The following is a 68,369-nucleotide window of genomic DNA, read 5'->3' as shown; positions in this document are numbered from 1 at the left end:
CTTGAGACCTCCCCACCCCCATCCCAATGCACAAGTGTAAAGGATAACCCACATCTATAGTTTCTATTAAAATGCTAAAATGATGATATCATTATTAAGCTAAATCCTTTGTTAAGAAAAAATCAAAAATAAAAAGAAAAAAAATCCAGGTTACTTAGATGATGTCATTAATTCTAAATATTTTATAATTAAAAAAAATTGTATTTATAGTAACTAACTTGATGATGTCATTAAAATAATTAATTATTTTAAATAAAATTATTATATTAATTGTATAATATATAAAGCATTATGTACAACTTTATGATAAAATACTCTCATGACCATATGTGCAATATTTGAAGCAATATGTACAACCTTATGGTAAAACATTACCATGACCATATGTACAATATTTGAAACATATATATACAACTTTATGATAAAACATCTCATTAACACATGTGCAAACTTTAAAGCATATTGTACAGCATTCATATAATAATTGTATTTTAGTTTTTAAAAAAATAAAATTAAAGAGACATTTGTTATTATTAATAATTATTATTATTATTATAAATATAAATACTCAATTTTAGAGCGAACTTTATTATTATTATATTATTATTATTCAAAAGTGGGTCATCTTTACGGGATTAATTACGTTACATTTATATGCGAAATACATGTCTCAATAAAATGTTGTAATGTAGCTTTTATGACAAAAAAATAATAATTGTGATGAAAATTGGAACAAGGTGGTGGGAGAATATATGTAGTTCATTTATACTGACCAAGTTTCTTAGTCAGAATATATGGTTCCACGAGTTATTAAACTAAATGACTTTAGCATTTATATTCACTTAATTCCTAAAATATATCATTAAACTGTTTCGTTTAAACGAACCCGTGATTTCACGGGTCATTTCACTAGTTGACTCATATTTTAGTAAAATGGGCCAAACCTGCCACCTATACAACATCCGGAAGACTTTGAGTAATTGTGTAACCATCTTTTTTGATGTATAAATAAATATTTTCCTAAACAAAGAAACTCGGTTTTACACCAGAGTTTCTTGGGCATGTTAAGCTTGTAACATTGATGATACCTTAACAAGCTCATTAAAGATGACTTTAGAATTGACACATATTAAAGTCTTCAACTAAAAACTGGATATCTGTAAGACCACTCTCATCCATAACACAAGTTGCATGCACAAGTTACACTTCTGATCCTATGTTGAAGCGTATCTCTCTAATGATAAAACATAGAAGGTTGAAGCATTAGGTTCTTCTGGGGACATTTTGCATTTCAAAATAAGCTTGAGAATAATAATATAGCTACCATTTTTTTGTAGTTATATTTTTCATAATAATTTCAAGCATGGATTTTTCATATGCTGAATGTAATGGCATCTTTATGAATAATATTTTAGGTTAATTCTAACATTAGTATTTCGTTTTGTATATTAGCATCACATCATTCATTTTATATCAACTAATGAACGTAAACTATAGATCAAAGAAACAATTTATGGAAAGTTGAACATGGTTCTAAACTGTAGAGTTTAAATTTAGAAAGCTGTTATATAAAGTGATGAAAGCTTCTAACTTGTAATATAAAAACAGAAGTTAGAGGGTACCACTTCCAGATCTCATTGACCATAATGTAAAGCTACTGATTTCAAGGATAAAATAAAAAGGGAAAAAAAATTAGAGCTCAGTAAGGCCTATAGATGTCTCCATTTAAGGTCAGACAAATCTGGTGAACCCCTCCACCAGTGAGGCATATGACATCATAGCTCAACAAATGCACCAGCCGGGAATCGAACCCGGGTCTGTACCGTGGCAGGGTACTATTCTACCACTAGACCACTGGTGCTTATGCTTTTGTTTTCTGCTATCTAATTGATATACTTCATTTAATGAACATTTACCATTACAAACGTACTAATCAAATACGGGCTCGTTATTAGCCAAGTTAATTTTAGAGCAGACAATGCACGGAAGGCTGAAACTAACAGACTCATATAGGCTTTCATTGAGCACTTTGTAATAATACATAAAACATGAAGATGAGATTTGTAACGAATTCGAAGATTACCAAAAATCACCGCAAGAACATACGCCATATAGAGAAACACTAGAAAAATTGTTACTTTTACAATTTTGGCAGCAATCTGTGCAGAACACAATAAGTATATAAATATAAATACAGATAAATAAAATTAAATGAAAATTAAACAAATTATCTGCAGAATTTACCTAAAGTAATCGAACTAAGGGCATAGAGCGAGTTGTAGGAAAAACACAGTAACAATCGAACTAGTTCAATGACAATAACAGATCATTGACCAGATACATATAGGGGTAAGTAAGATCAGTAAAAAGCTTACTAAGCGTAAAAATTATGTTTCTTTAACGAGATATGTCAAAATGAGCAAACTTTAAACAAACGTACGTTTATTAAAATGTTTGTTGGTCATCAGATTGAAAAAATGTGTTCTTTACGCATTCTACGCAAACAGGTTAGACCAAAGCATTTAACTAAGAAGGAAACAGGTTATAAGTAGTGAAGTTTATTCAGTTACATTATTATTAGAGATAGTATATTTAGATTGCTTAACTTATGTTGTAATATGGTATGTAATTTTATAATATCGAGCATTCAAGAGAACCGATATAAAGTGTTTAGATGCTGGCCCAAAAACATTCAAACCAACACTAGAATGTTACCTGTTTTGCACTGAACCCGCCCATTTTGCCACCTATAACTCTTGATTTCTTGAAGATTTAAAAGCAAGGGAGTTCACATTACTTCCAAGTTGATTTCTGGAAATTAAAAAAGCCTAAATTTTGCTAATCAAACAGTTACCAATGTGTGTTTTAAAAGCAAACTATATACAGATTATAGCGTAATGTATTATACCCAAACTGCTTTCGGCTATCATAACAATAACAGCTTGGACAAGACAAATAGCTGTAAAAAGAACTTGCTCTATAAACCGTAGATCATACCTTAAAATATCAGTTCCAGATGAAAGAGGAGGCTACCTTCGAATACTGAAACTAGTATTGTAACCGTTTTTGTAAACCATGCAGGCTTGCCTGAGTGACCACCGAGTTGCCCAATGAAGCACACCAACCGGGTTCAATTCATGGCTATGTCAAATTGTTCAAAAAGGGAGTGTGACTAGAGGGTGTGCATCACCCGGTACTAGGTCTCGCGCTCGGGGGCTTGATTACCCGAGGTCTTACCTTCTATGGGGAGCCAATGTGCTCGTTCATAGGAGGGTTTCCTCGCTAAAGAAAAAAAAAACGTTTTTGTATATAATCTCGCGAATTCGCAGGTTATAAACTTGTATACATAATAGTCAAACTCTAACCTATCAAAAACTCAACGATAGTCCATTGCTACACTCAACTCCAGTTAAGTAGAAGTTCAGTGAGTTAAATTATCCAGGTACAGTGAGTCGATAAAGTTGGAAAATAGTACCCTCGCTTGTGGCCTAGTGGTACACCCAACACCTTGTGTCTCAAGTTCGAGTCCCCTCCTTTAAAACATCACAGGGTATTCACCTGATTTATGGAGTGACCCTGGGGAGGTTTTACCGACCCGTATTTCAGGATTTCGGCCCACTCAACCTGCCCCTCGGGATGGTTTACAGATTGGGTCCCTGTAATTCGGTTCAGGATTTTGCCTTTTAAAAAAAAGTTGAAAAACATATTTGTAGCGAAGTTGGAGATTCTTAACATTATGAATCCCAAAGGAGGCAAAGGCCACAGTTTTGAGATTCGTTAATACAAACAAGGTGTTAAAAGAAAGATTCTTGGATTTGGGTCATGTTTAAGTTACTTTATCAATAACTTTTTCAAACAATTGACATGAATGAGTTTTGCATTATGAGTTAAATACTAGATAAATCTGATGTCAAGAATTATGACGGGGCCAGTTACAACATTAAACCAATCCCAAATATGCAAGGGATGAGGAGGTATGACATAGACAATCCGATGAAAGTAAGGAATTTTTTTTTAAGAGTAAGGGAGTTGTTAATTATGCTATAATAAATTATGCTGATAACTTTTATGTGAATAGCAATGAGAAAGCTGAAGCAGGGTTAAATAGCAAACCCCATTTTTCTATAATAATAAATTATAATTTATAATGCCCACTCCCACTAGTTTTGTGAGAAAGTGAGGTGTTACAACTTACTCAAGCCTCAACAAATTATTCACCTCTCATAATGATACATATATTCTCTTCTTATTTCAAAGAGATTGAATGAATGAACCTTTTTTGGTAAAAGGATTGAAAATGAACTAGTAGGGAAATATAAAATGAAGTAATTGAATATTAATTCAATTTACTACTATGAATTAAGAATGATGTAATTAACCCGCTCGCACTGTTGCATTATGCTTTGAATACCAAGTTGTGACAAGTTTTATCACACGGATACGGGCAGTCGATTTGTTTGACAGTTGAACGGTCATAGAACCAGTCTCCAACAGCCAGTGCAATCGCCTGTACATATTTGATAAAATTAATTAATTACTAGTTTAATGCTTTACAGACAATTTGGGCGACTTTTTTACCAGCTTTGACCCTTACGTATAAAATCTAACCCGAAGTTTACTGTACCTTGTTTCCAAGAAGAGGTGAATTATCGGCAAACCATGTATCCTGCCTTTCTGATTGGCAATGAGCAAAACACGAATTTATAAACAACCCGTTTTGTCTGGACCTCGAGAATCTTTTGATTGAATTCAGCATCTGATTTCTAAATCCTGCTATAACAATACAGGAATTAATATTAATACATTATAAATAAATTTATTAAATTTCTTTTTTACTAACACAAACACATTACCTTGAAGAAAATTCATCTGTGATGGTGAACAGTTTGCATGGTTCTTTTGGCATGCCTTCCATGTGCCTCGACGATCAGCCGTTGGTGGAGCTAAACTAGCAAGGATCTAAAATAATAGATTACAACATTATAAATATTTTGCCTCTAAACGGGTCAAATAGGTAGAATAGTTTGAAATTCAGTTAATAAAAGATGGGGAAAAAAAAGTGTCCGAGGGTCTGCCAGCATCAACCCAACCCATAAGAAAAAATTAATAATAATAAAAAAATAATAATGTTCTGGACTGATACGTTGCCCATCAAACCTATTTTGTAGTTACTAATAAAACCTGCATCCAAACACTCCCAAAGTCACTTGGTAAACAGATAGAAGAATTACCTGCCATGAATCATAGGTGGTATTGAGAAGGAACATAGGGGTTTTGAGGTTCAAAACTATGTTTTATGGGAAAAAGCACTGCACAAGTAGATAAAAACATGTCTTAGAACAACAAATGCATCAATCATCAATAAGTATATAAACGTTGAAACGTACTGATCGTGACCTGTTCTTTGTAAAAATACTTACAGAAGTTGGATCAAGGTGGTTTGTGCAAGTTCTTGGCAAATTATTACCAGCTTCCTGTTCAAATTATTTAAATATAATTTTGAATATGATCATGTTCTGTTCTTAGTGTGTTAATTATGAAACCAAAATAAAACGCGTACCTGTAAAGTAACAACGCCATGATACATGTTTCTAAGAGTGTGTCCACCAGATACATCACGCCTGAATTTGCATAAATGAACAACATCAAGATGAAATACAAAATTCATCTTGACGGTGAGACTGGTGTGAGTCTATCGGTCGAGGGTCTATGGACAATTGGCAGTTGGTCTAGACAATTGGTCCTATGGTATTACAAAAATTCCCTCGTTCGATGGTCAACTATCGAATGAAATTAGTTTGACTATCGGGTAATGGGCTGCGACTATCGGGTGATGGTCAAAGACACTCGGCAGTTGGTCTGTGACGGACGGCCTAGGTAGTTCTTCAGTGAACTGGGCAGAAAAACTAGGGTTTCTAGGAGAAAACGATCTAGGTGCAGTTTTGGACTCGAAAAACACCAACTTTTACGACAGAAACTCCTGCAATACACCTATAAACATAACAAAATCCCTAAACTCAAACACTACATGTGAAAATTCCAATCTTTGATCAAAAACACGATTTTGACAAAAACTCAAAACAAAACCCAAAAATTCGACTAAAAAACGTAATGATCAAGAAACACTACGCCCTGATACCATTTTGTAGACGCTAAGATCTTAGATCAAACGTTTAGAATAAGTTTAAAGGCGGAATAGAATAAGCTATATTGAATCGAATAGGTTTACGCTATCGGGATCGAAGAATCAAACCATAAAGTGATTAGATCGACGCCTAAAGACTTCTATTCGGTTGGGTAGGTCTAGGGACGGTTGCAGATCACTATATGACGGCTAGGAGGTGTGGAATGTGTAACCTAGCAATGTAACCCGTCAACTATATTTATAAACATCTGCAGTGACCATCGGGCGATGGTCTATGACCCTCGGCTGATGGTCTTCGTCCCTCGTCCGATGGTGCCTTCCATCGGGAGATGGTCTGAGACTGAGCTGCCAACCAAACACCTCACACACATCCTAAGGTCTTGGTTAATAACGATAAACATTAACGAACAATAACCATCAATCAAACATATTGTTCATACACATTATAACTGAAATAAACGTGTCCAATACATAGAACTAGGGATTTACAATAAATGCACTAACAAAATGACAAATTACCATCTTCAAATTTATAAAGTTGTTGAATGTGTTCTTCTACGTTAACAGGAATATTACTCGAACGAATCCAATCTTGACAACAGATTAATGCTTGTATAATTTCCGGGCTTAAGGAAGTCCTAAATGAGTCGAGTCGTCTTCCTCTTCTATTAAACGAAGACTCACATGCCATCGTTGAAATAGGAATGGCTAAAACATCACGAGCAACAAGTGATAATATAGGATAACTTGTACTTCTTTTCTTCCACCAATGCAAAACTGTAAAATCTTCTCTGCCAAAATCTTCATTATCTTCTTCAAAGTATTCCGTCAAATATCTATCCAATTCTGATTTAGAATTGTTCCTCACATGTTCACTAGAGTGCATTTGTTCATAATCATTAAATAACTCGTATAATGCACTCTTACACAATGCAACAATCTTCACCCCATCTTCATCACCATACATTTTCAACAGAGTGACTTCAAGATGAAAAAATTTTGTCCTTGGATCGAACACGGAAGCAATGAACACCAACAAATTAAACTTATCAATTTTACCCCAATATTTGTGAAACTTCCTCTTCATTATTGATTCATCTCCTTAAGTTTGTCATCTTCACTTGAAAAGCATTCGTCCATAACACTATGAATGCGACTAATAGAATCTAAAAAAGTGTTTGAAGTAATGTACTTTGTGAAATGTCCCGTTCTTATTGATTAAAAACGTTCCATATTAATTGATTTCGTTGCGAGGTTTTGACCTCTATATGAGACATTTTTTTTCAAAGACTGCATTCATTTTAAAACAAGCCATAACCTTTATCTCATCAATAAAGGTTTAAAAAGCTTTACGTAGATTATCAAATAATGATAATCTAAAATATCCTGTTTACACACGACTATTACATAATGGTTTACAATACAAATATGTTACAACGAAATAAGTTTCTTGAATTCAGTTTTTACACAATATCATACAAGCATGGACTCCAAATCTTGTCCTTATTTAAGTATGCGACATCGGAAGCTCTTAATAATCACCTGAGAATAAACATGCTTAAAACGTCAACAAAAATGTTGGTGAGTTATAGGTTTAACCTATATATATATATATATATATATATATATATATATATATATCAAATCGTAACAATAGACCACAAGATTTCATATTTCAATATACATCCCATACATAGAGATAAAAATCATTCATATGGTGAACACCCGGTAACCGACATTAACAAGATGCATATTTAAGAATATCCCCATCATTCCGGGACACCCTTCGGATATGATATAAGTTTCGAAGTACTAAAGCATCCGGTACTTTGGATGGGGTTTGTTAGGCCCAATAGATCTATCTTTAGGATTCGCGTCAATTAGGGTGTCTGTTCCCTAATTCTTAGATTACCAGACTTTATAAAAGGGACATATTCGATTTCGATAATTCAACCATAGAATGTAGTTTCACGTACTTGTGTCTATTTTGTAAATCATTTATAAAACCTGCATGTATTCTCATCCCAAAAATATTAGATTTTAAAAGTGGGACTATAACTCACTTTCACCAAATATCACTTCGTCGAGAATTTGACTTGGACAAAAGAACGACACTTGTGGAAATTAGACTATGGGCTATTAATGGGCTTTATATTTGTTTAACTAAATGATAGTTTGTTAATGTTAATATAAATATTTACAATTGGGCGTCCCTATAAATTATCATATACACTCGATCGGACACGATGGGCGGGGTATTTATATGTACGAATAATCGTTCATTTAACCGGACACGGGAATGGATTAACAGTCACTAGAATTATTAAAACAGGAGTGAAATTATGTACAAGGACACTTGGCATAATTGTTAACAAAGTATTAAAACCTTGGGTTACACTCAGTCGACATCCTGGTGTAATTATTAAACAAAGTATTAAAATCTTGTTACAGTTTAAGTCCCCAATTAGTTGGAATATTTAACTTCGGGTATAAGGATAATTTGACGAGGACACTCGCACTTTATATTTATGACTGATGGACTGTTATGGACAAAAACCAGACGGACATATTAAATAATCCAGGACAAAGGACAATTAACCCATGGGCATAAAACTAAAATCAACACGTCAAACATCATGATTACGGAAGTTTAAATAAGCATAATTCTTTTATTTCATATTTAATTTCCTTTATTTTATATTTAATTTCACTTCTAATTATCGCATTTTTATTTATTGTTATTGTATTTAATTGCGCTTTTAATTATCGTACTTTTAATTATCGCAAGTTTATTTTATCGCACTTTTATTATTCGCAATTTCATTATCGTTATTTACTTTACGCTTTAAATTAAGTCTTTTATTTATTTAATATTTTACATTTTGTTTTAACTGCGACTAAAGTTTTAAAATCGACAAACCGGTCATTAAACGGTAAAAAATCCCCCTTTATAATAATAATATTACTTATATATATTTGTATTTTTATAAAAGTAAACTAATATAGCGTTAAGCTTTATTTAAAGATTTTTCCTGTGGAACGAACCGGACTTACTAAAAACTACACTACTGTACGATTAGGTACACTGCCTATAAGTGTTATAGCAAGGTTTAGGTATATCCATTCTATAAATAAATAAATATCTTGTGTAAAATTGTATCGTATTTAATAGTATTTCCTTGTAAAATTTAAGCTATTTTATATACACCTCGCATAACATCATTTACCTTTCTAAAACATTGTATGATATAGCGAATTCCATAATTTTAACCTTTTAAAATGATTCTTATATACACTTAGTTTTGGAAAACAGAATATAGTTTCAAACGTACAAAACGTTTTCAGTATAAAAAGTAATTTTTTATTAAAACACTTTATAAGATAACTTGTTTATAAATTTTAAAGAACGTAATTAAAGATTGTATTATAAATTTGTAAATATATTTTTTATTGTTTCAAAAAGATAAGAGTACTATTAAATAATAATTTCGAAACGATTTTAAATTGTATATATTGAACTTTGAAATATAATTAGTTTTGAAAAATGATATAGTATATTGTTAAATAAATATTTCAAATTTATATTTCGAAATGAAAATATATATGTATATATATTTTTCAATGTAATAAAATTTAATATTAAGTTAGTTATAAAACGTTTTGAGTTAAAATAATACTATTATGTGTATATGTATATATAACGAGACACTGATTTATAAAAGCTAATGACCAAAATACTCTAACATTCGAGTTACATTTCGAATGATTGGTTATTGATAAGTTAAGTCTAATTATCATTAAGAGTATGTGCCGCGAAACATAAAGTACTACTTTTCTAAGCGTACGAAAGTGAGTTCGAGAAACCAGAACCATGACCTAAGTCGAGTGACAACGTACGAGTCATTAGAACTAAAAGTACAAGTCAACCTTCCATGTGAATATAATATAATATATAATTAATTATATAGATTATATATATATATATTTAAATCAATAAAACCGTGGGCATTGTCGAAACAAATGTTGTGGGCTGGTAAAATTAACCCATGCGATCGCATGGTAGAAGGCTTAGTGAGCCATGCGATCGCATGGCCGTCGGTCACTTCAAGTTTATAAAAGTCGAACTGATCCTCTCAGTTGCACACACTCAAATTGATAGATAGATAATCACTCCGTAGTATTAGTAATTATATTATTAAGTATATTATTATTATTATTATTATTATTATTTAGATTAATAAAAATATTATTAGTATTAGTATTAGTATTAGTATTAGTAGTATATATACATAAAATACTACGATGAGTTTATGGGCATGTTATTTCAAACGGGTTTTGCGAGCGGGGCAAAGCTAAGGAAATTATGGGTTATAGCTATGGAGGTTATGGGTATGGTTTGAGGGTATGCTCACGAGGTCAACCTAGTATTTGTCATCTCTGTTGCGTCTACGTACCTTTCCTGTAATATTGAATCTCAATATTGATACGTGAGCACTCATAACTTAACTTTTATATATTATTAGTGTATCCCTGACTAGTGCTCGAGTATATAGGATTATGCATGCTTGTACGTTTGATATTGTCGTTAGATAGGTTATGTTGAATCCTAAATTAGATACATATACTACTAGGATCAGATATATGATATGCATGTCGTTGGAAAGCTGACGAAAAATTAATAACTTTTCATTTAGAAAGCTTATGATTTCGATGAACGGATTAAAAGATATCATCAACTGAATTATCTATAATTTTATGTATTATTGTTAAAATGATAATTATTGTCGTTATCGTTATCATCGTTATTATCATTATTATTATTATTATCTAATAATCAATATTATTATTATTATTATTAAAATAATTAATATTTTTATCAAAACCATCATTTTATTATTTTTATTATTATTAAAAGTATCATTAATATTAAAACTATCATTTTTATTAAAATTATGATTTAAATAGAAATATCATTGTTATTATTAAATATCATTATTATTATCATTTTAGTATTATTATTACTAAAAATTATCATTTTGAATAGAATTATTATTTTTATAAAATATTATTATTATTAAAGTTAATAATAAAAAGTACCGTTATTATTAAAATTATCATGATTAGAATAATCATTTTATTATAATTAATATCATCAATAGTAAATATAAAAATGGTTATTTTTATTATTAGTAAAATAATAATAATAATTATTATTATTATTACAAAATAATACAACTTTTATTATTATTAGCAATATTATTTTATCAAATAAATATGTAATACAAAGATATTTTTACCACGCCTAATATAATTACATTAATAATAATACTACTATGTTTTAGAATATTAAGTGAACTTTATAAATTTTATTACTTGAGATATATAAAAGTATATTTTTATCATATCATATATATATTTTAATATAAAAGTTTATTAATAAATGACTTTTATTATTTACTCTAATAAAATCTGATAAATATATTTAAATATATAAAATGACTATATTTAAGGTATATAATAAACATGTATAGATTTTGAAAGTCATTTTGGGTCAAACTGATTTTGTTAACTTTTGTATATCGGTCTCGAGCATTAGGATTGTGATACACTACGACTTGACCTAAATTGTTAGGAAGATATTGACCAATATATATATATATATATATATATATATATATATATATATATATATATATATATATATATATATATATATATATATATATATATATATATATATATATATTCGTGAATCCGAGGCCAACCTTGCACTTGTTCAGTGCCGTCAATTGCATTATTGCTACGAAATACAGTATTGTGAGTTTCATTTGCTCACTTTTTAAATGCTTTTGCAATCTATATTTTTGGGACTGAGAAAACATGCGTTTTTATAAATGTTTGACGAAATAGACACAAGTAATCGAAACTACATTATATGGTTGAATGGATCGAAACCGAATATGCCCCTTTTAGCCTGGTAATCTAAGAATTAGGGAACTGGCCCCTAATTGACGCGAATCCTAAAGACAGATCTATTGGGCCCAACAAGCCCCATCCATTGTTGCGGATGCTTTAGTACGTCGAAAATTATCATGTCCGAAGGATGTCCCGGAATGATGGAGATATTCTATATGAATCTTGTTAATGTCAGTTACCAGGTGTTCAACATATGAATGATTTTTATCTCTATGTATGAGATGTATATTATGAAAAATGGAAATGAAAATCTTGTGGTCTATTAAAATTATGGAAATGATCGATTATGATAAACTAATGAACTCACCAACCTTTTGGTTGACACTTTAAAGCATGTTTATTCTCAGGTTTGAAAGAAATCTTCCGCTGTGCATTTGCTCATATTAGAGAAATTAATTGGAGTCATTCATGGCATATTTCAAAAGACGTTGCATTCAAGTCGTTATGTTCATTAAAGATTATGATTAAGCAAATGACAGATTAGGTCATTTATAGTTGAATATTATGAAATGGTATGCATGCCTATCAACTTTCGATGAAATGAAAGTTTGTCTTTTACAATGAATGCAATATTTGTAAAATGTATCATATAGAGGTCAAATACCTCGCAATGTAATCATATGTTATTGTATTCGTCCTTATGGATTAGGACAGGTAGTCTCAATTTATTAAACTCGTTCCGGGAGTTTCATTTAGTTTTCAGGTTAGCTGTTTTTCTAGGCGTAGATGGTGTGTAATATTTTGATATTCTCTTGATTAGATGCCCTCTTTATTTAGGTATATGATTTATTATCTATCGGGTTGCTTGTTCCTTCATATTCGTTGTGACCTCTAGTTTTAGGTTTCATTCTAGATGAACTCGTTTTTTTTAAAGTGCGTAAGTTTATTGAGGCTTCATGTTTTTTTTATGAAGTTTCCCAATTTATGACATACTACTACATCCGCCTCATTACAAGCACTGCCAACTCATGTTCGATTCTCACTCCAAGCAAGGAGTTTTCAAATATTTGATGATATTGTCAACATCAATGCGATCTCAGAAGGTCTCTGTGGGGTTTTCACAACCTTCGATGGTACAGCCAACATCATCGCGAATTGAGTTTCATCCTAACGCGTGTGTGGGTGACAAATGAGAGCATTCGATGTCGATATCACCATTAAAAAGAATCATGTATCATTAGATAATAAATTTACAATATCACTTTAAAATGATGTCCTTAGGTAATTTTACACGTTAAGTTTTTAAATAATCCAATTTTTTCAAACATTTTAGTAAACTGATTATCTGATTATTACGATTTCAAACATCATGATCAAATCCAAACACTATTTATCAAATTAACATTTTATTGTAGCTGATTATACTAATTATCTGAAACGTATAATCTTAAGTTCTATTAAAATGCTAAAATGATGATGCAATAATTACATTTTTTCCTTCTATAAAAAAAATTAAATAGAAAAAGAAAAATTGTGAGGGCATGTAGGTGATGTCATAAATAATATTATTTTTACAATTAAAGTAAATATACTTAATGATGTCATAAATAAGAATTATATAAGCTTAAAAAATTCAAAAAAATAAAAATAAAAATTTAAGCCCAAATGATGATGTCATTATATTTATTAAATTTTAACATGTTAATTTTATAATATATAGAGCATTATGTATAACCTTATGATAAAATACCCTCATGACTAAATGTATAAATGTACAATATTTGAAATATTATGTACAATCTTATGGTAAAACACCCTAGGACCGTATGTACAATATTTGAAGCATTATGTACAAGTACAACCTTATGATAAAACATTCACATGACCATATGTATAAGCTTTAAAACAAATCGTTCAATCTTTTACAAATCAACTTATAAACACGTGTACAAACTTTAAAACATATTGTACAACCTTTATATATTAATTGTATTTTTATTTTCAAAAATTTATCAAGAGGCATGACATTTGTTATTACTAATAATTATTATTAAAAATATAAATACTCAATTTTCAAACAAACTTTATTATTATATTATTATTATTATTATTCAAATATGAGTGTTTTTTACGAGATTAATTACGTTACATATGTATGCGAAATAAATGTATCAATAAAAGGTTGTAATGTGGGCTTTTATTACAAAGTTAAGTACATCAAGTTAATTCATTTATTCTGACCAAGTTAAGTACATCAATATATTTGTAAAAACAACGACAAGTTTCTTAGTCGGAATTCGTTGTTCTACGGATCATTAAATTAAATGAATTTAACATTTACATTTACGTTATTTTAATACCTAAAACATATTATTAAACCGTTTCGTTTAAATAAATTCATAATTTAGCGAGTCATTTCACTGCTCAGTTTTTAATATGCAAATTCAAACCCTAATTTTCTCCCAAAAGGAAAATAAAAAGCATAAAAAGCAAATAAAGTGGAAGTTTAGATTTAGCCGTTTAGGTCACAAGAGTAAGGGTGATACCTAGAATCACCCGCTTCGTAACAGTAAAGGCGGCAGTATATTAAAAGTGAGATGATCCATTATACATAAATCAGATCTATCTCTATCCCTGACTTAATATCAGCTTTGATTCCTCTCCGTTAAAATGGTTAGTTCCTGCTGCTGTTTTATTTCATTTTTTTACTTGATCTGTAACTATATTCACTATTACTGTTTGCTATTTGATCGAAATCGTATTGCTTAATGATTTAACTATTTATTATTATTTTTATATGTAAAAACGAAATGATGAATTTCAGCTTCCATTATCTCTGCTTAAAACGTCTCAAGGGCATCCTATGGTCAGTACCTCCCACCTCTCTATTTTTTTTTTTTTGTTACTGTTATTTTTTATTATTTTACTGTTTTGTTCGTTTATTTTATTTTATTTAATTTTTTAATTCTGTGAGGTATTTTTGATTTGTGCGCGATTATCTTCAATTTTATGTGATTATTTTGCAATCCACCATCTAACAATAAAGCGCGTGATATTACTGAACTGTTTTATTATAATATGTTAGATTTCATTTGTGTGTAAATTACATTATTAAATAGTTTTTACATATCTTGATGCAGCTGGTGGAGTTGAAAAATGGTGAAACTTACAACGGGCATTTGGTGAACTGTGACACCTGGATGAATATTCATCTTCGTGAAGTTATTTGTACCTCCAAAGTACTTTTGTCTACTCTTTCAATACTTTATAACCATAAGGACTAGAAATGTCAATTTTAAAAAATTGTGATTTGACAGGATGGTGATAGGTTCTGGAGGATGCCTGAATGCTATATACGTGGAAATACTATCAAGTATCTTCGTGTGCCAGATGAGGTACTAATCAAGTTCTGTATATTCGAGTTTTGTATCGCCAAATTGTTTCTTTTACTTGTATCAAATCGCATGTGGTTTTAAAATAAGGGTGTGAGGATCGTTGGATTATTGTTCAATCATGTATATAGTGTGTTTATATGTGTTTCTGGAATGATGCAACTTAGCCAAATCAGACATTGATGTGCTCCATAGGGTTGTTTCGAGTTGCTTGTACAAGTTACAGTTATGATCCTTTGTTGAAGCGTATCTCTCTGATGATAAAACAGAGATCGGTTTCTAGCTGACCAGATTTAGTCATGTTTGTATATTATTTGTTGATTTGGCCACCTGTTAACATGTATACATGTGTTGTCATGCCTATTTCTAGAGGTGGCAATTTTCATTTTGTCTTGTTTTAAATGGATTGATTCGAGTTATGATTTATCTGAAATCGGTGTATCTTGTTGCAGCTAATTTCACTATTGGTGTCGTCTTTGTGCTTTTCTTTTATTGCATTTTGTTACATTTTTGGGCTGAAAATTAGAAATCATATGCAATTGTGATAATATTATTCAAAAACTATATGGTAGGTGCATCATTATCTTATGAGATGGTGCAGTGATTCTATATATAGAATCGGTGTATAATGTTTTTAATGTTGTTGATTTACGTGGCTTTTCTTTCTTCAGGTGATTGACAAGGTTCAGGAAGAAACCAAGAACCGCACTGGTATGATTGTAACTTTAATATTGATTAAAATCGTCTATGATTATATTGTGATTGTCACTTTGAATTGAATCTTATATATATTATCACAGATACGTACGTTTTATAAATAAAGCAAAGTCTAAAGGTAAGGTGAAATACCATTTTTTGAAGATAATCTAGTTTATAACATAATTACATAAATGTGTGATGCCTTTCCCTTCATTTAATATCCTTCAAAAGTTGTGCTGTGACCATTGCTCTAAATATCCACCTATATGTGTCCAGAAAGTTGTGCTTGATGAACTTTAATAGTTGTGGGAAAGAAGAATTTAAACTGAGGTCTTTTATATAATTAGTTGGTAATTGGTTGATTATGTTTTATATTACCAGATAGAAAGCCACCAGGGGTTGGACGTGGAAGGGGAAGAGGTGGTAGGGATGACATTGGTGGTGGTGGCGGTGGTGGTAGGAGGCCAGCAAAAGGCGGCATGGGTGGTCGTGGCGGCATGGAAGGTGGTTATCCCATTGGCGGCAACAGAGGTGGTATTAAATTTCTTAATCACATTCTTTATGTATGCTTTTTGTAAGGTTTCAATTACTAACAGCCAGCTTTTTTTCTTTGATTCAGGCGGAGGACGTGGTCGTGGTTGATGTGACAAATGTAACAAAGTGTCTTTTAAGGGTGGTTGGTTGGGTCCTTAATAAATAAAGCCTATGGTCTGTTGTAAATTCAAGTGCACTTCTAGTACCTTTGTTATTATAAAAAGATAGAAATAGAATTAGGGATAATTCTCTGCATTCGTGTTTATTTAAAAGACATGAAGATCTACATGTGTGAAGGGTATTTTGCCCAAATTACATAGTCGTTTTTCTGCGTGTCCATACGTGCACCTCTCCTATTCGGATTATCATTGGATTGCATTTATGCCCTTTAACAAGTCATTTTCACTTTCAGTGTTTAAATGATTGCAAAATACTGATATTTACTTAACAATATAATGTAACGGGTGTTCGTTTATTATATGATGTAAATAAAAGGTTGAAATGTGTCAACTCGAAGCACTTCATATTCAAAAATATTTTTTTTGTTAACTACTTTGACAAGTTTGACCCATTTCTGCCTGGAATATTTTTCTATAATGGTATAGTGTCTTTTTTTTTTTTTTTTTTTTTTTTTTTTGAATGGCGGTTAGAAGTCACTGACGGGACGGGGCCTGAACGTTATGTTGGAATTCATTCACCCGATCATTTCCTTGGTTGAACTATTGCATTCCTACTGCCCATCGGGAGGAAATCCCCACGACGAATCCGTACGGGCATCGCATGTGGTAAAACCCACTCCGGTGAGGTTTGAACGCAAGACGTTCACAACCTCTGAGGCTCATGGAATGAGCGGGTAACATGGAAATTTTGCAGCGAATGAAAGAGTTGAACCTCTGGCCTTCCATATGGAAAGTCAGGTCACAACTAAGCCAAGTCCTTGTTGTTTATTATGGTATAGTTAGAGTCTTAGAGATGAAAGATAACCCGCATTGACTCATATTTTAGTAAAATGGGTCAAGCTGTCACCTCTACATCATCTTGAAGACTTGAGTTTCTTGGGCGTGTTAAGCTTGTAACATATGTATATTGCATCGTTTCTTGGTGTTGGTCTCTATAATGGATTTCTCAAAAACGTTCCACTGCGGAAGATTTTTCTTGGTACAACTGTAACCATGTACTGTCCTTGGGTTAACTCAGGTTTGCATCAACTCTTGTTGGATCATCGATATTCTATACGAGTAAATTGTATTCAACGTGTGGTATGTCATCCTCGTAACTGGGTTAACTCGGCAATTTGGTATAAGTGTATCCATGTACTGTAACCAGGTATTCAACTGTAACCATGTACTGTCCTTGGGTTAACTCAGGTTTGCATCAACTCTTGTTGGATCATCAATATTCTATACGAGTAAATTGTATTCAACATGTGGTATGTCATCCTCGTAACTGGGTTAATTCGGCAATTTGGTACAAGTGTATCAGTGAAGAGTGGCAATTGGTGATTTGTTGATCATAACGGTTCTTGGTCAGGTAAATCATATCTACATTCGCACTTTCGCAATTTGCTTTCATCAATGATACAACAAGTTCATTAAAGATGACTTTAGAATTGACAGACAGCAAAGTCTTCAACTAAAAACTGGATATTTGTACACTCCCATCCATAACACAAGTTGCATGCACAAGTGATGAAAGTTGATTAGTTGAACATGGTCTTAAACTATACAGTTCGAAAGCTGTTACATAAAGTGATGAAAGCTTCAAACTTGTAATCAGTGTTGTAAAAGTCGGCCGACTTGGCCGACGCGTCGGCCGATGCGTCGTTTTTTTGGGTTCTCCGTTCCGTTTTTCTGAAAACGACTCAAAAGACAGTCAAAGCTAAAAGTTCGGTCAAAGTCTGTCAAAGACGGTCAAAGTTGGTCAAAAACGGTCAAAGTCAATCAAATTTTTGTCAAAATCTGATATATTTTAAAATTAGGGTTTGTTTTCATTTTTTGAGCCGTTCTTTTCTCTGTGTCCTTACTGATTATGTACTCGGTAACATTAATTGAGTTTGAAGTTTGAATGTTTTTAGATTCAAGTTCTTATTTAAGAAATTTATGGTACATAATCAACTATTTTATATATATATAAATATATATTTAAGAAATTATTAATAAAGTCAACGTTGGTCAACGACCGATGCGTCCACGACGCGTCCCCCGACTCGACCGACGCGTCCTTTTAGGTCTCGACCGATGCGTCCCCGACTCGCGACATTTACAACCTTGCTTGTAATATAAAAACAGAAGTTAGTAGGGTACCACTTCCAGATCTCATTGACCATAATGTAAGGCTACTGATTTCAAGGATAAAAATAAGAAGGGAACAAAATTAAGAGCTCAGTAAGGCCTATACATGTCTCCATTTAAGGTCAGACAAACCTGATGAACCCCTCCATCAGTGAGGCATATGACATCATAGCTCAACAATGCACCAGCCGGGAATCGAACCCGGGTCTGTACCGTGGCAGGGTACTATTCTACCACTAGACCACTGGTGCTTTTGTTATTCTTATCTGCTATGTAGTTGATATACTTCATTTAATGAACATTTACCATTACAGACGCATTAATCAAATACGAGCTCGTTATTAGCCAAGTTAATTTTAAAGCAGACTATACATGGAAGGCTGAAACTCATATGCCTGGAAGGCTGAAACTCATATGCCCATATAGGCTTTCATTGAGCACTTTGTAATAATAGTACATACAACATGAAGATGAGATTTGCAACAAACTCCATCTTTTTTATTATAAAACATGATTAGCATCTGATGAAAAAGTTAAATGCAAGATCAGGATTACTTTTCTGCTCATAAGCAGCAATTATCGAATTCCAAAATACCAAATTCCTCATCAGAAAATCATCAAAAAATTCTGTGTTAACAAATGCATTACCAACAAATAAGTATGAATCAATCGAACTAAGGGCATAGAGCGAGTTGTAGGAAAAACAAACACAGTAACAGTCGACAATCACAGATCATTGACCAGATACATATAGGGTAAGATCAGTAAAAAGCTTACTAAGCGTAAAAATTATGTTTCTATAACAAGATATGTCAAAATTAGCAAATTCTACACAAACGTACGTTTATTAAAATGTTTGTCGGTCATCAGTCTGAAACCATGTGTTCTTTACGCATTCTACGCAAACAAGTTAGACCAAAGAATTTAACTAAAAAAGGAAACAGGTTATAAGTAGTGAAGTTTATTTATATTCAGTTACATTATTAGAGACAGTAAAATTAGATGGCTTAACTTTTGTTGTAAAATATGGTATGTAATTTTATAATATCGAGCACTACAGAGAACCGATATAAAGTGTTTGGATGCTGGCCCAAAAACATTCAAACCAACATTAGAATGTTACCTGTTTTGCAAGGAACCCGCCCATTTTGCCACCTATAACTCTTGATTTCTTGAAGATTCTAAAGCAAGGGAGTTCACATTACTTCCAAGTTGATTTATGGAAATTGAAAAAGCCTAAATTTTGCTAATCAAACAGTTACCAATGTGTGTTTTAAATGCAAACTATATACAGATTATAGCGTAACTTATCATACCCAAACTGCTTTCGGCTATCATACCAATAATTGCTTGGACAAGAGAAATAACTGTAAAACGAACTTGGTCATTAAACCGTATATCGTACCTTAAAAGAACAGTTCCAGATGAAAGAAAATGTCTCAAGTTCGAGTTCGAGTCCCTTCCTTTGAAACATTACAGTGTGTTGACCTAATTTATGGATTTCAGGATTTCGGCCAGCTCCGCCTGCCCCTCGGGATGGTTTAAGGATCGAGTCCCTATAATGCGGTTGGGGTTTCCGCCCTACAACGCGTGTGTTCATGGAAAATGATCAGGTGGGTGGGTCATTCCCCCGTCAGTGATTCCATATACTAGCCTTTTAAAAAAAGTAACAGATTTATAGCGAAGTTGGAGATTCTTAACATGATGAATCCCAAAGGAGGCAATGGCAATGGCCACAGTTTTGAGATCCGTTGATTCAAACGGGGTCTTAAAAGAAAGATTCTTGGATGAAGATTTCCAGCCTACAATCTAGAAGCCCACCTTCTAGATATTCAAAGTAGGTAACCTTGACAACTCATATGGAGGTAGCAAAGTTGATGATGATGACGGCCGCCAACCTTCTCCGTTCACACCATTCCACCGCCATAGAATTTTTACTATAAATAGAGGTGCAAACCTCAGTTGTAAATCATCCTAAATCACTCAGAGAAGTGTAATCACAACCTAGAGAGAGTGTGTGAGTTTGAGAGTTTTTTTGTAAGAGTTTTGTAATACTCTGTAAATCTATTCTTGTGAGTAATAGAGTTGTTTTTCTCTCAAATTTATATCTCCCAACGTCCAGGCGATCCCCTCTTCCTAACAAGTGGTATCAAGAGCTTGGTTAGAAACGTTGGTCGAGTTTTGGGTTTTCTGAAGTTTTCTTAAAATCCAATTTTGAGTGTACCATTGGATTCGTCTCGTCGAACCGAGTCCAACGCAAAAAACGGTGACTTAAACGGAGTTATAACGAGCCCAGAAAACGCGGTCAAAGTTTGGTCAACTCGCCGGAATCTCGCCGGAGAAGAGGACCGGTGCCGGAATTTTTGCCGGAGAAGACGATCACTGTAGCAATTCACTGTAGCAGCTGGCGGCAGTGTAGCAAGTCACTGTAGCGGTACTGTAGAGGTACTGTAGCAATTCTGAAATTTTACAATTTGGTCCCTGAAATTTTCAGAATTTCATGTTTGGTCCCTGAAGTTTATAAAAATTATAATTTTGCCTCGTAAGTGGAATTTAAGCCGCGAAGTGTCTATTCCACCATTTTCAACCATTCCGGACGTAACGGTGATCTCTGTTTTCTACAATTCAACCCCGTTTGTGTTAAAAAATTATTTCTAAGGTGATAATGTCCACAGAAGAGTCAACATCATCTTCCGGAGCTATGATTATGCTCACAGCCACAAACTACACGCTGTGGAAACCTCGGATGGAAGATCTCCTCAGCTGTAAGGATTTGTTCGATCCTATTGAATTGAAGGGTATAAACCCTGATTCTGCCAAAGAGAAAGAGTGGAAGAAATCAAACCGAAAAACTATTGGTCAGATCCGTCAATGGATTGATCATAGTGTCTTCCACCATGTTGCACAAGAGACAGACGCATATGTCCTCTGGAAAAAGTTGGAGGACATGTATCAGGCCAAGACTGCTCGGAATAAAGCCCTGCTGATGAGGCGTTTAGTCAACATGAAGCTCAAAAGTGGAACTTCAGTTGCCGAGCATACCAGTGAGTTCCAGAGCTTGGTCAACCAGTTATCTTCTGTAGAGACGCCGCTTGGCGATGAAGTTCAGGCGCTACTGCTACTTAGTTCCCTTCCTGATAGTTGGGAAACGCTGGTAGTAACACTCAGCAACTCAGCCCCGAATGGCAAACTTACCATGTCAATGGTCAAGGATGCCCTATTCAGTGAAGAGGCAAGGAGAAAGGACATGGGCACAGATCAGACCCATGCCTTTGTCACAGAGAATTGGGGGAGACAGCGAATGAGTAGCAAAAATAAATGTAGAGGCAGAAGCAAGAGCAGGGGCAGGTCAGCTGATGGCAGAAAACCAACATATAAATGCCATCATTGTGGATTAGAGGGACATATGAAGAAGAACTGCTATAGATTGAAAGAGGAACAAGGTCAAAGTAGTTCACAGCCGAAGAATAAGGGTGGAGAAACATTAGTGACTTTCCCTGGTGATGTAGCTTATTGTTCAACCCATGATGAGACATGCCTTCACGTCTCACGAGAAGACATAGAATGGGTGGTAGATACTGCAGCTTCCTACCACGTGACTCCATACAAGGAATACTTCACAACATACAAAGCTGGAGACTTTGGAGCTGTGAAGATGGGAAATTCCAGTTCCGCTGAGATTGTCGGAATTGGTGATGTCAAGATAAAGACAAGTTCCGGGAGCACAATCACTCTGAAGGATGTCCGCCATGTGCCAGATCTTCGGCTGAATCTACTTTCCGGAGTAGCTCTCGATAAACAGGGCTATGATAGTCATTTCAGTAGAGGCACATGGAAATTGTCAAGAGGCGCTATGATAGTCGCTCGAGGACACATTTGTGGCATACTGTACAAGACTCATGTGAAGATCTGCACAGACAGCATTAATGTTGCAGAAAAGGAGGCTTCACAAAATTTATGGCACCAGAGACTCGGTCACATGAGTGAGAAAGGGTTGTCTACCCTAATAAAGAAGGAGCTTATCAATGTAGACAAGGACGATGCACTATATCCTTGCAATCATTGTCTGTTTGGTAAGCAACATAGAGTCTCATTTAATTCCTCTTCAACGAGAAGATCAGAGTTACTCAGTCTGGTACACTCTGATGTTTGCGGTCCCTTAGAGGTTGAATCAATTGGCGGCAACCGATACTTTCTAACGTTTATCGATGATGCTTCTCGAAAGGTGTGGGTATATTTCTTGCGGACGAAGGACCAGGTTTTCGATTACTTCAAACAGTTCCATGTCATGGTAGAACGTGAGACAGGAAAGAAGTTAAAGTGTCTTCGATCCGACAACGGCGGTGAATACTCTTCCAGGCAGTTCGATGCCTATTGCAGATCATATGGCATCCGACATGAGAAGACGGTCCCACGTACCCCTCAACATAATGGTATAGCAGAAAGAATGAACCGAACAATCATGGAACGTGTTCGGAGCATGCTCAGTATGGCTAAGCTGCCAAAGCCATTCTGGGGAGAAACAGTCAGAGCCGCTTGTTATTTGATCAACCGATCTCCATCAGTACCACTGAATTTTGAAGTTCCGGAGAAACTTTGGTCTGGAAAGGATCCATCACTTAAGAGTATTTGGATGTTTGGCGTACGCACATGTATCCAAGGAGCTCAGGCAGAAGCTGGATGCAAGGACCACTCCATGCATATTCATAGGCTATGGAGATGAAGAATTTGGATACAGATTATGGGATCCAAAGGAGAAAAAGGTGATCAGAAGTAGGGACGTAGTGTTCCATGAAAGCCAGACAATAGAAGATATTGAAAAGCCCACAATATCTCAGAAGACAAATGTTGCTGCTCAGGTGCCAGAGGCAACAACGGAATCATTCATGAGAAATGAATTTTCAGTGCAGGAAGAAATTCCAGAAGTAGAAGATAATGAGAAAAATGACGGTGCTGAGCAGGGGGAGCCACAACCCCATCTGCCAGACGTTCCAGAACAATCACAAGGTCAAGATGATGGTGGATCTCCTCAGAATGTTCCAGAAGTTCGTAGATCTAAACGAGGTCGGATTCCATCGAGTAGATATCCAGAATCCGAGTACCTTCTACTTACTGAAGATGGAGAACCGGAGAGTTTTCATGAAGCAGTAACTCATAAGGATAAAGAAAAATGGTTGTTCGCAATGCAGGATGAGATGGATTCTCTGCAGAAAAATCAAACTTATGAGATTGTAGAACTTCCACGCGGGAAGAAGGCACTGAAAAATAAATGGGTGTTCAAGCTGAAAATGGATGGTAGTGGAAAAGTGGTGAAATACAAAGCACGACTTGTAGTAAAAGGATTCCAACAGAAGAAAGAGATTGATTTTGACGAGATATTTTCACCAGTAGTCAAGATGACTTCAATTAGAGTCATACTTGGATTGGTCGCAAGTATGAACTTGGAGCTTGAACAGATGGATGTAAAGACAGCTTTTCTTCATGGAGATTTACATGAAGAAATTTACATGGAGCAGCCAGAAGGTTTTGAGGTTTCAGGAGATAACCTCGTATGCAAGCTGAAGAAAAGTTTGTACGGTTTGAAGTAGGCACCTAGGCAGTGGTACAAGAAGTTTGACTCGTGCATGGTGAGTCACGGGTACAAGAAAACTGCAGCAGATGAGTGTGTCTACATTCAGAAGTTTTCTGAAGGAGATTTCGTTGCTCTTCTACTTTATGTAGACGATATTTTGATCGTAGGGAAAGACGTAACGAAGATCAACCAGCTGAAGAAGGAACTCTCTAAGTCTTTTGACATGAAAGACATAGGACAGGCTCAACAGATTTTGGGAATGCAGATAACCCGAGATAGGAAGAATAAAAGGTTATGGCTATCTCAAGAGAAGTATATTGAACGAGTGCTTTCACGTTTCAATATGAACAATGCCAAACATGTTAGCATTCCATTAGCTAATCATTTCAAGTTAAGAAAGAGTTCTTGTCCCTCATCCAAGGAAGAGATCGGGGAGATGTCTTCAGTACCATATTCTTCAGCAGTCGGAAGTTTGATGTATGCGATGGTGTGTACAAGGCCCGATATTGCTCATGCAGTGGGAACGGTGAGTCGTTTTCTCTCGAACCCCGGGAAAGAGCATTGGGAGGCGGTAAAATGGATTCTCAGATATCTTAAAGGTACAAAGAATCTATGTCTTTGTTACGGGGGAGCTGATCCAATCTTGGAAGGCTATACAGATGCGGATATGGCCGGAGATCCTGATAGTAGGAAATCTACTTCAGGATTCATTTACACTTTTGCAGGGGGGCTGTTTTATGGCAGTCAAGACTACAGAGGTGTGTTGCATTATCCACAACTGAAGCAGAGTATATTGCTGCCGCAGAAGCTGGAAAAGAAATGTTGTGGTTAAAGCGTTATCTTCAAGAATTTGGAATCAAGCAAAAGGAGTACAAGGTATATTGTGACAGTCAAAGTGCTATAGATTTGAGCAAGAACTCCATGTACCATTCTCGTACAAAACATATTGATATTCGCTATCATTGGATACGCGAGGTAATTGATCGACAACTGTTGAGACTAGTGAAGATCCATACAAAGGAGAATCCTGCGGATATGTTAACAAAGGTGGTGACTCGAGAGAAGTTGGAGTTATGCAGAGACATAACTGGAATGTTTGTGGATTCGGCTGGAGGGGGAGAATTGAAGATTTCCAGCCTACAATCTAGAAGCCCACCTTCTAGATATTCAAAGTAGGCAACCTTGACAACTCATATGGAGGTAGCAAAGTTGATGATGATGACGGCCGCCAACCTTCTCCGTTCACACCATTCCACCGCCATAGAATTTTTACTATAAATAGAGGTGCAAACCTCAGTTGTAAATCATCCTAAATCACTCAGAGAAGTGTAATCACAACCTAGAGAGTGTGTGTGAGTTTGAGAGTTTTTTTGTAAGAGTTTTGTAATACTCTGTAAATCTATTCTTGTGAGTAATAGAGTTATTTTTCTCTCAAATTTATATCTCCCAACGTCCAGGCGATCCCCTCTTCCTAACATTGGACTTGGGGCATTATTTAAGATACTTTACCAATAACTTTTTTAAATAATTGACGGGAATGAGTTTTGCATTATGAGTTTGATACTAGTTAAATCCGATGTCAAGAATTATGACGGGGCCTGTTACATAGAGGGAAATAGAACAGATTAAAAGCTCATTCAACTCATTGATTGACGGTATTTTGACAATTCAGTTAACCAAGGCCTTCTATTTATCAATAGAACCAGTCTCCAACAGCTAGTGCAATCGCCTGTACATATTTAATAAAATTAATTAATTAATTAGGAGTTTAATGCTTTACAGACAATTTGGGCAACTTTTTTTTTTTTTTTTTTTTTACCAGGTTTGACCCGTTAAGTATAAAATTTAACCCGAAGTTTACTGTACCTTGTTTCCAAGAAGAGGTGAATTATCGGCAAACCATGTATTCTGCCTTTCTGATTGGCAATGAGCAAAACACGAATTTATAAACAACCCGTTTTGTCTGGACCTCGAGAATCTTTTGATTGAATTCAGCATCTGATTTCTAAATCCTGCTATAACAATACAGGAATTAATATTAATACATTATAAATAAATTTATTAAATTTCTTTTTTACTAACACAAACACATTACCTTGAAGAAAATTCATCTGTGATGGTGAACAGTTTGCAGGGTTCTTTTGGCATGCCTTCCATGTGCCTCGACGATCAGCCGTTGGTGGAGCTAAACTAGAAAGGATCTAATATAATAGTTTACAACATTATAAATATTTTGCCTCTAAACGGGTCAAATAGGTAGAATAGTTTGAAATTCAGTTAATAAAAGATGGGGAAAAAAAAGTGTCCGAGGGTCTGCCAGCATCAACCCAACCCATAAGAAAAAATTAATAATAATAAAAAAAAAATAATGTTCTGGGCTGATACATTGCCCATCAAACCTATTTTGTAGTTACTAATAAAACCTGCATCCAAACACTCCCAAAGTCACTTGGTAAACAGATAGAAGAATTACCTGCCATGAATCATAGGTGGTATTGAGAAGGAACATAGGGGTTTTGAGGTTCAAAACTATGTTTTATGGGAAAAAGCACTGCACAAGTAGATAAAAACATGTCTTAGAACAACAAATGCATCAATCAATAAGTATATAAACGTTGAAACGTACTGATCGTGACCTGTTCTTTGTAAAAATACTTACAGAAGTTGGATCAAGGTGGTTTGTGCAAGTTCTTGGCAAATTATTACCAGCTTCCTGTTCAAATTATTTAAATATAATTTTGAATATGATCATGTTCTGTTCTTAGTGTGTTAATTATGAAACCAAAATAAAACGCGTACCTGTAAAGTAACAACGCCATGATACATGTTTCTAAGAGTGTGTCCACCAGATACATCACGCCTGAATTTGCATAAATGAACAACATCAAGATGAAATACAAAATTCATCTTGACGGTGAGACTGGTGTGAGTCTATCGGTCGAGGGTCTATGGACAATTGGCAGTTGGTCTAGACAATTGGTCCTATGGTATTACAAAAATTCCCTCGTTCGATGGTCAACTATCGAATGAAATTAGTTTGACTATCGGGTAATGGGCTGCGACTATCGGGTGATGGTCAAAGACACTCGGCAGTTGGTCTGTGACGGACGGCCTAGGTAGTTCTTCAGTGAACTGGGCAGAAAAACTAGAGTTTCTAGGAGAAAACGATCTAGGTGCAGTTTTGGACTCGAAAAACACCAACATTTACGACAGAAACTCCTGCAATACACCTATAAACATAACAAAATCCCTAAACTCAAACACTACATGTGAAAATTCCAATCTTTGATCAAAAACACGATTTTGACAAAAACTCAAAACAAAACCCAAAAATTCGACTAAAAAACGTAATGATCAAGAAACACTACGCCCTGATACCATTTTGTAGACGCTAAGACCTTAGATCAAACGTTTAGAATAAGTTTAAAGGCGGAATAGAATAAGCTATATTAAATTGAATAGGTTTACGCTATCGGGATCGAAGAATCAAACCATAAAGTGATTAGATCGACGCCTAAAGACTTCTATTCGGTTGGGTAGGTCTAGGGACGATTGCAGATCACTATATGATGTCTAGGAGGTGTGGAATGTGTAACCTAGCAATGTAACCCGTCAACTATATTTATAAACATCTGCAGTGACCATCGGGCGATGGTCTATGACCCTCGGCTGATGGTCTTCGTCCCTCGTCCGATGGTGCCTTCCATCGGGAGATGGTCTGAGACTGAGCTGCCAAACAAACACCTCACACACATCCTAAGGTCTTGGTTAATAACGATAAACATTAACGAACAATAACCATCAATCAAACATATTGTTCATACACATTATAACTGAAATAAACGTGTCCAATACATAGAACTAGGGATTTACAATAAATGCACTAACAAAATGACAAATTACCATCTTCAAATTTATAAAGTTGTTGAATGTGTTCTTCTACGTTAACAGGAATATTACTCAAACGAATCCAATCTTGACAACAGATTAATGCTTGTATAATTTTCGGGCTTAAGGAAGTCCTAAATGAGTCGAGTCGTCTTCCTCTTCTATTAAACAAAGACTCACATGCCATCGTTGAAATAGGAATGGATAAAACATCACGAGCAACAAGTGATAATATAGGATAACTTGTACTTCTTTTCTTCCACCAATGCAAAACTGTAAAATCTTCTCTGCCAAAATCTTCATTATCTTCTTCAAAGTATTCCGTCAAATATCTATCCAATTCTGATTTAGAATTGTTCCTCACATGTTCACTAGAGTGCATTTGTTCATAATCATTAAATAACTCGTATAATACGCTCTTACACAATGCAACAATCTTCACCCCATCTTCATCACCATACATTTTCAACAGAGTGACTTCAAGATGAATAAATTTTGTCCTTGGATCGAACACGGAAGCAATGAACACCAACAAATTAAACTTATCAAGTTTACCCCAATATTTGTGAAACTTCCTTTTCATTATTGATGTCATCTCCTTAAGTTTGTCATCTTCACTTGAAAAGCATTCGTCCATAACACTATGAATGCGACTAATAGAATCTAAAAAAGTGTTTGAAGTAATGTACTTTGTGAAATGTCCCGTTCTTATTGATTAAAAACGTTCCATATTAATTGATTTCGTTGCGAGGTTTTGACCTCTATATGAGACGTTTTTTTTCACAGACTGCATTCATTTTAAAACAAACCATAACCTTTATTTCATCAATAAAGGTTTAAAAAGCTTTACGTAGATTATCAAATAATGATAATCTAAAATATCTTGTCTACACACGACTATTACATAATGGTTTACAATACAAATATGTTACAACGAAATAAGTTTCTTGAATGCAGTTTTTACACAATATCATACAAGCATGGACTCCAAATCTTGTCCTTATTTAAGTATGCGACATCGGAAGCTCTTAATAATCACCTGAGAATAAACATGCTTAAAACGTCAACAAAAATGTTGGTGAGTTATAGGTTTAACCTATATATATATCAAATCGTAACAATAGACCACAAGATTTCATATTTCAATATACATCCCATACATAGAGATAAAAATCATTCATATGGTGAACACCCAATAACCGACATTAACAAGATGCATATTTAAGAATATCCCCATCATTCCGGGACACCCTTCGGATATGATATAAGTTTCGAAGTACTAAAGCATCCGGTACTTTGGATGGGGTTTGTTAGGCCCAATACATCTATCTTTAGGATTCACGTCAATTAGGGTGTCTGTTCCCTAATTCTTAGATTACCAGACTTTATAAAAGGGGTATATTCGATTTCGATAATTCAACCATAGAATGTAGTTTCACGTACTTGTGTCTATTTTGTAAATCATTTATAAAACCTGCATGTATTCTCATCCCAAAAATATTAGATTTTAAAAGTGGGACTATAACTCACTTTCACCAAATATCACTTCGTCGAGAATTTGACTTGGCCACGGGTTGATTCACGAACCTATAACAATATATACATATATCAAAATATGATCAAAATATATTCACAATATTTTCTTTATTACGTGTTGATGATTTTTAGTTGTCCAGTTAGCGGTCCGATGTTAGAAGTCCACAATTGATCGTATATGAATAATTTAATATATATATCTTGAATCAATCCACGACCCAGTGTATACATATCTCAGTATTGATCACAACTCAAACTATATATATTTTGGAATCAACCTCAACCCTGTATAGCTAACTCCAACATTCACATATAGAGTGTCTATGGTTGTTCCGAAATATATATAGATGTGTCGACATGATAGGTCGAAACATTGTATACGTGTCTATGGTATCTCAAGATTACATAATATACAATACAAGTTGATTAAGTTATGGTTGAAATAGATTTATTACCAATTTTTCACGTAGCTAAAATGAGTAGTTTTTACCAATTTTGTTTTGCTCGCCATTTCTTCGTTTCTAATCCGTTTTGAGTGATTTAAGCGGCCACGGTTTCGTATTGAACTTGAATTTATGAAACTAAACAGAAAAGGTATAGGTTTAGAGTCAGAAATACAAGTTACAAGTCGTTTTTGTAAGAGGTAGTCATTTTCGTCGAAAGAACGACATCTTGATGACTGTTTTGAAAAACATACTTTCACTTTGAGTTTAACCATGATTTTTGGATATGGTTTCATGTTCATAAGAAAAATCATTTTTCCAGAAGTATAGCTTTTAAATCAAAGTTTTTCATAGTTTTTAATTATCCAAACCAAAACAGCCCCCGGTTGTAACTACGACGGCGTAAATCCGGTTTTATGGTGTTTATCGTGTTTCCGGGTTTTAAATCATTAAGTTAGCATATCATATAGATATAGAAAATGTGTATAGTTGATTTTAAAAGTGTAGTTAGAAGGATTAACTTTATTTGCGAACAAGTTTAGAATTAACTAAACTATGTTCTAGTGATTACAAGTTTACCACTTCGAATATGATAGCTTTTCATGTATGAATCGAATGATGTTATGAACATCATTACTACCTTAAGTTCCTTGGATAAACCTACTGGAAAAGAGAAAAATGGATCTAGCTTCAACGGATCCTTGGATGGCTCGAAGTTCTTGAAGCAGAATCATGACACGAAAACAAGTTCAAGTAAGATCATCACTCGAAATAAGATTGTTATAGTTATAGAAATTGAACCAAAGTTTGAATATGAGTATTACCTTATATTAGAAAGATATCTTACTGTAAATAAGAAAGATTTCTTGAGGTTGGATGATCACTCTACAAGATTGGTAGTAAGCTAGCCAACTTGGAAGTATTCTTGATTTTATGAAACTAGAACTTGTAGAATTTATGAAGAACACTTAGAACTTGAAGATAGAACTTGAGAGAGATCAATTAGATGAAGAAAATTGAAGAATGAAAGTGTTTTTAGGTGTTTTTGGTCGTTGGTGTATGGATTAGATATAAAGGATATGTAATTTTGTTTTCATGTAAATAAGTCATGAATGATTACTCATATTTTTGTAATTTTATGAGATATTTCATGCTAGTTGCCAAATGATGGTTCCCACATGTGTTAGGTGACTCACATGGGCTGCTAATAGCTGATCATTAGAGTGTATATACCAATAGTACATACATCTAAAAGCTGTGTATTGTACGAGTACGAATACGGGTGCATACGAGTAGAATTGTTGATGAAACTGAACGAGGATGTAATTGTAAGCATTTTTGTTAAGTAGAAGTATTTTGATAAGTGTCTTGAAGTCTTTCAAAAGTGTATGAATACATATTAAAACACTACATGTATATACATTTTAACTGAGTCGTTAAGTCATCGTTAGTCGTTACATGTAAGTGTTGTTTTGAAACCTTTAGGTTAACGATCTTGTTAAATGTTGTTAACCCAATGTTTATAATATCAAATGAGATTTTAAATTATTATATTATCATGATATTATGATGTATGAATATCTCTTAATATGATATATATACATTAAATGTCGTTACAACGATAATCGTTACATATATGTCTCGTTTCAAAATCATTAAGTTAGTAGTCTTGCTTTTACATATGTAGTTCATTGTTAATATACTTAATGATATGTTTACTTATCATAATATCATGTTAACTATATATATATATATATATATATATATATATATATATATCCATATATATGTCATCATATAGTTTTTACAAGTTTTAACGTTCGTGAATCACCGGTCAACTTGGGTGGTCAATTGTCTATATGAAACCTATTTCAATTAATCAAGTATTAACAAGTTTGATTGCTTAACATGTTGGAAACACTTAATCATGTAAATAACAATTTCATTTAATATATATATAAACATGGAAAAGTTCGGGTCACTACAGTACCTACCCGTTAAATAAATTTCGTCCCGAAATTTTAAGCAGTTAGAGGTGTTGACGTATCTTCTGGAAATAAATGCGGGTATTTCTTCTTCATCTGATCTTCTCGTTCCCAGGTGAACTTAGTTCCTCTACGAGCATTCCATCGAACCTTAACAATTGGTATCTTTTTTTTTTCTTAAGTCTTTTAACCTCACGATCCATTATTTCGACGGGTTCTTCGATGAATTGAAGTTTTTCGTTGATTTGGATTTCATCTAATGGAATAGTGAGATCTTCTTTAGCAAAACATTTCTTCAAATTCGAGACTTGGAAAGTGTTATGTACTGCCGCGAGTTGTTGAGGTAACTCAAGTCGATAAGCTACTGGTCCGACACGATCAATAATCTTGAATGGTCCAATATACCTTGGATTTAATTTCCCTCGTTTACCAAATTGAACAACGCCTTTCCAAGGTGCAACTTTAAGCATGACCATCTCTCCAATTTCAAATTCTATATCTTTTCTTTTAATGTCAGCGTAGCTCTTTTGTCGACTTTGGGCGATTTTCAACCGTTGTTGAGTTTGGATGATCTTCTCGGTAGTTTCTTGTATTATCTCCGGACCCGTAATCTGTCTATCCCCCACTTCACTCCAACAAATTGGAGACCTGCACTTTCTACCATAAAGTGCTTCAAACGGTGCCATCTCAATGCTTGAATGGTAGCTGTTGTTGTAGGAAAATTCTGCTAACGGTAGATGTCGATCCCAACTGTTTTCGAAATCAATAACACATGCTTGTAGCATGTCTTCAAGCGTTTGTATCGTCCTTTCGCTCTGCCCATCAGTTTGTGGATGATAGGCAGTACTCATGTCTAGACGAGTTCCTAATGCTTGCTGTAATGTCTGCCAGAATCTTGAAATAAATCTGCCATCCCTATCAGAGATAATAGAGATTGGTATTCCATGTCTGGAGATGAATTCCTTCAAATACAGTCGTGCTAACTTCTCCATCTTGTCATCTTCTCTTATTGGCAGGAAGTGTGCTGATTTGGTGAGACGATCAACTATTACCCAAATAGTATCAAAACCACTTGCAGTCCTTGGCAATTTAGTGATGAAATCCATGGTAATGTTTTCCCATTTCCATTCCGGGATTTCGGGTTGTTGAAGTAGACCTGATGGTTTCTGATGCTCAACTTTGACCTTAGAACACGTCAAACATTCTCTTACATATTTAGCAACATCGGCTTTCATACCCGGCCACCAAAAATGTTTCTTGAGATCCTTGTACATCTTCCCCGTTCCAGGATGTATTGAGTATATGGTTTTATGAGCTTCTCTAAGTACCAATTCTCTCATATCTCTAAATTTTGGTACCCAAATCCTTTCAGCCCTATACCGGGTTCCGTCTTCCCGAATATTAAGATGCTTCTCCGATCCTTTGGGTATTTCATCCTTTAAATTTCCCTTTTTTAAAACTCCTTGTTGCGCCTCCTTTATTTGAGTAGTAAGGTTATTGTGAATCATTATATTCATAGATTTTACTCGAATGGGTTCTCTGTCCTTCCTGCTCAAGGTGTCGGCTACCACATTTGCCTTCCCCGGGTGGTAACGAATCTCAAAGTCATAATCATTCAACAATTCAATCCACCTACGCTGCCTCATATTCAGTTGTTTCTGTTAAATATGTGTTGAAGACTTTTGTGGTCGGTATATATAATACTTTTGACCCCATATAAGTAGTGCCTCCAAGTCTTCAATGCAAAAACAACCGCGCCTAATTCCAAATCATGCGTCGTATAATTTTGTTCATGAATCTTCAATTGTCTAGACACATAAGCAATCACCTTCGTTCGTTGCATTAATACACAACTGAGACCTTGCTTTGATGCGTCACAATAAATCACAAAATCATCATTCCCTTCAGGCAATGACAATATAGGTGCCGTAGTTAGCTTTTTCTTCAATAACTGAAACGATTTCTCTTGTTCATCCTTCCATTCAAATTTCTTCCCTTTATGCGTTAATGCAGTCAAGGGTTTTTCTATTCTGGAAAAGTCTTGGATGAACCTTCTGTAGTAACCAGCTAGTCCTAAAAACTGGCGCATATGCTTCGGAGTTTTTGGGGTTTCCCACTTTTCAACGGTTTCGATCTTTGCCGGGTCCACCTGGATACCTTCTTTGTTCACTATGTGACCGAGGAATTGAACTTCTTCCAACCAAAATGCACACTTTGAAAACTTAGCGTACAATTCTTCCTTCCTCAATACTTCTAACACCTTTCTCAAATGTTCACTGTGTTCTTGGTCATTCTTTAAGTAAATAAGTATGTCATCAATGAAAACAATGTCAAACTTGTCAAGGTATGTGAAATGTCCCGTTCTTATTGATTAAAAACGTTCCATATTAATTGATTTCGTTGCGAGGTTTTGACCTCTATATGAGACGTTTTTCAAAGACTGCATTCATTTTAAAACAAACCATAACCTTTATTTCATCAATAAAGGTTTAAAAAGCTTTACGTAGATTATCAAATTATGATAATCTAAAATATCCTGTTTACACACGACCATTACATAATGGTTTACAATACAAATATGTTACAACAAAATAAGTTTCTTGAATGCAGTTTTTACACAATATCATACAAGCATGGACTCCAAATCTCGTCCTTATTTAAGTATGCGACAGCGGAAGCTCTTAATAATCACCTGAGAATAAACATGCTTAAATCGTCAACAAAAATGTTGGTGAGTTATAGGTTTAACCTATATATATCAAATCGTAACAATAGACCACAAGATTTCATATTTCAATACACATCCCATACATAGAGATAAAAATCATTCATATGGTGAACACCTGGTAACCGACATTAACAAGATGCATATATAAGAATATCCCCATCATTCCGGGACACCCTTCGGATATGATATAAATTTCGAAGTACTAAAGCATCCGGTACTTTGGATGGGGTTTGTTAGGCCCAATAGATCTATCTTTAGGATTCGCGTCAATTAGGGTGTCTGTTCCCTAATTCTTAGATTACCAGACTTAATAAAAAGGGGCATATTCGATTTCGATAATTCAACCATAGAATGTAGTTTCACGTACTTGTGTCTATTTTGTAAATCATTTATAAAACCTGCATGTATTCTCATCCCAAAAATATTAGATTTTAAAAGTGGGACTATAACTCACTTTCACAGATTTTTACTTCGTCGGGAAGTAAGACTTGGCCACTGGTTGATTCACGAACCTATAACAATATATACATATATATCAAAGTATGTTCAAAATATATTTACAACACTTTTAATATATTTTGATGTTTTAAGTTTATTAAGTCAGCTGTCCTCGTTAGTAACCTACAACTAGTTGTCCACAGTTAGATGTACAGAAATAAATTGATAAATATTATCTTGAATCAATCCACGATCCAGTGTATACATATCTCAGTATTGATCACAACTCAAACTATATATATTTTGGAATCAACCTCAACCCTGTATAGCTAACTCCAACATTCACATATAGAGTGTCTATGGTTGTTTCGAAATATATATAGATGTGTCGACATGATAGGTTGAAACATTGTATACGTGTCTATGGTATCTCAAGATTACATAATATACAATACAAGTTGATTAAGTTATGGTTGGAATAGATTTGTTACCAATTTTCACGTAGCTAAAATGAGAAAAATTATCCAATCTTGTTTTACCCATAACTTCTTCATTTTAAATCCGTTTTGAGTGAATCAAATTGCTATGATTTCATATTGAACTCTATTTTATGAATCTAAACAGAAAAATTATAGGTTTATAGTCAGAAAAATAAGTTACAAGTCGTTTTTTGTAAAGATAGTCATTTCAGTTGAAAGAACGACGTCTAGATGACCATTTTAGAAAACATACTTCCACTTTGAGTTTAACCATAATTTTTGGATATAGTTTCATGTTCATAATAAAAATCATTTTCTCAGAATAACAACTTTTAAATCAAAGTTTATCATAGTTTTTAATTAACTAACCCAAAACAGCCCGCGGTGTTACTACGACGGCGTAAATCCGGTTTTACGGTGTTTTTCGTGTTTCCAGGTTTTAAATCATTAAGTTAGCATATCATATAGATATAGAACATGTGTTTAGTTAATTTTAAAAGTCAAGTTAGAAGGATTAACTTTTGTTTGCGAACAAGTTTAGAATTAACTAAACTATGTTCTAGTGATTACGAGTTTAAACCTTCGAATAAGATAGTTTTATATATATGAATCGAATGATGTTATGAACATCATTACTACCTCAAGTTTAGTAGGTAAACCTACTGGAAGTGACAAGAAATGATCTAGCTTCAAAGGATCTTGGATGGCTTGAAAGTTCTTGAAGTAGGATCATGACACAAAAACAAGTTCAAGTAAGATTTTTACTCGAATTAAGATAGTTTATAGTTATAGAAATTGAATCAAAGTTTGAATATAAATATTACCTTGAATAAGAAAGATAACCTACTGTATATAACAAAGGTTTCTTGATCTTAGATGATTACTTGGAATGGATTAGAAAGCTTGGAAGTAAATTAGTAAACTTGAAGGGATTTTTTGAAGTGTTCTTGAAGTGTTCTTCCTATGATGATTATATCTTGATTCTTGAAGTGATTTTTGATGAAGATGATGATTAACTACTGGAAAAATACGTTCATAATAGTGTGTGTGTGTGTTGAGAGAGAATTAGAAAGAGAATTGGAAGTGAAATGGAGTGAATGATGAGTGGTAATTGGTGAGTGGTGAGTGAGATTAAAAGGAGTTCTAGTTAGTTGACTAGCTCATGGTAGAAGTTAAAATTGATTAGTCATACATGACATAATCAAGAGTGGAATCCCATGCTAGTTCCTATTGGTATATACCTATAGTAAGTACGTTTTGAAGCTGTGTATAATACGGGTAAGAATACGACTAGAATTCTTGATGAAAGAAAAGAATGGGAAAGTAACTGTAACCATTTTCGTTAAGTATGAGTGTTTTGATATATGTCTTGAAGTCTTCCAAAAGTATTTTAATACATCTAAATACACTACATGTATATACATTTTAACTGAGTCGTTAAGTCATCGTTAGTCGTTACATGTAAGTGTTGTTTTGAAACCTTTAAGTTAACGATCTCAATTAATGTTGTTAACCCATTGTTTATTATATCTAATGAGATGTTAAATTATTATATTATCATGATATTATGATATATTAATATATCTTAATATGATATATATACATTTAAATGTCGTTACAACGATAATCGTTACATATATGTCTCGTTTCGAAATCCTTAAGTTAGTAGTCTTGTTTATATGTATATAACTCATTGTTAATATACTTATGGAGATACTTACTTATCATAATCTCATGTTAACCATATGTATATCCATATATATATCATCATGTCGTTTTTACAAGTTTTAACGTTCGTGAATCGCCGGTCAACTTGGGTGGTCAATTGTCTATATGAAACATATTTCAATTAATCAAGTCTTAACAAGTTTGATTGCTTAACATGTTGGAAACATTTAATCATGTAAATATCAATCTCAATTAATATATATAAACATGGAAAAGTTCGGGTCACTACAGTACCTACCCGTTAAATAAATTTCGTCCCGAAATTTTAAGCTGTTGAAGGTGTTGACGAATCTTCTGGAAATAGATGCGGGTATTTCTTCTTCATCTGATCTTCATGCTCCCAGGTGAACTCGGGTCCTCTACAAGCATTCCATCGAACTTTAACAATTGGTATCTTGTTTTGCTTAAGTCTTTTAACCTCACGATCCATTATTTCGACGGGTTCTTTGATGAATTGGAGTTTTTCGTTGATTTGGATTTCATCTATCGGAATAGTGAGATCTTCTTTAGCAAAACATTTCTTCAAATTCGAGACGTGGAAAGTGTTATGTACAGCCGCGAGTTGTTAAGGTAACTCAAGTCGGTAAGCTACTGGTCCGACACGATCAATAATCTTGAATAGTCCAATATACCTTGGATTTAATTTCCCTCGTTTACCAAATTGAACAACGCCTTTCCAAGGTGCAACTTTAAGCATGACCATCTCTCCAATTTCAAATTCTATATCTTTTCTTTTAATGTCAGCGTAGCTCTTTTGTCGACTTTGGGCGGTTTTCAACCGTTGTTGAATTTGGATGATCTTCTCGGTAGTTTCTTGTATAATCTCCGGACCCGTAATCTGTCTATCCCCCACTTCACTCCAATAAATCAGAGACCTGCACTTTCTACCATAAAGTGCTTCAAACGGCGCCATCTCAATGCTTGAATGGTAGCTGTTGTTGTAGGAAAATTCTGCTAACAGTAGATGTCGATCCCAACTGTTTCCGAAATCAATAACACATGCTCGTAGTATGTCTTCAAGCGTTTGTATCGTCCTTTCGCTCTGCCCATCAGTTTGTGGATGATAGGCAGTACTCATGTCTAGACGAGTTCCTAATGCTTGCTGTAATGTCTGCCAGAATCTTGAAATAAATCTGCCATCCCTATCAGAGATAATAGAGATTGGTATTCCATGTCTGGAGACGACTTCCTTCAAATACAGTCGTGCTAACTTCTCCATCTTGTCATCTTCTCTTATTGGCAGGAAGTGTACTGATTTGGTGAGACGATCAACTATTACTCAAATAGTATCAAAACCACTTGCAGTCCTTGGCAATTTAGTGATGAAATCCATGGTAATGTTTTCCCATTTCCATTCTGGGATTTCGGGTTGTTGAAGTAGACCTGATGGTTTCTGATGCTCAGCTTTGACCTTAGAACACGTCAAACATTCTCCTACGTATTTAGCAACATCGGCTTTCATACCCGGCCACCAAAAATGTTTCTTGAGATCCTTGTACATCTTCCCCGTTCCAGGATGTATTGAGTATCTGGATTTATGAGCTTCTCTAAGTACCATTTCTCTCATATCTCCAAATTTTGGTACCCAAATCCTTTCAGCCCTATACCGGGTTCCGTCTTCCCGAATATTAAGATGCTTCTCCGATCCTTTGGGTATTTAATCCTTTAAATTTCCTTCTTTTAAAACTCCTTGTTGCGCCTCCTTTATTTGAGTAGTAAGGTTATTATGAATCATTATATTCATAGATTTTACTCGAATGGGTTCTCTGTCCTTCCTGCTCAAGGCATCGGCTACCACATTTGCCTTCCCCGGGTGGTAACGAATCTCAAAGTCGTAATCATTCAATAATTCAATCCACCTACGCTGCCTCATATTCAGTTGTTTCTGATTAAATATGTATTGAAGACTTTTGTGGTCGGTATATATAATACTTTTGACCCCATTTAAGTAGTGCCTCCAAGTCTTTAATGCAAAAACAACCGCGCCTAATTCCAAATCATGCGTCGTATAATTTTGCTCGTGAATCTTCAATTGTCTAGACGCATAAGCAATCACCTTCGTTCGTTGCATTAATACACAACCGAGACCTTGCTTTGATGCATCACAATAAATCACAAAATCATCATTCCCTTCAGGCAATGACAATATAGGTGCCGTAGTTAGCTTTTTCTTCAATAACTGAAACGCTTTCTCTTGTTCATCCTTCCATTCAAATTTCTTCCCTTTATGCGTTAATGCAGTCAAGGGTTTTGCTATTCTGGAAAAGTCTTGGATGAACCTTCTGTAGTAACCAGATAGTCCTAAAAACTGGCGTATGTGTTTCGGAGTTTTTGGGGTTTCCCACTTTTCAACAGTTTCTATCTTTGCCGGATCCACCTTAATACCTTCTTTGTTCACTATGTGACCGAGGAATTGAACTTCTTCCAACCAAAATGCACACTTTGAAAACTTAGCGTACAATTCTTCCTTCCTCAATACTTCTAACACCTTTCTCAAATGTTCACCGTGTTCTTGGTCATTCTTTGAGTAAATAAGTATGTCATCAATGAAAACAATGACAAACTTGTCAAGGTATGGTCCACACACTCGGGTCATAAGGTCCATGAACACAGCTGGTGCATTAGTTAAACCAAATGGCATGACCATAAACTCGTAATGACCGTAACGTGTTCTGAAAGCAGTCTTTGGAATATCATCTTCTTTCACCCGCATTTGATGATACCCGGAACGTAAGTCAATCTTTGAATAAACAGATGAGCCTTGTAGTTGATCAAATAAGTCGTCGATTCTCGGTAGTGGGTAGCGGTTCTTGATGGTAAGTTTGTTCAACTCTCGGTAGTCGATACACAACCTGAATGTACCATCTTTCTTCTTGACAAACAAAACAGGAGCTCCCCACGGTGATGTGCTTGGTCGAATGAAACCACGCTCTAAAAGTTCTTGTAATTGGCCATGCAGTTCTTTCATCTCGCTGGGTGCGAGTCTGTAAGGAGCACGAGCTATTGGTGCAGCTCCTGGTACAAGATCTATTTGAAATTCAACGGATCGATGTGAGGGTAATCCCGGTAAATCTTTCGGAAATACATCGGGAAATTCTTTTGCAATGGGAACATCATTGATGCTCTTTTCTTCAGTTTGTACTTTCTCGACGTGTGCTAGAACAGCATAGCAACCTTTTCTTATTAGTTTTTGTGCCTTCAAATTACTAATAAGATGTAGCTTCGTGTTGCCCTTTTCTCCGTACACCATTAAGGGTTTTCCTTTTTCTCGTATAATGCGAATTGCATTTTTGTAACAAACGATCTCTGCTTTCACTTCTTTCAACCAGTCCATACCGATTATCACATCAAAACTCCCTAACTCTACTGGTATCAAATCAATCTTAAATGTTTCGCTAACCAGTTTAATTTCTCGATTCCGACATATATTATCTGCTGAAATTAATTTACCATTTGCTAATTCGAGTAAAAATTTACTATCCAAAGGCGTCAATGGACAACTTAATTTAGCACAAAAATCTCTACTCATATAGCTTCTATCCGCACCCGAATCAAATAAAACGTAAGCAGATTTATTATCAATAAGAAACGTACCCGTAACAAGCTCCGGGTCTTCCTGTGCCTCTGCCGCATTAATATTGAAAACTCTTCCGCGGCCTTGTCCATTCGTGTTCTCCTGGTTCGGGCAATTTCTAATAATGTGGCCCGGTTTTCCACATTTATAACAAACTACATTGGCATAACTTGCTCCGACACTACTTGCTCCGCCATTACTCGTTCCGACACCATTTGTTCCTTTCGTTCTATTAACCCCTGGTCCGTAGACCTCACACTTCGCCACGCTATGACCATTTCTTGTACACTTGTTGCAAAATTTGGTGCAGAACCCCGAGTGATACTTTTTACACCTTTGGCATAGCTGCTTCTGATTGTTGTTGTTGTTGTTGCGGTTATTATTGTTGTTGGGATGATTGTTGTAGTTGTTGTTGTTGTTGTTGTTATTGTTGTTGTTGTTGTTGTTGTTGTTGTTGTTGTTGTTGTTGTTGTTGTTGTTGTTGTTGTTGTTGTTGTTGTTGTTGTTGTTGTTGTTGTTGTTGTTGTTGTTGTTGTTGTTGTTGTTGTTGTTGTTGTTGTTGTTGTTGTTGTTGTTGTTGTTGTTGTTGTTGTTGTTGTTGTTGTTGTTGTTGTTGTTGTTGTTGTTGTTGTTGTTGTTGTTGTTGTTGTTGTTGTTGTTGTTGTTGTTGTTGTTGTTGTTGTTGTTGTTGGGCCGTTTGTTGTAGTTGCGATTGATGTTTCGATTGTTGGGATAATTGTTGCGATTATTGTTGTAATTGCTGTTGTTGTTGTATTGGTGATTCTTATCACCGTTTTCCTCCCACTTTCTTTTGACTTGCTTCACATTGGCCTCTTCAGCAGTCTGTTCTTTAATTCTTTCTTCAATCTGGTTCACTAGTTTGTGAGCCATTCTACATGCCTGTTGTATGGAGGCGGCCTCGTGTGAACTTATATCTTCTTGGATTCTTTCCGGTAATCCTTTCACAAACGCGTCGATCTTCTCTTCCTCATCTTCGAATGCTCCCGGACACAATAGGCACAATTCTGTGAATCGTCTTTCGTACGTGGTAATATCAAATCCTTGGGTTCGTAACCCTCTAAGTTCTGTCTTGATCTTATTGACCTCGGTTCTGGGACGGTACTTCTCGTTCATCAAGTGTTTGAATGCTGACCATGGTAGTGCGTACGCATCGTCTTGTCCCACTTGCTCTAGATAGGTATTCCACCATGTTAACGCAGAACCTGTGAAGGTATACGTAGCGTACTTCAATTTGTCCTCTTTAGTACACTTACTTATGGCAAACACCGATTCGACCTTCTCGGTCCACCGTTTCAATCCGATCGGTCCTTCGGTTCCATCGAATTCCAAAGGTTTGCAGGCAGTGAATTCTTTGTAGGTGCATCCTACACGATTTCCTGTACTGCTAGATCCAAGGTTATTGTTGGTATGTAGCGCAACCTGTACTGCGGCTATGTTTGAAGCTAGAAAAGTACGGAATTCCTCTTCATTCATATTCACGGTGTGTCGAGTAGTCGGTGCCATTTCCTTCAAAATAGTCAAATGGAACAAGCTAATCATACAGAATATTAAGAGTAGTTAATAGTATTTCGTAGCATAATATGAACTCATTTATAAAAGCTTTTTCTTCATATTAGCGTTTTATAAGTTTAAATTCGGGTAGTACCTACCCGTTAAGTTCATACTTAGTAGCTAATATACAATTCAACTACTACAATTCTATATGAAAAACTGATTATAATAATATTTCGCGTTCAAACTTTTACACAATATTTTACAAACTTACAATACCGCTTATTTTACATATAGCATGAAATATAGCACACAATAAATTTGATACAAGATGGTTGTGAAGATAATTCTAGCTAGTACACAAGTCGTTCAACAAAGGCACTAAAGACATGTAATTCATACGTCCAGAAACAAGTCATGCATTCTGGTTTTACTAGGATTACTTCCTATCCTTGGTCTTGTGGAACATAACCATTATGGCCGTTGATAAGACAGCGTGTTGTAACATCGTCAAAGGGACGAGGGTTACGTAATGTCCAACAGTCCCGTAACAATCTAAAAACCTCATTTCTTACCCCAATTACCGACTCCGTCACTTGTGGGAACGTTTTGTTTAATAGTTGTAGCCCGATGTTCTTGTTCTCACTTTGGTGAGAAGCGAACATTACTAATCCGTAAGCATAACATGCTTCTTTATGTTGCATGTTAGCCGCTTTTTCTAAATCACGAAGTCCAATATTCGGATATATTGAGTCAAAATAATTTCTTAACCCATTGCGTAAAATAGCATTTGGGTTCCCCGTAATATATGCGTCAAAGTAAACACATCGTAACTTATGGATTTCCCAATGTGATATATCCCATCTTTCAAACGAAAGCCTTTTATAAATCAAGGCATTCTTTGAACGTTCTTCGAATGTCTTACAAACTGATCTCGCCTTAAATAGTTGTGCCGAAGAATTCTGACCGACTCTAGACAAGATTTCATCAATCATGTCTCCGGGTAGGTCTCTTAAAATATTGGGTTGTCTATCCATTTTGTGTTTTTATAGTGTAAAATAGACAAGAGTTAGATTCATAAAAAAATACTTATTAATACAAGCAATTTTTACATATATCATAAAGCATAAGCACACTATATTACATATATTACACCACACGAATACAACTATCTTATTCCGACTAGCTTGTTTCTTCTTCTTCTTCTTCGGTTTTGGTTCATTTTGCCAAGTTTCTAGGGATATATGATGTTCCCCTAATACGAGCCGTCGTTTTCCACATTGGTTTAGAAAAACCTGGTGGTTTAGAGGTTCCCTGGTCATTGTTACAACTTAAGGACTTCGGGGGTTGACGATACATATAAAGTTCATCGGGGTTGGAATTAGATTTCTCTATTTTTATGCCCTTTCCCTTATTATTTACTTTTGCCTTTTTAAATTCAGTTGGGGTAATTTCTATAACATCATCGGAATTCTCGTCAGAATCCGATTCATCGGAGATTTGGTAATCCTCCCAATATTTTGCTTCCTTAGCGGAAACACCATTGACCATAATTAACCTTGGTCGGTTGGTTGAGGATTTTCTTTTACTTAACCGTTTTATTATTTCCCCCACCGGTTCTATTTCTTCATCCGGTTCCGATTCTTCTTCCGGTTCCGATTCTTCTTCTGGTTCCGACTCTTCTTTCGGTTCCTCTTCGGGAACTTGTGAATCAGTCCACGAATCATTCCAATTTACATTTGACTCTTCATTATTATTAGGTGAGTCAGTGGGACTTGTTCTAGAGGTAGACATCTATCACATAATATCAAACGCGTTAAGAGATTAATATATCACATAATATTCACATGTTAAAAATATATAGTTTCCAACAAAATTTGTTAAGCAATCATTTTTCAAGTAAACACGGTCGAAGTCCAGACTCACTAATGCATCCTAACAAACTCGATAAGACACACTAATGCAAAATTCTGGTTCTCTAAGACCAACGCTCTGATACCAACTGAAATGTCCCGTTCTTATTGATTAAAAATGTTTCATATTAATTGATTTCATTGCGAGGTTTTGACCTCTATATGAGACGTTTTTCAAAGACTGCATTCATTTTAAAACAAACCATAACCTTTATTTCATCAATAAAGGTTTAAAAAGCTTTACGTAGATTATCAAATAATGATAATCTAAAATATCCTGTTTACACACGACCATTACATAATGGTTTACAATACAAATATGTTACAACAAAATAAGTTTCTTGAATGCAGTTTTTACACAATATCATACAAGCATGGACTCCAAATCTCGTCCTTATTTAAGTATGCGACAGCGGAAGCTCTTAATAATCACCTGAGAATAAACATGCTTAAAACGTCAATAAAAATGTTGGTGAGTTATAGGTTTAACCTATATATATCAAATCGTAACAATAGACCACAAGATTTCATATTTCAATACACATCCCATACATAGAGATAAAAATCATTCATATGGTGAACACCTGGTAACCGACATTAACAAGATTCATATATAAGAATATCCCCATCATTCCGGGACACCCTTCGGATATGATATAAATTTCGAAGTACTAAAGCATCCGGTACTTTGGATGGGGTTTGTTAGGCCCAATAGATCTATCTTTAGGATTCGCGTCAATTAGGGTGTCTGTTCCCTAATTCTTAGATTACCAGACTTAATAAAAAGGGGCATATTCAATTTCAATAATTCAACCATAGAATGTAGTTTCACGTACTTGTGTCTATTTTGTAAATCATTTATAAAACCTGCATGTATTCCCATCCCAAAAATATTAGATTTTAAAAGTGGGACTATAACTCACTTTCACAGATTTTTACTTCGTCGGGAAGTAAGATTTGGCCACTGGTTGATTCACGAACCTATAACAATATATACATATATATCAAAGTATTTTCAAAATATATTTACAACACTTTTAATATATTTTGATGTTTTAAGTTTATTAAGTCAGCTGTCCTCGTTAGTAACCTACAACTAGTTGTCCACAGTTAGATGTACAGAAATAAAGCGATAAATATTATCTTGAATCAATCCACGACCCAGTGTATACGTATCTCAGTATTGATCACAACTCAAACTATATATATTTTGGAATCAACCTCAACCCTGTATAGCTAACTCCAACATTCACATATAGAGTGTCTATGGTTGTTCCGAAATATATATAGATGTGTCAACATGATAGGTCGAAACATTGTATACGTGTCTATGGTATCTCAAGATTACATAATATACAATACAAGTTGATTAAGTTATGGTTGGAATAGATTTGTTACCAATTTTCACGTAGCTAAAATGAGAAAAATTATCCAATCTTGTTTTACCCATAACTTCTTCATTTTAAATCCGTTTTGAGTGAATCAAATTGCTATGGTTTCATATTGAACTCTATTTTATGAATCTAAACAGAAAAAGTATAGGTTTATAGTCAGAAAAATAAGTTACAAGTCGTTTTTGTAAAGGTAGTCATTTCAGTCGAAAGAACGACGTCTAGATGACCATTTTAGAAAACATACTTCCACTTTGAGTTTAACCATAATTTTTGGATATAGTTTCATGTTCATAATAAAAATCATTTTCTCAGAATAACAACTTTTAAATCAAAGTTTATCATAGTTTTTAATTAACTAACCCAAAACAGCTCGCGGTGTTACTACGACGGCGTAAATTCGGTTTTACGGTGTTTTTCGTGTTTCCAGGTTTTAAATCATTAAGTTAGCATATCATATAGATATAGAATATGTGTTTAGTTAATTTTAAAAGTCAAGTTAGAAGGATTAACTTTTGTTTGCGAACAAGTTTAGAATTAACTAAACTATGTTCTAGTGATTACGAGTTTAAACCTTCGAATAAGATAGTTTTATATATATGAATCGAATGATGTTATGAACATCATTACTACCTCAAGTTTAGTAGGTAAACCTACTGGAAGTGACAAGAAATGATCTAGCTTCAAAGGATCTTGGATGGCTTGAAAGTTCTTGAAGTAGGATCATGACACAAAAACAAGTTCAAGTAAGATTTTTACTCGAATTAAGATAGTTTATAGTTATAGAAATTGAATCAAAGTTTGAATATGAATATTACCTTGAATAAGAAAGATAACCTACTATATATAACAAAGGTTTCTTGATCTTAGATGATTACTTGGAATGGATTAGAAAGCTTGGAAGTAAATTAGTAAACTTGAAGGGATTTTTTGAAGTGTTCTTGAAGTGTTCTTCCTATGATGATTATAGCTTGATTCTTGAAGTGATTTTTGATGAAGATGATGATTAACTACTGGAAAAATACGTTCATAATAGTGTGTGTGTGTTGAGAGAGAATTAGAAAGAGAATTGGAAGTGAAATGGAGTGAATGATGAGTGGTAATTGGTGAGTGGTGAGTGGGATTAAAAGGAGTTCTAGTTAGTTGACTAGCTCATGGTAGAAGTTAAAATTGATTAGTCATACATGACATAATCAAGAGTGGAATCCCATGCTAGTTCCTATTGGTATATACCTATAGTAAGTACGTTTTGAAGCTGTGTATAATACGGGTAAGAATACGACTAGAATTCTTGATGAAAGAAAAGAATGGGAAAGTAACTGTAACCATTTTCGTTAAGTATGAGTGTTTTGATATATGTCTTAAAGTCTTCCAAAAGTATTTTAATACATCTAAATACACTACATGTATATACATTTTAACTGAGTCGTTAAGTCATCGTTAGTCGTTACATGTAAGTGTTGTTTTGAAACCTTTAAGTTAACGATCTCAATTAATGTTGTTAACCCATTGTTTATTATATCTAATGAGATGTTAAATTATTATATTATCATGATATTATGATATATTAATATATCTTAATATGATATATATACATTTAAATGTCGTTACAACGATAATCGTTACATATATGTCTCGTTTCGAAATCCTTAAGTTAGTAGTCTTGTTTATATGTATATAACTCATTGTTAATATACTTATGGAGATACTTACTTATCATAATCTCATGTTAACCATATGTATATCCATATATATATCGTCATGTCGTTTTTACAAGTTTTAACGTTCGTGAATCGCCAGTCAACTTGGGTGGTCAATTGTCTATATGAAACATATTTCAATTAATCAAGTCTTAACAAGTTTGATAGCTTAACATGTTGGAAACATTTAATCATGTAAATATCAATCTCAATTAATATATATAAACATGGAAAAGTTCGGGTCACTACAGTATGGTCCACACACTCGGTTCATAAGGTCCATGAACACAGCTGGTGCATTAGTTAAACCAAACGGCATGACCATAAACTCGTAATGACCGTAACGTGTTCTGAAAGCAGTCTTTTGAATATCATCTTCTTTCACCCGCATTTGATGATACCTGGAACGTAAGTCAATCTTTGAATAAACAGACGAGCCTTGTAGTTGATCAAATAAGTCGTCGATTCTCGGTAGTGGGTAGCGGTTCTTGATGGTAAGTTTGTTTAACTCTCGGTAGTCGATACACAACCTGAATGTACCATCTTTCTTCTTGACAAACAAAACAGGAGCTCCCCACGGTGATGTGCTTGGTCGAATGAAACCACGCTCTAAAAGTTCTTGTAATTGGCTTTGCAGTTCTTTCATCTCGCTGGGTGCGAGTCTGTAACGAGCACGAGCTATTGGTGCAGCTCCTGGTACAAGATCTATTTGAAATTCAACGGATCGATGTGGGGGTAATCCCGGTAATTCTTTCAGAAATACATCGGGAAATTCTTTTGCGACGGGAACATCATTGATGCTCTTTTCTTCAGTTTATACTTTCTCGACATGTGCTAGAACAGCATAGCAACCTTTTCTTATTAGTTTTTGTGCCTTCAAATTACTAATAAGATGTAGCTTCGTGTTGCCCTTTTCTCCGTACACCATTAAGGGTTTTCCTTTTTCTCGTATAATGCGAATTGCATTTTTGTAACAAACGATCTCTGCTTTCACTTCTTTCAACCAGTCCATACCGATTATCACATCAAAACTCCCTAACTCTACTGGTATCAAGTCAATCTTAAATGTTTCGCTAACCAGTTTAATTTCTCTCTTCCGCGGCCTTGTCCATTCGTGTTCTCCTGGTTCGGGCAATTTCTAATAATGTGGCCCGGTTTTCCACATTTATAACAAACTACATTGGCATAACTTGCTCCGACACTACTTGCCTCGCCATTACTCGTTCCAACACCATTTGTTCCTTTCGTTTTGTTAACCCCTGGTCCGTAGACCTCACACTTCGCCGCGCTATGACCATTTCTTTTACACTTGTTACAAAATTTGGTGCAGAACCCCGAGTGATACTTTTCACACCTTTGGCATAGCTGCTTCTGATTGTTGTTGTTGTTGTTGCGGTTGTTATTGTTGTTGGGATGATTGTTGTAGTAGTAGTAGTTGTTGTTGTTATTGTTGTTGTTGTTGTTGTTGTTGTTGTTGTTGTTGGGACGTTTATTGTAGTTGCGATTGATGTTGCGATTGTTGGGATAGTTGTTGCGATTATTGTTGTAATTGCTGTTGTTGTTGTATTGGTGATTCTTATCACCGTTTTCCTCCCACTTTCTTTTGACTTGCTTCACATTGGCTTCTTCAGCCGCCTGTTCTTTAATTCTTTCCTCAATCTGGTTCACTAGTTTATGAGCCATTCTACATGCCTGTTGTATGGAGGCGGGCTCATGTGAACTTATATCTTCTTGGATTCTTTCCAGTAATCCTTTCACAAACGCGTCGATCTTCTCTTCCTCATCTTCGAACGCTCTAAAACACAATAGGCACAATTCTGTGAATCGTCTTTCGTACGTGGTAATATCAAATCCTTGGGTTCGTAACCCTCTAAGTTCTGTCTTGAGCTTATTGACCTCGGTTCTGGGACGGTACTTCTCATTCATCAAGTGCTTGAATGCTGACCAAGGTAGTGTGTAAGCATCATCTTGTCCCACTTGCTCTAGATAGGTATTCCACCATGTTAACGCAGTACCTGTGAAGGTATGCGTAGCGTACTTCACTTTGTCCTCTTCAGTACACTTACTTATGGCAAACACCGATTCGAACTTCTCGGTCCATCGTTTCAATCCGATCGGTCCTTCAGTTCCATCAAATTCCAAAGGTTTGCAGGCAGTGAATTCTTTGTAGGTGCATCCTACACGATTTCCTGTACTGCTAGATCCAAGGTTATTGTTGGTATGTAGCGCAGCCTGTACTGCGGCTATGTTTGAAGCAAGAAAGGCACGAAATTCCTCTTCGCTCATATTCAAGGTGTGTCGAGTAGTCGGTGGCATTTCCTTCAAAATAGTCAAATGAAACGAGTTAATCATATAGAATATCAAGAGTAGTCAATAGTATTTCGTAGCGTAATATGAACTTATTTATAAAAGCTCTTTCTTCATATTAGCGTTTTATACTCTTTAATTCGGGTAATACCTACCCGTTAAGTTCATACTTAGTAGCTAACATACCATTTCAACTACTACAATTCTATATGAAAAACTAATCACAAAAAAAAAAAAATTTATATCATATTCAAGCTTTTATACAATAACTTGCAAACTTACAATACCGCTATTTTACATATAGCATGAAATATAGCACATAAAACTTTGATACAAAGTAGTTGCGAAGATAATTCTAGTTAATAAATAAGGCGTTCAGCAAAGGCAATAAAGACACGTAATTCATACGTCCAGAAACAAGTCATGCATTCTGGTTTTACTAATACCACTTCCCATCCTTGGTTTTGTGAAACATAACCGTTGTGACCGATAGTAAGACAATGTGTTGTAACGTCGTCAAAAGGATGAAGGTTACGTAATGACCAACAGTCTCGTAATAACCTAAAAACCTCATTTCTTACCCCAATTATCGACTTCGTCACTTGTGGGAACGTTTTGTTTAATAGTTGTAGCCCGATGTTCTTGTTCTCACTTTGGTGAGAAGCGAACATTACTAACCCGTAAGCATAACATGCTTCTTTATGTTGCATGTTAGCCGCTTTTTCTAAATCATAAAGTCCTATATTCGGATATATTGAGTCAAAATAATTTCTTAACCCGTTACGTAAAATAGCATTTGGGTTCCCCGCAATATATGCGTCAAAGTAAACACATCGTAACTTATGGATTTCCCAATGTGATATCCCCCATCTTTCGAACGAAAGCCTTTTATAAATCAAGGCATTCTTGGAACATTCTTCGAATGTCTTACAAACTGATCTCGCCTTAAATAGTTGTGTCGAGGAATTCTGACTGACTCTAGACAAGATTTCATCAATCATATCTCCGGGTAGGTCTCTTAAAATATTGGGTTGTCTATCCATTTTGTGTTTTTATACTATAAAATAGACAAGAGTTAGATTCACAAAAAAATACTTATTAATACAAGCAATTTTTACATATATCATAAAGCATAAGCATACTATATTACATATATTACACCACACGAATACAATTATCTTATTCCGACTCGCTCGTTTCTTCTTCTTCGGTTTTGGTTCGTTTTGCCAAGTTTCTAGGGATATATGATGTTCCCCTAATATGAGCCGTCGTTTTCCACATTGGTTTAGAAAAACCTGGTGGTTTAGAGGTTCCCGGGTTATTGTCACAACTTAAGAAATACGGGTGTTGACGATATATATAAAGTTCATCGGGTTTGGAATTAAATTTCTCTATTTTTATGCCCTTTCCCTTATTGTTCTCTTTTGCCTTATTAAATTGTGTTGGGGTAATTTCTATAACATTATCGGAGTCCTTGTCGGGATCCGATTCATCGGAGAATTGGTAATCCTCCCAATACTTTGCTTCCTTGGCGGAAACACCATTGACCATAATTAACTTTGGTCGGTTGGTTGAGAATTTTCTTCTACTTAACCGTTTTATTATTTCCCCCACTGGTTCTATTTCTTCTTCCGGTTCTGATTCTTCTTCCGGTTCCGATTCTTCTTCCGGTTCCGACTCTTCTTCCGGTTCCTCTTCGGAAACTTGTGAATCAGTCCACGAATCATTCCAATTTACATTTGACTCTTCATTATTATTAGGTGAGTCAATGAGACTTGTTCTAGATGTAGACATCTATCACATAATATCAAACACGTTAAGAGATTAATATATCACATAATATTCATATGTTAAAAATATATAGTTTTCAATAAAATTTGTTAAGCAATCATTTTTCAAGTAAACACGGTCGAAGTCCAGACTCACTAATGCATCCTAACAACCTCGATAATACACACTAATGCAAAATTCTGGTTCTCTAAGACCAACGCTCGGATACCAACTGAAATGTCTCGTTCTTATTGATTAAAAACGTTCCATATTAATTGATTTCGTTGCGAGGTTTTGACCTCTATATGAGACGTTTTTTTTCAAAGACTGCATTCATTTTAAAACAAACCATAACCTTTATTTCATCAATAAAGGTTTAAAAAGCTTTACGTAGATTATCAAATAATGATAATCTAAAATATCCTGTTTACACACGACTATTACATAATGGTTTACAATATAAATATGTTACAACGAAATAAGTTTCTTGAATGCAGTTTTTACACAATATCATACAAGCATGGACTCCAAATCTTGTCCTTATTTAAGTATGCGACAGCGGAAGCTCTTAATAATCACCTGAGAATAAACATGCTTAAAACGTCAACAAAAATATTGGTGAGTTATAGGTTTAACCTATATATATATATCAAATCGTAACAATAGATCACAAGATTTCATATTTCAATATACATCCCATACATAGAGATAAAAATCATTCATATAGTGAACACCTGGTAACCGACATTAACAAGATGCATATTTAAGAATATCCCCATCATTCCGGGACACCCTTCGGATATGATATAAGTTTCGAAGTACTAAAGCATCCGGTACTTTGGATGGGGTTTGTTAGGCCCAATAGATCTATCTTTAGGATTCGCGTCAATTAGGGTGTCTGTTCCCTAATTCTTAGATTACCAGACTTTATAAAAAGGGCATATTCGATTTCGATAATTCAATCATAGAATGTAGTTTCACGTACTTGTGTTTTTTTTGTAAATCATTTATAAAACATGCATGTATTCTCATCCCAAAAATATTAGATTTTAAAAGTGGGACTATAACTCACTTTCACCAAATATCACTTCGTCGAGAATTTGACTTGGCCACGGGTTGATTCACGAACCTATAACAATATATACATATATCAAAATATGATCAAAATATATTCACAATATTTTCTTTATTACGTGTTGATGATTTTTAGTTGTCCAGTTAGCGGTCCGATGTTAGAAGTCCACAATTGATCGTATATGAATAATTTAATATATATATCTTGAATCAATCCACGACCCAGTATATACATATCTCAGTATTGATCACAACTCAAACTATATATATTTTGAAATCAACCTCAACCCTGTATAGCTAACTCCAACATTCACATATAGAGTGTCTATGGTTGTTCCGAAATATATATAGATGTGTCGACATGATAGGTCAAAACATTGTATACGTGTCTATGGTATCTCAAGATTACATAATATACAATACAAGTTGATTAAGTTATGGTTGAAATAGATTTGTTACCAATTTTTCACGTAGCTAAAATGAGTAGTTTTTACCAATTTTGTTTTGCTCGCCATTTCTTCGTTTCTAATCCGTTTTGAGTGATTTAAGCGGCCACGGTTTCGTATTGAACTTGAATTTATGAAACTAAACAGAAAAGATATAGGTTTAGAGTTGGAAATACAAGTTACAAGTCGTTTTTGTAAGAGGTAGTCATTTTCGTCGAAAGAACGACATCTTGATGACTGTTTTGAAAAACATACTTTCACTTTGAGTTTAACCATGATTTTTGGATATGGTTTCATGTTCATAAGAAAAATTATTTTTTCAGAAGTATATCTTTTAAATCAAAGTTTTTCATAGTTTTAAATTATCCAAACCAAAACAGCCCCCGGTTGTAACTACGACGGCGTAAATCCGGTTTTATGGTGTTTATCGTGTTTCCGGGTTTTAAATCATTAAGTTAGCATATCATATAGATATAGAACATGTGTATAGTTGATTTTAAAAGTGTAGTTAGAAGGATTAACTTTATTTGCGAACAAGTTTAGAATTAACTAAACTATGTTCTAGTGATTACAAGTTTATCACTTCGAATATGATAGCTTTTCATGTATGAATCGAATGATGTTATGAACATCATTACTGCCTTAAGTTCCTTGGATAAACCTACTGGAAAAGAGAAAAATGGATCTAGCTTCAACGGATCCTTGGATGGCTCGAAGTTCTTGAAGCAGAATCATGACACGAAAACAAGTTCAAGTAAGATCATCACTCGAAATAAGATTGTTATAGTTATAGAAATTGAACCAAAGTTTGAATATGAGTATTACCTTATATTAGAAAGATATCTTACTGTAAATAATAAAGATTTCTTGAGGTTGGATGATCACTCTACAAGATTGGAAGTAAGCTAGCAAACTTGAAAGTATTCTTGATTTTATGAAACTAGAACTTGTAGAATTTATGAAGAACACTTAGAACTTGAAGATAGAACTTGAGAGAGATCAATTAGATGAAGAAAATTGAAGAATGAAAGTGTTTTTAGGTGTTTTTGGTCGTTGGTGTATGGATTAGATATAAAGGATATGTAATTTTGTTTTCATGTAAATAAGTCATGAATGATTACTCATATTTTTGTAATTTTATGAGATATTTCATGCTAGTTGCCAAATGATGGTTCCCACATGTGTTAGGTGACTCACATGGGCTGCTAAGAGCTGATCATTGGAGTGTATATACCAATAGTACATACATCTAAAAGCTGTGTATTGTACGAGTACGAATACGGGTGCATACGAGTAGAATTGTTGATGAAACTGAACGAGGATGTAATTGTAAGCATTTTTGTTAAGTAGACGTATTTTGATAAGTGTCTTGAAGTCTTTCAAAAGTGTATGAATACATATTAAAACACTACATGTATATACATTTTAACTGAGTCGTTAAGTCATCGTTAGTCGTTACATGTAAGTGTTGTTTTGAAACCTTTAGGTTAACGATCTTGTTAAATGTTGTTAACCCAATGTTTATAATATCAAATGAGATTTTAAATTATTATATTATCATGATATTATGATGTATGAATATCTCTTAATATGATATATATACATTAAATGTCGTTACAACGATAATCGTTACATATATGGCTCGTTTCAAAATCATTAAGTTAGTAGTCTTGCTTTTACATATGTAGTTCATTGTTAATATACTTAATGATATGTTTACTTATCATAATATCATGTTAACTATATATATATATATATATCCATATATATGTCATCATATAGTTTTTACAAGTTTTAACGTTCGTGAATCACCGGTCAACTTGGGTGGTCAATTATCTATATGAAACTTATTTCAATTAATCAAGTCTTAACAAGTTTGATTGCTTAACATGTTGGAAACACTTAATCATGTAAATAACAATTTCATTTAATATATATATATATATATATATATATATATATATATATATATATATATATATATATATATATATATATATATATATATATATATATATATATATATATATATATAAACATGGAAAAGTTCGGGTCACTACACTTTGTACCTGAAACACTTAGAGTAAGTTGATAATAATAGTTAAGGAAACGTACTAGTCTCTTCAGATTATCCCAATCATAAGAACTCGGCACCCCAGGCTGTACACCGAACTTACTCCTATATAGAAAATCCTCAACAGCTAACCTATCAAATACTCGTTCATAGTCTATTGCTACACTCAACATCATATAAGTAGAAATCCATTGAGTTGAAACATCCAGGGACAACGATTTATCGTATTCAATTTTTTCCAACTGAGCTAACTTCTTGAATTTTTTCAATGTTTCTTCTGTTTGTCTTACATACCTCACTGCTTCCCTAACATGATTCACTAAACCGCTCATTTCCTTGATTACATCGTGAACAACTAAATTCACAACATGAGTCATACATCTAACATGAGTCCATTTGCCTTTTAATACATAAAGATTACCACCCCATTTAACCAATATTCTTTTCAAATACTCGATAATATTATCATTACTACTTGCATTGTCAACGGTAATAGTGAAAATATTCTGTAACCCCCATTCAAACAAACAAATATCAACAGCTCTTCCAATATCACTTCCTCTAAGACTCGAAATACGGCAGAAGTTAATCACTTTTTTTTGCAACTTCCAGTTGTTATCAATGAAGTGAGCAGTTAGACACATATAGCTACTTCCTTGCAAAGATGTCCAAATATCTGTCGTCAAAGACACCCTGAAAGTTGACTCATTCAGTTGAGACTTGAGTTTTGCCTTTTCATCAGCAAACAACTCATAACAATCCATTATTATTCTACTTCTAGAAGGAATCACAAGGGCAGGCTGACATAATTTCATGCATCGTCTAAATCCTTCATTTTCTACAAACTTAAATGGTAGTTGATCTCTTATTATCATTTCAATTAAGGATTTCCTACCTGTTTGTTGATTAAACCTCCAAGAAGTCAAAATAACTTTGGACTCGACGATATTTTCAACTTTTGTAGTAGTACGCGTAATTTTCGATAGATTTCGAGGTTGATTGGAAGGACTTATAAAATGATTCCGTACAGTTGAACTGCTAACATAGTTTTTTGGTTTTCCAAGCTCCTTTGAAATAGTAATGCTAGTCGTAGAACCTATTCCTTGACCCATCTCTCTAAGGAACTGTAGAAATTAACAAGTAATAATTAAAAATTATATGTCAGAGTAATTAACCCAATATGCTACCGTGAAATAACAAGGGATGAAATGAAAAGTTATAAAGTGAAAGAAACTCACGTCACTTGTCAAAGCAGATGCAGCAGTTTGACGTTTAGCTGGATCAATTGACAAAAGGATATTTAGTAGCGACAATGATGAAGGTGGGAAATCTCTGAAGGTCTCTGTTAAGCATCTTTTGGATTCTATTAAAGGCTTATATACTTTTTCCAAAGGTAATTTGTTTATTTCCCAATAATCATCTGGAGGTGACCCACACAATGCGTAAATCTTCTGGAGCTGATCTGCCTATGTAACATGAAGCATTATTCAATCAACAAACAAATACATACATTTGTCTGTTATTAGAAACCCATCGCATCAGATACGATAGCATATCAGTTATTTTACATATCAGGGCAACAATTTGGTAGATAATTATCATAAAGCCTCATCCTTTCTCTTATAGATTATAGTTATGCCTAGCAAAGTAAACCCAAAATCTTCAAAATGGGTCCAATGGGTTTCTCTAAAATCCATATGGGAGTTAGACAAATAAAAAGGAATGGGTCTATTTGGTTTAAATCCATAAAGTTCAACAAATAGAGACGGGTCCAACGGTCTAGCTGTGTAGTTTTCATTTTTTAGTTTCAAGATTCATATTTGCATTTAAGTTTTTAGTCACGTTTCAGTTTTTAGTTTTGCGTAAACAGTTTCATATTTCAAATTCGCCTTTCAATTTTCAGTTTCGGGTTTCAATTTCAGTTTCTCTGTTCACGCATCAGGTTACAGTTTCGCGCTTCAGTATCCAGTTTTGCGATTCAGTTTTAGTTTTGTGTTTCAAAACTAAATCTATTTGGGTTCGACCCGTTTAGGTTCAACCTAAACTCGACCCAACCCGATTGCGAGGTATAATTATAGTAGATGTAAGATGTTTCGACCCATATACATACTTATGGGCCGATTTAGGTTACATATTATAGTAGATGTTTCGACCCATTTAGGTTATATCTTTTTCCTAACATGTTGTACCAGTAAAGTTAAATTATTAGCGTAATTGGATTTTGGTCAAATGGGACGTCTTTAGTGTTTTTCATGAATTAAACTATTTGTCTAGGATAGTATATGGCAAGTTAAAATACACGTAAAGTTTAAGAGACCAAAACCAACTTAATTAAGAGTTTCATCCGGGAGAAAAGCGCATGCAATATGAAAATTTCTAAAACCGTTGGCATGATGTAATGATTGGATATACCTCTGTGTGACCATCTAGGATAGGCCTCTTGGCCAATAAGCCAGCCAAAATGCAGCCAGCGCTCCATAGGTCAACACCTACACCGTATTCAGTAGCTCCTAATAGAAGCTCAGGGGCGCGATACCAGAAAGTAGCTACACGATTAGTCACTGGCTGCTCAGGAATTAGTTCAAAGAAGGACGCAGAGCCAAAATCGGCAATCTTAAGAACACCGTTGTTATCAATAAGAAGGTCTGACCCCTTAATATCACGATGCAACACTTGATTATCATGGCAGTGCTTGAGACCAGAAATAAGCTGATGCATATAATGCTTGATCTGCCATATTATATATCATCTAAAATGAGAAAAGAGAAAAGATACTATCTCACTTTACTTTATATAGTATATCTTATCGAAACAAACCTGAGGCTCTGTAAACTGCATATCCGGTTTTGAAGAAAGTGTAGCCAAATCATGGTCCATATAGTCAAAAACAAGGTACAAAGAATTAGACATCCTAGATGTCACTATACCATCCAACTTAATCACATTGGGATGATCTAAACGGCGCAAAACTACAATCTCCATGGCAATCACCTTCGCACTCTCTGAGTCCGAACTATCAAACTTGACTTTTTTCAATGCAACTACTTTCCCTGTTGGAATATACCTACCTTTATAAACAGTACTACAGCTACCTTCCCCAATCTGATCGCATAATAAATTCAAAATACTATATATATATATATATATATATATACTATTGAAAGAAACTAGGACATATATACAGTGGTAGGATCAATGGGGAAGTAACCAATTGGGGAAACAATTTTTTTTTTTCCGTATTTTGAAAAAACTTTGTTCACGAACATTATAGATTGGATGAAAATATGAACATTTAAAAAAAAAACTCTGTGATAAATGTTTTTATTTTGGTGGAAAAACGCTCGAAGAAATAATATATAACAATTATCGTGTTTTTCGAGCGTATTTTGATGGTTTAGAAATTAGGGTTTAGATATTAGAGTTTAGAAATTTAGGGTTTAGGGTTTAGATTTAGGATTTAGATTGAGTTTTTAACACGAACGGTTTAGAGTTTAGGGTTTAGGGACTAAACTCAAAACACTAAATCCTAAACCAGGGAACTCTAAACTCTAAATCAGGCTAAATTTTGACAAAAAGTACTTCACAAAACATGAAAAAAAATGTTCGAAGATTAACATTCTTCACGACCAATATTATGTTGAATGTTATTTTTATGTCAATCGTTTTCCCGCCTAAATAATAACATTCATCACGAAGTGTCTTTTTTAAATGTTCATATTTTTGTGTGATCTTGATGGCTGAAAAAAATTTCGAAAAAACCAAAATTAAAAAAAAACAAAAATTATGTCACTCACTTCCCTCCGCTACGCCCCAATTGATTACTTCCCCATTGATCCTACCCCTATATATAGTGGTAGGATCAAGAGGGAAGTAACCAATCGGGGAGAAGTGGGGTGAAGCAAATTTTTTTTTTCGTTTTTTGAAAAAACTTTGTTCACGAACATTATAGATTGGATGAAAATATGAACATTTAATAAAGACACTTTGTGATAAATGTTTTTATTTTGGCGGAAAAACGCTCGAAGAACTAATATATATCAATTATCGTGTTTTTCGAGCGTATGTTGAGGTTTTAGATATTAGGGTTTATAGGATTTAGATATTAGGGTTTGGATTTAGGATTTAGATTTAGTATTTAGATTTAGTATTTAGTTTGAGTTTTTAACACGAATGGTTTAAAGTTTAGGGTTTAGGGTTTGGTGTTTTGTGTTTATATAATAAATCCAAAACACCAAACCCTAAACCCTAAACTCTAAATTGGGCTAAATTTTACTTCACAAAACATGAAAAAAACGTTAACATTCTTCACGAACAATATTATCTTGAATGTTATTTTTGTCGATCGTTTTCCTGCCTAAATAATAACATTCATCACGAAGTGTCTTTTCTAAATGTTCATATTTTCGTGTGATCTTGATGCCTGAAAAAAAAATTCCAAAAAAATGGAAAAAAAAAATTTGCTTCCCTCCGATTGGTTACTTCCCCATTTATCCTGCCCATATATATATATATATATATATATATATATATATATATATATATATATATATATATATATATATATATATATATATATATATATAGGGGCAGGTTCAAACGATAACTACTAAAAAGATGAGAACTGCGAGAACTATTTAATTTAATAGATTTTATGCGTTTAAATACAACAAATTACATGCAAATGTTAATTAATGCACATATCATTAATAAACATATGTTCATTAGCACAAATTACATGTTAAATTGTTAATTATATGAAACTGTTCACATGTTCGGAAATAATTATGGACATGTGAACGAGAAACTATATATTTAAATTTAAATATATAGATAAAATATAAGTGTTTTTCAAAATATTTTATGTTCATTCATACTCTTCATCAAGGTTTATGTGTGATTCAATCTAGTTACATGTGAAAATCTTTATAAATCAAAAGTTCTCGCAGTTCTCGCTTTTTTTATGGTTCGGTTTGAACTTTTGACTATATATATATATATATATATATATATATATATATATATATATATATATATATATATATATATATATATATATATATAAAAGCAATTCTTGCCTTCCCAAGTTTTTCGAATGTATTAGCCCTAAGAGGTAACCACCCCTTGATTGCCTCCCCGGAAGCAGCAGCAAGCCAAGATGGCCAACCTGCAGCTACTAGCTCACCAAGAATATTCTCGGGTGGATTACTTTGCCTACGCCTTGGCCCACCTTTATCGTTATTGTCAGTTTCTGCACAAAATGAACACAATGAGACATGTCAGACATTTTATTGATTCACTTCATCAGTCAAAAACTTATGTTGAACTTGTAACCGAATAATTTTTTTTTATTTTCGCAATATCTTATAAAATATACAGTGCTGAGCTCTCCTTAGATGATGCAATCCTAAGTTTATATGCATTAACCTACAATTTTGGACTACAAAATCGAACCGAACTAGTTTGGTCCGGTTCTATACCTAACCAGGTGTTTCCAACCTTTCCCTGCCACCCCAAGATATGAATTGAACCCCATACCTCTTGTGAGGATATCAGGACGCTGTCCACTAGGCCATAGTTCATAAAGCTATAAAATTCAGGAAGAATTTGAACATAAAGTTTCTTTGACATTTTAAATCTATGTATGAAATAGTTTCTGATAGCAAAAAAAGTGAAATGCATGAACAGCTACAATACTGGCGATCGAAGAGATGACATAAAAGGGATTCAAAAAGAGTATATATTAATTGAGGTAAGACTATACCTTAATTTGGTCATTAGTTTACTTAATAAGCAAAAAGATCAGGAGAAAGATAACCAAGCCTCTGTCACAAACTTTATTACAATAAGGGATTTATGTAGTATATCAATTCAAATTAGTTTAAGAACTTCGAGTATAAAAATGTTACTCATGGTGTGGTTGGTTTGTAGATGGGATTACGAATGCGTTGATACATCTCAAGTATCGGGTCGGGTCGAACAGGAGGTTAGTGGGCCAAGTAGCCCAGACATTAGGCCCAAGCGTGTGATAAATGTGCCAAAATGGACTGCAGATTACCAGCTCAGGCCCAAGTCAAGGAAGAAGAAGGGAGGTCGCTAGATGCTGTTATGAAGGACACGTGTTAGCTCGTCAGTCATTTAGGCAGTTAGTGTCGTTTATTCGTTGTATACAAATGTAATTACGCAATTGAGAAATGTAACAAACTTTCAATTCAATCAATTTCAGTTTTAACTGTTGGAGAGTGTCTTCTCTCGAATTAAGACGTATCATTGGTGCTTTCATTGTTACAATTGGTAACAATGGCGGAATCATCAAATCAAAATGAAATGCTCGAAAAATTGACCGAGAAGATCATCAACGCATTACAACCACTGATTGTAATGGCATCACAAACACAAAGAACTCAAGATTCTGGTGTTCGTCAACCTGCAATTAATCCAATCATTAATGGCGGTCAACAGCAATTTACATCGAAGAAGGTAATATTGGATCTTCCTCGATTCAGTGGAGGTGATCCTTCTGAATGGCTTTACAAAGCAGAGAAATTCTTTAAATTTCACAATATTACTGAAGGTCAAAAATTGATCTATGCATCTATGCATTTAGATGATTTGGCGAGTAGTTGGTTCCAATGGATGGAAATGACTAATCAGGTGCAATCTTGGCCTGATTTTGTGATTGCTCTCAAAGTTCAGTTTGGTCCTTCGGCTTATGAAGATCCAGTGGAGAAGTTAACAAGGTTAGTGCATAAAGGATCTTTACATGATTATAAGTTAGAGTTTCAAAGTTTATGTTGTAAAACAAGAGATATATCTGATAAAACATTGAAGAGCTGCTTTATTGCTGGGTTAAAACCAGAAATTAAAAAGGAGGTGAAGTCTAAAATGCCTTTCTCTTTGAGTCAAGCAATTGGTTTAGCCAAAATGTATGAGGATAAGTTGAATGATAAAAGTAATGTCTCTTATCCTAATAGAAATTCAACTGGATGGTCTAGAACCCAAAGACCTGCAAACCAAACTAGTACTCCAAGATTTGGTAGGGTTATTAAACATCTAACTGAGCCTGAAAGAGCACAGAAAGATGCTAAGGATGAATGCTATAATTGTAGTGAAAAGTGGAATAGAAGTCATAAGTGTGCTACCAAATCAAGTTTACACTTGATTGAAATTGAAGAGAGTACGGATACTGATGAAGAAGAGGGATCAGATCAACATCTAAGTCAATGTGAAGAAGGTGATGGTGATCTTGATAATGATGCACATCCAGCTATTAGTTTACATGCCTTGCTAGGTCAAACTAATCTACGGGCATTAAGGATGGAGGGTGCAATTATGAATAAGAAAATTAACCTCATGGTGGATAGTGGCAGTAACCACAATTTTTTACAAGAGAGAATGGTTAAGTACTTGAACTTACCATTACATCCTTCTGATCAGTTTCATGTGATGGTGGGAAATGGTCAACTTGAATGTTTAGGGAAGTGTGTCAATGTGACAGTGGTGATTCAGGATTATAAGTTTCAAACTGATTTTTTTTGTGATTGATTTACATGGTGCTGATGCCATTTTGGGTTTAGCTTGGATGGAAGAATTGGGTGATGTCACCACAAATTACAAGACAAAAGCTATGAGTTTTTCAGTTAATGGTAAAGATGTGGTGTTGCATGGGATACAAAAGACATCCATAGAGTCGGTTTCAGGAAAGCAATTAAAGAAAATAGTCAAGGCAAACCCCTATGCAGGGTGTTATATGTTATGGGTTGAAGAAGTGTCTAATGCCTTGGAGTTGGCTACTCACAGTCTAACACATGAAGTGATTCAAGAACCATTACCATTACCTGCAGATTTGCCTCCTGAAATTGCTAGTGTGCTACAATACTATGCAGATGTGTTTGCAGAACCAAAGGAATTACCTCCAAAACATTTCTTGAACCATAAGATCAATTTGGTTCCCAATTCTCAACCAGTGAATGTCAAGCCATACAGGTACCCTCACTTTCAAAAAGATGAGATAGAAAAATAAGTTAATGCAATGTTACAATCTAGGGTTATTCAACCTAACATTAGCAGTTTTAGCTCTCCAGTGTTGTTAGTTAAGAAAAAAGATGGTACTTGGAGGTTTTGCATTGATTATAGGGCTCTAAATGCTATTACTATTAGGGATAGGTTTCCTATTCCAACAATAGATGAGCTTATTGATGAATTGTTTGAGGCTACCGTGTTCACCAAATTGGATTTAAGGGCTGGGTATCATCAAATTAGGATGCATGATGAGGATATACCAAAAACTGCCTTTAGAACACATTCAGGGCACTATGAATTTAGGGTTATGCCATTTGACTTGACTAATGCCCCATCCACATTTCAAGCTACCATGAATACCATGTTTACTGGATTGTTAAGGAAATGTGTCATTGTTTTTTTTGATGACACACTAGTGTATAGCAAGAACATAGAGGAGCATGTGCAGCATTTGAAACTAGTATTTGATATTCTTAGGAAGCATCAATTTTTGGTGAGGGCTAGTAAGTGTAGTTATGATGTGCATAAGATTGAGTATTTAGGTCATATTATTGATAACAAGGGGGTATCACCTGATCCTGCAAAGATTAAGGCTATGTTAGATTGGTCAACTCCAGTCAATACCAAGCAGTTGAAAGGGTTTTTGGGCTTGACTTGGTACTACAGAAAATTTATCAAGGGTTATGCTAGTATAGCAGCCCCAATGACTGAGTTGCTTAAGAAGGATTCTTTTCAATGGAATTCTAATGCAGAAGAAGCCTTTCAAACTTTGAAAATTAGTATGACTACTACACCTGTGTTATCACTACCCAATTTTCATAATCCATTCCAAGTTGAAACTGATGCAAGTGGGGTGGTAATTAGGGCAGTCTTGCTCCAAGAGAGACATCATATTGCTTTCTTCAGCAAAAAGATGAGCTTGAAACTTCAAAGATCATCTACTTACATAAGAGAATTGTGAAATTTCCCGTTTATATTGATTATAAACGTTCCATATTAATTGATTTTGTCGCGAGGTTTTGACCTCTATATGAGACGTTTTTCAAAGACTGCATTCATTTTTAAAACAACCATAACCTTTATTTTATCTATAAAAGTTTAAAAAGCATTACGTAGATTATCAAATAATGATAATCTAAAATATACCATTTACACACGACCATTACATAATGGTTTACAATAAGAATATATTACATCAAAAATAAGTTTCTTGAATGCAGTTTTTACATAATATCATACAAGCATGGACTTCAAATCTTGTCCTTATTTTAGTATGCAACAGCGGAAGCTCTTAATAATCACCTGAGAATAAACATGCTTAAAACGTCAACAAAAATGTTGGTGAGTTATAGGTTTAACCTATATATTATCAAATCATAATAATAGACCACAAGATTTCATATTTCAATATACATCCCATACATAGAGATAAAAATCATTCATATGGTGAACACCTGGTAACCGACATTAACAAGATGCATATAAGAATATCCCCATCATTCCGGGACATCCATCGGACATGATATAAAACTCGAAGTACTAAAGCATCCGGTAATCTGAATGGGGTTTGTTAGGCCCAATAGATCTATCTTTAGGATTCGCGTCAATTAGGCGTGCACTAATTCTTAAAATTAGTGATGTTCCCTAATTCTTAGGCTACCAAGCAAAAGGGGCATATTCGGCTTCGGTCATTCACCCATATAATGTAGTTTCATTTACTTGTGTCTATTTCGTAAAACATTTATAAGACTGCATGTATTCTCATCCCAAAATATTAGATTTTAAAAGTGGGACTATAACTCACTTTCACAGATTTTTACTTCGTCAGAAAGTAAGACTTGGCCACTGGTCGATTCACGAACCTATAACAAATATGTACATATATATCAAAGTATGTTCAAAATATAATTACAACATTTTTAATACATTTTGATGTTTTAAGTTTATTAAGTCAGCTGTCCTCGTTAGTAACATACAACTAGTTGTCCAAAGTTAGATGTATAGAAATAAATTGATATATATTATCTTGAATCAATCCATGACCCGGTTTATACACGTCTCAGGCTAGATCACAACTTAAAGTATATATATTTTTGGAATCAACCTCAACCCTGTATAGCTAACTCCAACATTACTGCATATAGAGTGTCTATGGTTGTTCCAAATAATATATATACATAGGTCGATATGATATGTCAAAACATTTGCATACGTGTCTATGGTATTCCAAGATTACATAATATATTAGAATACATGTAATACAATATGAGTTAGCTAGGATATGATTAATATAGATTTGTTACCAATTTTCACGTAGCTACAATATGAAAAATTATCCAATCTTGTTTTACCCATAACTTCTTCGTTTTAAATCCGTTTTGAGTGAATCAAATTGCTATGGTTTCATATTGAACTCTATTTTATGAATCTAAACAGAAAAAGTATAGGTTTATAGTCGTAAATATAAATTACAAGTCGTTTTTGTAAAAGGTAGTCATTTCAGTCGAAAGAACGACGTCTAGATGACCATTTTGGAAAACATACTTCCACTTTGAGTTTAACCATGATTTTTGGATATAGTTTCATGTTCATAATAAAAATCATTTTCCCAGAAGAAAAACTTTTAAATCAAAGTTTATCATAGTTTTTAATTAACTAACCCAAAACAGCCCGCGGTGTTACTACGACGGCGTATGTCCGGTTTTACGGTGTTCATCGTGTTTCCAGGTTTTAAATCATTAAGTTAGCATATCATATAGATATAGAACATGTGTTTAGTTGATTTTAAAATTCAAGTTAGAAGGATTAACTTCTGTTTGCGAACAAGTTTAGAATTAACTAAACTATGTTCTAGTGAATTCAAGTTTAAACCTTCGAATAAGGTAGTTTTATATATATGAATCGAATGATGTTATGAATATCATTACTACCTCAAGTTTAGTAGGTAAACCTACTGGAAGTGACAAGAAATGATCTAGCTTCAAAGGATCTTGGATGGCTTGAATGTTCATGAAGTAGAATCATGACACGAAAACAAGTTCAAGTAAGATTATCGCTCGAATTAAGATAGTTATAGTTATAGGAATTGAATCAAAGTTTGTATATGAGTATTACCTTAATTTAGAATGATATCTTACTGTAAACAACGAGGATTTCTTGAGGTTGGATGATCACTTTACAAGATTGGAAGTGAGCTAGTAAACTTGGAAGTATTCTTGATTTTATGAAACTAGAACTTGTAGAATTTATGAAGAACACTTAGAACCTGAAGATAGAACTTGAGAGAGATCAATTAGATGAAGAAAATTGAAGAATGAAAGTGTTTTTAGGTGTTTTTGGTCGTTGGTATATGGATTAGATATAAAGGATGTGTAATTTTGTTTACATGTAAATAAGTCATGAATGATTACTAATATTTTTGTAATTTTATGAGATATTTCATGCTAGTTGCCAAATGATGGTTCCCACATGTGTTAGGTGACTCACATGGGCTGCTAAGAGCTGATCATTGGAGTGTATATACCAATAGTATATACATCTAAAAGCTGTGTATTGTACGAGTACGAATACGGTTGCATACGAGTAGAATTGTTGATGAAACTGAACGAGGATGTATGTAACATCCCGCGTTTTTCCGTTAAATTTATTTTTAACACTTTTTTTTATAAATAAAATCTTTCGTTATTTAAATTCGTAGTTTCCGTTGACCAACGTTCTTAATTTTCCCGTTATTTAATTATAACATCACTCGTTTACTCGAGCGTTTTTAAAATATTCGTTTGGTTAATTCCCGCACCCGCTTTGAAACTTGAGGGACCGAGGTTGCCAAGTGGGCAAACTAGTTGACTAGGTCAACTAGTCAACCCACCTTACCCATCCATTCATTTCACCTCCCACCTTCTCCCTCTTTTCTCTCTACTTCCCTTTCATGAACTCAAACACCCATCCTCACAAATTCATCATCTAAATCCGATTGGAGAAGCAAACATCAAAACAAATTACTTTTTCGTGATCCTCTCTTCATCCTCTTCGATTTGGTACCAATTTCACTTGGGGTAAAGTTTCTAAAAACTCTAGATTTCTCTAAATTCGTGTTTTGACTTGAAATGGTGTTAGTTAGTGTCTATGGCTCGTGTATAACATGAAAATATGATTTATTTGCTCGATTTGTTGTTTTGAAGTAACTAGCATGAACTTGAAAATGGGTGTGCTTAATCTTTAATTTTAGATGAGTTAATGTTGTTAAATTGTTAAAGTTCATGTTTTAATTGTGTTACTAGTATCACTAGCTTCGTTTTGATGCATAGGTTGACTAAGAAAACTTCAAAAACATGAATATTGATTTTTGTGGATTTTGGTTAGGGTTTGATAGACTTAAAACGAACTTTTTGATGCTTGAATGCCATGAAATGTTATTTGTAAGTGTTTAGTTGTAATGCACGTTTCATTACCTTCAAAATGGCATATCATATGTGTGAATTGGATTTCCGAAACTTAAAATGCATTTGATGAACTTGAACTTTGAAAATAAACCTTTATTGATCAATTGACGAGTTTTCGGTTATTGTAATTGATGTTTTTGCTTGGTGAAAAGTAGTTAGTTGTATTCCTTGTCAAAATACCTTTCCAACGATATAAGATACTTGTTTTGGATGTTTACGGTTTAGGATTTATGGGTATTTGAAGTTGGATTCGTGCTTGAGTGTGAAAACTGCCAGAATTCTCTGCACAGGTAATGGCGCGGCGCGCCATATACCCGCGCGGCGCGCCAAAGTGGTCTGTCCAACTTTGTCGATTTTTGAATAATGTTTGCTA

General features: G+C 34.3%; 1 protein-coding gene, 3 non-coding genes and 1 pseudogene across 4 annotated transcripts; 2 read left to right on the top strand and 3 right to left on the bottom strand.

Annotated features, from left to right (window-relative positions):
* Nucleotides 1–1,790: 1,790 nt before the first annotated feature.
* Nucleotides 1,791–1,861, bottom strand: TRNAG-GCC (transfer RNA glycine (anticodon GCC)). Its single transcript has one exon. It is a non-coding gene; the product is annotated as a tRNA-Gly (tRNA).
* Nucleotides 1,862–14,550: 12,689 nt separating this feature from the next.
* LOC139887821 (sm-like protein LSM4) lies at nucleotides 14,551–17,404 on the top strand. The gene is made up of 7 exons (XM_071870873.1): nucleotides 14,551–14,734; nucleotides 14,886–14,927; nucleotides 15,202–15,300; nucleotides 15,379–15,456; nucleotides 16,125–16,164; nucleotides 16,534–16,683; nucleotides 17,337–17,404. The coding sequence occupies exons 1-7, from the start codon at nucleotides 14,732–14,734 to the stop codon at nucleotides 17,402–17,404; spliced, it is 480 nt and encodes a 159-aa protein (XP_071726974.1). The 5' UTR covers nucleotides 14,551–14,731.
* Nucleotides 15,602–15,745, top strand: LOC139895421 (small nucleolar RNA snoR127). Its single transcript, XR_011775873.1, has one exon. It is a non-coding gene; the product is annotated as a small nucleolar RNA snoR127 (small nucleolar RNA).
* Nucleotides 17,405–19,157: 1,753 nt separating the features above from the next.
* Nucleotides 19,158–19,228, bottom strand: TRNAG-GCC (transfer RNA glycine (anticodon GCC)). The gene has a single exon. It is a non-coding gene; the product is annotated as a tRNA-Gly (tRNA).
* Nucleotides 19,229–26,242: 7,014 nt separating this feature from the next.
* Nucleotides 26,243–27,753, bottom strand: LOC139887820 (pectin acetylesterase 12-like; annotated as a pseudogene).
* Nucleotides 27,754–68,369: the final 40,616 nt, after the last annotated feature.

Source organism: Rutidosis leptorrhynchoides, chromosome 2 (assembly GCF_046630445.1).
Source record: "Rutidosis leptorrhynchoides isolate AG116_Rl617_1_P2 chromosome 2, CSIRO_AGI_Rlap_v1, whole genome shotgun sequence".
NCBI classification, from domain to species: Eukaryota; Viridiplantae; Streptophyta; class Magnoliopsida; order Asterales; family Asteraceae; genus Rutidosis; species Rutidosis leptorrhynchoides.
Note: the sequence above shows the minus strand (reverse complement) of the source record. Positions and strands in the feature narration are given on the sequence as shown.

Bases quoted from the DNA above. Each gene is read 5' to 3' on its own strand.
- LOC139887821 (XM_071870873.1), top strand. The intron at 15,301-15,378 runs GTACTTTTGTCT...GTGATTTGACAG, and splicing joins AAGTTATTTGTACCTCCAAA to GATGGTGATAGGTTCTGGAG. The intron at 16,684-17,336 runs GTGGTATTAAAT...AATGGCGGTTAG, and splicing joins TCCCATTGGCGGCAACAGAG to AAGTCACTGACGGGACGGGG.